Consider the following 62,607-nt stretch of genomic DNA (forward strand, 5'->3'; position numbering starts at 1 on the left):
TGATTATTCTTACGAAAAAAAAAAAACTATTCAGTATTAGAATTATGCTTACCGAAACATACAAGCATTGATTATTGAAATTACAATTATCAATGGCTATGTTTAAGTTAAAAAAAAATTAACTTACACTTCTTTACAGAATGGGAACATCTTGATACTATGCTTTTCTGAATAATTTAATTATATGCTGGTGTCTCTATGGTATTTTAAATAAATAAATTAAAAGGAAAGGACAGTTAAATGGATTACAAAACCTTTTGTATGTATTCTAGAAATTCTGATGATAATTTAAAATTACTTACAGCTTTCCTGAATGGCTCTTCTAAATACGAATATTCCAAAATAGTTGAATTTTATATCCACACCACAACACAAACACAAAAACCACAAAAAACAAAATTTCTGTAAATACTGTAACCTAAAATAGTTGAGTACTTATTCCTTTAGATTACAGACCATAGATGCTATGTTATCGTCATGAACAATATCCCCCAGCGACCGATTTTCTTCAAAGGGTCTTTCATGAAGATGCCATGAGTCACATCCTTAAATTGCAGTATTATTCAAAAGGTAGCATTTCCTCAAGTTTTGATATTTCTCAAATATTTACATATGACTAAGGGATTATAGCATTCACATGATAGCGATGATACATATACTAAAATTATTCATTCTTCATTACTGTCGGAATTTATTGGTGTAGTAAATGAATGCTTACATTTAATTTTTTAAAACCAATATTGACTATTAATTCTACCTGCTATTCCTTGTGCTCTTAACCTATTTCTGTAACTGAAATTTATTTATTTTTTTTCTCTTTAGCATTAGTAAATTTAAGTAACGGATATTTGCGAGAAACAAGGTTTTTGAACTAGCCCTTGCGTTTTCTTTTAGAAATTTCTTTTGCCAGCACAACAAATAAATAGTTATTTCTTGTTATTTCAAATGAATATTAGCTCTGTAATATATACTTTGTTAATTTGTACATTACCTTTTATTTGACTGTAATATTATTAACAAATGGCTCTGTAAAATAGTCCTATTCTTACCGTATTGTAACTTTTCAGGTGAAATCTTCTCCACTAAATTCTGGCTATTAATTTAATACCCTATTATTCCTTTTGCTTCCAAGATTTGACAGTTTCTTGAAATATTTGAGGGCTTGCATGAACAAATAAGACTTTTTATTCAATGAATCAAAAAACATTCTCTGGTTACTTTGTGGCATGAAATTTCACAAGGAAAAAAATGTTATTCTCCTTCTTAAATTTGTATAACCCATCAACAACACCCAATTGTTCATTTCAATTTACACATTCTATTTGAATAAAATATTATTTACAAATTGTATTTACTGAATCTAACAATACAGAAAATAAATAAATTGAAAAATACATCAAAGGTTCTTCCTTGCTTGTGGAATTGCCATTATATGGTTTTTGACAATGTGACTCTCATCTGAAAGTTAAATTTTCATTTGGTGTTCGTTGGGAACTGATTACTGTAGTAAAACTAAGGGTTGTATATTTATTTCTTTGAAACTAATACATATATATCTGATAATAATTAAAAGCACAGAATCTTTGGTTATGTTTCCAAAAGCATTTAAACGTACAAGCAATGTTTTCACGTTTTGGGCATCCAAATTCATTTAAATCAAGAACAGGTCTCCCTATTAACCTCGTTAATGTTTTTGATTTTTCTCTTCCTTTTGCAAGTAATATATGATATTTCCTCTATTCAGTCATCCAATTTCTTAGTTTGTCCAGAGATAGTGAACCAATTTCCCACTTCAGCTGAAGGTTATATTTTATTAATCAAGAATTCTGTTTTTTAATTCTTTCAGGTAAATCTTTTCAACTAAGGTGATTTTGTCAATCCATACCTTACACTTATTCCATCAAAAGTACAAATTCCTTTAGGAAATAAATTTGAACTCTTATTCAAATGAAATTGTACATCAATTATAGCAATAATAACAGAAAATTCATATTTTTCACCCCCTCGATTTTTCATTACTGTTTTCCTTCATGCTTCTTCTTCTTCTTAGATTACTTCATATGGCACCACAAATAAATAGTTATTTATTATTATTATTTCACTGATTATTAGTTCTGATCATATACTTTATGGTAACTTTCGTTTACAAAATGCTAAACAATTAGAACTTTTCACAAAGAAACTTTCAAAAAATTTGTGGCTCACCCATTATTTTTACATTACCAAACACAAAAGAGCAGCTGCAGTGGATGAACGATTACTTTAGTCAAAAGTCACTCGACTCTATGGTATTTTCTTATAGTACTGTTTTCCCTTACTATACCCTAACCTCACCGTTCCTTCAAAAATGAACCTTTTGCAGAGATGACTCAACAACATGTTTTCACATGCTGCTGGTTATATTGTTGAGGTGTTTTTATCTTACTTTGTGTGGAAAAAGGTAAAATTTGTATATGTGTTATCTGGAGAGAACAAACGTTTTTCTATACCAAAGTTTAAGAGTTAGAGTCACATTTTGGGTTAATTAGGTGCTCTCTCTCTCTTTCTCTCTCTCTCTCTCTCTCTGTAAAACAACCAAATTCTAAAAGTTCGGATTTTCGATTATGTGAACGAATTGTTTTCAGATAACTCAAATAATGTCAATAGGTAGCATTAGACAATTTCTAAAATCAAGACATGGATATTAGTTTCAACACTTTTTTTTACTCCCGTCATGGCATTAATTTCAGAGTTGTGATTTTTTATTAAATAATTAAAGAGAACTGCAGTAAGATATAAAGTTGCGAATTTAAGTAACAAGTTCTATTCAGAATAACTGAGTAAAAAATTCACTGTGGAAAAATACAACAATAAAAGCACATATCTTTGTTCATTTAAGTTTACAGATGCATATTTTATTTTGCTGAAATACTGTTTACAAGTATATCCACTGAGAAAATTTTGAAATATGTAATACCTAAAAATATTTCCCAATATTTAGTTTATAGTCTTACCATTTTCCAAAGAGTTCAATGAATAAAAATTTTGTTACTCACTGTTCCTTGGTTACATTACATCAAAATAGCTGGTCATGCAAAGAATTTTTAAATCAGACTCCATGGTAACCAAACTTCCATACATTTGATATTGTTTCAGTCTGCAAATGACACCATGCCTCGCTAAACATTCATGCCACCAGAGTTGTTTTTTATTCATTGAATTAAAAGTCTTATTTGTTCATGCAAGCCCTCAAATATTTCAAGAAACTGTCAAATCTTGGAAGCAAAAGGAATAATCGGGTATTAAATTAATAGCTAGAATTTTAGTGGTGAAGATTCCACCTGAAAAGTTACAATACCGTAAGAATTTGGCTGTTTTGTTTTACAGAGTCATTTGTTAATAATATTACAGTCAAATAAAAGGTAACATAGAAACAAAGTATATATTATGAGCTAATATTCATTTGAAATAATAAGAAATAACTATTTATTTGTTGTGCTGGCAAAAGAAATTTCTAAAATAAAATGCAAGGGCAAGTTCAAAAACCTTGTTTCTCGCAAATATCCGTTACTTAAATATACTAATGCTAAAGAGAAAAAAAAAAAGAAATAAATTTCAGTTACAGAAATAGGTTAAGAGATTAAGGAATAGCAGGTAAAATTAATAGTCAATATTGGTTTTAAAAAATTAAATGTAAGCATTCATTTACTACACGAATAAATTCCGACGGTAATGAAGAATGAATAATTTTAGGATATAGGTCATAGCTATTTTGTGAATGCAATAATTCACATGATAGCATTGTCTTATCTTGATCTTGATCTTGTCAAAAGTGGCTGCCCTACTACTGCCGATCAGTTTGTATTCGAAAGTCCCAGAGAATTTTTGCTGTTCTAATACTCTCTCTATTTTATGCTGCCACCGGTTTTATTATTATTATTGTTATTATTATTATTATCTGAGACCTCCAGGGAGTAAAGGATTCATCGTGGAGGCTATAAATCACCAAAAGCAGCTATCATATCTTCTATTGAATTCATTCACAATATATGGAATCACTAGGCTGAAGGGCAAATATTCCACTCACCCACTGCTCTCTCTGAGAGAGAAACCTAGTTCTTACTTAACCTTACAACAACATCCATGGAGGTTTACAAGCTTAGCTTCCATGGATAACCCAATGTTCTCTCCCCACCTTCCATATAACGAAAAAGTTCATCATTTGAAATGCTATAACACCCATTCAAATGTTTATACACCTCTATCATATCACCCCTCATTCTCCTGTTAACCAGAGTCTACAATCCACATCTCGCAATCTGTCCTCAGAATCTAAATCCCATAATCCAGATATAATCTTTAAAACTCTTCTTTGCATACTTTCCCCAGCTTCTTTATCCACTTGGAACCCGGGAGACGAAATATGCTACAGTAATCCAGGTGTGGTCTCATCAAAGGCTTACAAAGAGGCAAAATTACTTCCTTATGCTTACATGTAAATGTTCGCTTTAGCATCGCAATTATCCTCTGAGTTTTATTTGCAACTATTGCTATATGACCTTAGAACTTTAAATCCATATCCACCAATACGCCAGCATCCTTTGACTCTTCAGTTTCTTGTACCATGACTCCGCCAATATAGTATGCCACTGGATCTCCAACCACTCCAAAGTGCATAACTTTACACTTACTAACATTAAACTGACAGCCATTTTCGTTTGCCCAGATTTCCAGTCTATTCAAATCATTTTGTAACTGCTGATTATCAGTAGCATCTCAGAAGACTGATCTTCGCATTATCGGCAAACATTCGCACATCTGATGATAGACCCTGCTTGATGTCGTTAATGTATATGTTGAACAATATTGGCCTAAGGAAGGCCTGAACCCTGAACTACACCACTGGTTACCTTAAAACTAACAGGTTCATACCCACTGTACACCACTTTTTGACATCTGTCTGTCAACCTGACCAGCCCTGACCCAAGTCAAGAGATTATATTCCAATCCCATATTCTCCAGTTCACACAACAGCTTTTCACTGTGGAACCCTACAAGTGCTTTAAAAATCCACCATTCTCATAGCATATCCATCATAGCTCATTTTAAATTAGAACAAAATTACATAAGCAAAGCGGATATTCGACCGCATTATTTCAAAGCCGAATGTAGAAACTATGAAAGTTTCGTGAGTTGACCAGAGTGCTTGCGGGAATACTTTTCTCGGCATTCACGAGTTGTCTTAGTGTGGACTGCTTAAAAGACTACTTAATAGATACCACCCCAGCGTCTATATATTCGCCTTTTATTAGTCCATTTTGATACGGTTTCACTGGCCTGACAACTGTTTCTCTTCAGACACCAGACAGAAACCGTAAGAGATGAAATACTCTCGTTCACTACTAAGGAACATGAAATATTAGAGAAATGTGTTTTTGGTAAGGGAACTGTCAGAATGTGCCTAAAGTATTTACTAAATAAAGAAAGAAAAGGCTTCATTTTCTCAAGTATCTATGTGTAAGCCTTTTATTAGTTAATTTTGAAATAATGTTGGATCTAATATGTTCTTCAAAATTGCAATTTTTCATCAGAATTAACATTACATCACTCTTTATTTTAGTAATTAATTTTATACACCTTCCAAAAGTTTGCATAAAAAAATACATCTTTGTGACATTTCAAATTCCTTATTGTTGAACGAAAGTTTTTGCTCTCTTCCTAGTCGATCTCTGAATGTTTTTCCGTGGAATATGACCGATTTATTTATTTTTATTTTTATTGCATGGAAAGTATTAAACAAAATTTAAATATTTAGGAAGAAAATATTGGGTGACTATAGATAGAGTACAAAACCCCTTCTCATCCCCCAGAAAATATTCCGAATGGTGTGATGTCATGGTCCAGGCATTTGACAGATATGAGTTGTTGGCTTCTGTTTACACAAATAAAAATTATATCTGCATGATGTTTAGTAAAGTTAGAATAGTTCATATTCCAGGGATATATTCTATTCCATTGTTATTATTATTATTAAGATAGACCTCCAAAGAGTCAGAGACTCATCGAGGGAGGCCACATACTACACGCACAAGATATACTTGTTCTTGAATTCATTCACACTGCTTGCACTCACAACATCCAATGGCAATCTGTTCCATTTCACGCACCTTCCTCTGAGAGAAAATGCTGTGTCTCACCTCACCACCTTCCTAGCGGTGTGAGGTCTATATCTCTTGTCATTTCCCCACCCTTCACAAAATTAAACACTCCCACCAGCTGAAATTCTGTACTACCTTTTCAGATGTTTGTAACATCAATCATATCACCTCCTCTTTTTCCTGTTTGCTACTGTCTGCAGCCTACAAATTCTCAATCTTTCTTCATAATCAGTATTTCACAATCATGATATCATTTAATGTGTAAGTAAGTAGAGATTAGAGGACCACGACTGCTGTATAACTTAAAGGTAATTTGTCTAAGAAAAGTTCTGTCTTATTTGGATTACTGTAACATTGTACTTGCTGAAGATTGATTCCTTAACATTGTTCTCACGACTATGGACACAGAGTGGCACAGTTAAGTATAAATTTTCTTTATATCCTAAAAAGGAATCAATCAGCAGAAACAACTAGGGAATTATCGACCTCGTCAATAACCTCCCCCATTGTTTTAACTCTTGTACAGTATAACCCACATGGAGATTAGGCGTAGACTGTCTCGTAATCAATACTGTATTTAGACGAAAATAGAACACATAACGAAGAAACAGACGTCACAACACGGCGATGTAGTTTCCAGTATTATCCTCCAGCATGGTGACGTCATTTCGTCCACCCTCAGTTCGTTGACGCATACTTTTATGTTCGCAAGGCTTGGAGAAGTTTGTTTCTGCTTACTCATCGTCCTAATCTGGATTAATAACCTCTTTTACGGTTTACATACAATTCAATGGGGATTAAATTATATTTTTACAGCAATGTTTTTACATTTATTTTATTACAACATAAATTCCATTTTATATGTATGGAAACCTATGTAAAAGCGAACTCGGAAAATTTAAATAATTACATTTTTCTTCAGAGATTTTACAGTCTTGTTAGATTCCACCTCACACCAGATGGCTTCAAAGTGACTGCCACATGACACATTGTTAGTAGTATTACAATCATGGTTCTCAACTATAACCAGATTCCAATCAGCTAATATCATTATGAGCACGATCCCCCTCCTCTCCTATCCTGTCTATCCTTCCTAAACATACTGTACCCTCTGCGATCGATACCATTTATTATGTTTGATTCTGATTGCGAACTGTCATTAATGCCTACAATCTGAGGTTCCAACATACTGACCAAGACAAAAGCTTGTGTCCCCTTCTTTCTGATACTCCTAGCATTGTTATATAAACATAATCAGCTACCTGAATCTTTTTTTTTTTGTATACTCTTGTCTCCAGTCTGCCAGACACAGTTGGAAATCTTGCAGATCTCTGTTTTTCTCTAGTTCCTTCTAAATGTAGACATCTTTGCGCATGTTTGATAGGTCCGAAACAGACCAACACATCTATTATCCCCTAGTTCCTTATACATGTAGACATATTTGCACATGTTTAGTGAGTCCAAACACACAGTGGAAATCTTTCTTTTCTCGTAATTCTTTCCATGATAATGCCCATTCCCCTCATTAGCACAATTCTATAACATTATCGGTCTTACACTCATATTCGCACCATTCATCCCTTTATGGTTTATTTTCCTTGACTCTCTGTGTTAAATATCATGCCAGTTACTAGTTTTCAAGACCCCTGATGCCAAACGCATTCAGCTTTAGACGGTTCGTCTTATACAAATTTAATCTTATCTCAAACTCACTCCACACATCCAAAATCTCGCATCAATTCCTTCTACACAGCCCATTCATTGAATTGTTTGCCATCATAGCCCTTTTCATCATTCAGTTTTATCATATCGAGATAATATTCTTATTATTTTCACTTTCTGACTCTTCACTCTCTCGCCTCTTCCAACAACGTTTTCATTGTTTCTGTTTAGTCATCGTTCTGATTTGGATTAATACTCACTTTTTCTCTCTCTCTCATTTTTCGTTCTCTCTCATATGAACCTGTTTGCAAAATCTTTTCATAATTGGAGTCAAAGATCACCACAGCTTTCATTGCCCTTCGTAAATCTGGGTGCAGTGGTTTGATCAGTAACAATTTGGTCATGAAAAGGATAAAAATGTTTGTTTTGATTTTCCAAACAGAAAATAAGATATTTTTCTTTTTTTATTATCATTATTACCAAAATAGCTTATGGAGCGAGAAGACACTACACTACTGGTAAATGACAATATACAGGGTGTTCGGGATAAATTTGACATATTTATAATTAATTATATTTTTCCGTAAGTTACATGTATTAACACACACTTCTCTTCATTTAAAAGTTTGGACCCTTCTTCATTCATATACAAGATGTCAGAAAGGATGGATAGCTGGAACCCACCTGAATCATGGAAGAGAATAACTTGTATCATGATGATTCGTGCCCGCCATCAAAATAAGGATATTACGACTGCTGCCCAATGCTCCCTGAATACAGTAAAAACAATCAGGCATGAACTAGAGACTTGCAATGGTGACTACGAGGATGTAGCAAGAAGAAAGATCCCTAGCAGACGATCTGATTGCGTTCGTACAGCAGAATTCCTCGCAAATCTGCAGGAACAGGTGTTGAAGAACCCTGGCATTGGAATTCGGGCTTTGTTCGTGGAGTTGCTAACTGTGGTCAAGCCCTGGATAACAAGGGTAGCCAATGGTAGGCCGTATGTATGGCAGCAGGATTCGGCCCCTTGCCACACCTCTGGGAAAAGTCAAAAATGGTTGTCTGAAAATTTCTACGACTTCACCAGTCCAAATGTTTGGCCTCCAAACTCCCCAGACCTTAACCCCATGGATTATTTTGTATGGGGCGCAGTTGAAAAAGACACCAATCGCACTTCCAGTAATACAAAAGCCCAGTTAATGGATAAAATTAAAACAGTTTTTGCGGCCCTTCCCAAGGAGACTGTAGCATCAGCTTGTTCGAGGTTCCGAAGCAGAATTGAAGCTGTGATCGATGCTAATGGTGGTTATTTTGAGTAAATCTTGTTGATAGTATTGTAATTAACTCTGCCTGTAATGTCTTTTTGTCAATTCATTAAATTTAATAGATACAAAGAAGATTTTCTTTTTCCTTACGAAACTGTCAAATTTATCCCGAACACCCTGTATTTCATAGATTATGCTACTTCACTTTGGAAGTAAATTCTTGGGTATTATTTACTATAAACCTCTGAAGATAAGTACAATGTTCGAAACTCTGTGAAATCTACCAGTTACTGATAATCAACCATCGACCCATTCATATGGGAATCTCAAAATTTTACTTCTTGACTTTTATTATAGTGACAATCCATCCAGGAAAAGTTTTCAGTTTTAAGCTATGGGTGGGATGAGAATCAGATAGTTCAGAAATCGCAATCTTACGACCCATGTGGTACATTTCCATAATCCATACCTCCAACAAGCAGAATGTTTTATCTCTTATTGTGTGGGGATATAAACACTCACCACTAAAAATGTGGCATTTGTGGTTAGAGATTGGAGAATCTCCTAGAGGACGAGATTTTGAAATTGTTGAGACATATGAATTTCTGACTCAGTCTTGTTCGCCTGGGGTTTGACCCCAGGCCAACAAGACTGAGTCAGAATTTCATAGGTCTCAACTTGAATGATAAAACTACCGACCACCAGAAGCCATAAGTCCATCTACTGTGGAAACTGCTTAAACTCCATGATTATTCATTTATGTCACTCCCATCGATGAAATGTTACAAACATTTAGTAGCGCAGGGGATCTCATGAATTTTTGAAATAATTTTGCATATTTTATTCATTCTTATCTGGTTTGGAAACCATGCTCTAGAGAACAAACATAGAGCTTTTTCATTCGACTTCACGCTTCCCAAAGCGGGTGGTCGTCTAAGACTGAACAAAGAAATTCATTTGCTACCTAAACATGAGTATTACACATTGGCTTGTGTGTATTAACTAAGCTTATCTCCTTCTTATTTATTATAGTTTCTTTGACTTTTTATCTGGTCATTTTTTTAAATTTTTTCTGTACATATGTATACGCAAACACAAAACAAACTCGACATTCTTTAATACTTCCAAATTAAAAATAATAATAATTTTATTTAATAAAACTAAATTTAACTGATCCAAATGAAACATTTTATATTATAAATTAAAATAATTATAAATTAAATAAATCAAAATTATACAATTACATAAAAGCATTGCTTCTATAACCTGTTGATGCGGTCTATCTACACATTCCCAGCTATAATAATAATAATAATAATAATAATAATAATAATAATAATAATAATAATAATGATAAAGGAACGACATAATCCTTGCAAACTAAAAATCTGAGATCCTTATATCACTTATCGATTTTTTTTTTTTAAGTATAAATCTCGTGAAATTGTAGAAAGGTTTCGCTTGACTTCACAGACCCGAACCTATAAAAGTCTTCTAGGGATCCAGTATTATTCTACAAGAAATGTTCTCAGAAAAGCCTACATCTCTCTCTCTCTCTCTCTCTCTCTCTCTCTCTCTCTCTCTCTCTCTCTCTCTCTCTCTCTCTCTCTCTCTCTCTCTCTCGCTTCCCCGCCTTTCCGTTTTCCTGAGGGATTAGACAGAGTTCATTAACCCTAACTATTTTCATAAATCTTTGGGCAGCCATCTTATAATAATCATTGGTCTCTTTCACAGTTTTAGAAAGCATAAGTTCAAACCCTAATGAAGGTTAACGAAATGAAAGTGACATGGCACAGAGAGTAAACAATTCTTGGAAAGCATCTTCATTAGTTACCTAAAATTTCAGTAATTTGTTGATTCCCAGAACATTGTCCTGAACCAGGGACGGCTCGTGCATAGGCACTAAGGAACTGCAGCACCCACAATTTTTCTCGATATATAAATATATTTATTAATTTATTTATATTTGCTTATAATATTTAATTTAATCATCAATAATCCTATACAATTCTCTTATTTTGTATAAAAATAATAAGAATCCATCTTGTAGCACTTAGGAACGCGCTAGCAGCACTGTGTTTACCGCAGTGTCATATTGCTACGCGCGCAAGCAAACTTACGTCATAGTGATATGCGAACTATTAGCGTAATGTGGCACTGTCCGTCGCGCAGTTCCACTGTTGTTTATAGGTAGTTTGCGCGAGTAGTAGAGTGTTCGTAGTGCTTATCGTGTTTATTCCGTCTCTTTAAATATTTGGAGATTACAATTAAAGACATAACATTTGTTATAGTTTTTATTTTGGAAAATTATTGAGGTTGTGATAATGGCCTTTATTTATAAGTAATTTTGAATTAAACTAAACAGTATAATTTTATCGATAATAAACAATATTTTTTCATGTTCAACTTTTTTTAAATTTTTACCATAATTTTAATATTTTATCCAAAAACGTGTACACTATACTTATAGTGTGTATGTATATTTCGAAAGTTGCAGCATCCCTACAATTTCAAGCCACGAGCCGCCACTGTTATGAACACTCCCCTAATAACATTCACAATTTAGAAAAAACGTAAACATTTTCGCTAAATTTTGAATCAAAATGTTCCTTCTAACATGTCTTCTGTTTAATTTGTTTTAATGTAGTCTCGTTTCAGTAATTTGTTTCTTTGATTTTACTCTGCATATTTAATACTAATGCATTTACTTCCTTGATTATTTGTTTTCTAGGTGTACGGAGAATTTACCATAATCCATGAAACTGAATACTGCTTCATTCTATGCAAACATGAAAAGAAAAACGTTGCTTATATATGGAAATTGCCCTTCTGTTCAAATTAAGATTTCTACACTCCTTGCCTTTTGAAAATCCTGAGTGAAAATGTATAAGATAACAACGTGGAACTTACATCAGTAATAATAATAATAATTTGTGAGTTCATCAAATTTCATCATCGACCTGTAGAGTAAGATTGGCTGAGATTCAGCAGATAGTAGGAGAGGGAAAAAGATAGAGTGCATAGTGGTAGAGTAGGTGAAAGAGGCCTCAGTTGACCTGTTTTAGCTGTTTGCACTCCAGGGGCGATTCTAAAACGGTCGTTGATTTTTCACTTTAAAAAAGGAAAAATCCTGAAAAGGAAACATGTAACATGAAGTAAAGAGAAAAATAAAAACCAAACCTGGAGAGAGAAAAGAAGGTAAACTTAGAGGTGGCGGAAGGATCTGGCCCGATTGATACAGCTCACAAGGAACTGCACCGCCTCGATGTATGCTTTCGCTGCTCGGGTTCTCAGGTCCTCCTCCACCTGTGTGAGCTAAGAACTAGTGCAACTGTGTAGAGAAACCCATAAGATGGTTACTGGGTCTTTCCTTTGTTGTGGGCTGTGAGGATTCTTTTGGCCACCTCACTTCCCTTGGCCAGGTCTAGCTTACAGAGCGCTACGTAGAACGCCGAGGCCACCACGTCATCAACGTCCACAGCTCCATGTACCTGCTCAGGGCATGATTTCACTGTGTCCTATTCATTGAAGACATCACCCCCACTTGGCACTGACGATGTTAGAACCATATTTCTCTGTAAAGAGGAGGAGTTCAGGTTCTCCTAATTTCTCCATTGCTTCTTGAAACTTTTCCGCCACGTCAGTGGTACTTCTAATAAGATGCTTTAGAGTCTCCCCTGCTTTTGCGTGAGGAGTGGTCTCTGATTCTTCTGTTGTAGGCTTGGATTTTTTTGTATCCATTTCCTCAGGACTAATCGGTCTCTTGGAAGGAGTGTGGTTTGTCTCCATACTTGTTTTGTTTTCTAGCTCATTGTCTTCTGCAGTGGTTTTATCGACATGTTTTTTGGTTGTTTTATCTTTCCTGCTTATTTCTGCAGTCTTGATAATGATGACATTTTTTTTTGTGGCTTTCCTTAGTTGTTGTGGTGGTATGGCTTTCTGCTGCGACCATCAAGTTTGGAGAATCTTCCTTTTCTACATTTTTAGTATTATCTGGCGGTGTTACTGTGATAGCACCCCCATCCTTTCTGCAAGTGTTCTTGTTGGGCAGGTGTCCACCTTGTGGTCTGTGGCACCACATTTCAGGAAGGCTGCCTCACACTTATCCTGGTTGTGGCCTGCTTTGAGGCAGTTCTTACACTTCACTCGAGGGCAGTCCGCCCCAAGGTAAGTGAAGGCACCACATCTAAACCATTGTTTTTTTGCTCCAGGGTAATTTATCATTATTCTGGCAGATCCAATGAAAATAAAGTTGGGAACTGGCGTTTTCATCTCGAGGGAGATGGCGACTTCGCCTGACTTCCATTTGGGGTTGTCTGCATCATTTAGGACTTCCACGTTGCGAATGCCTGGTGCAATCCGTATTCGATATTAACTTTGCAGCACAGATACTACATTTTGCTCTTAGACTGTTAAGCTTGTAAACACAGATATTACACTTTGATCTTAGCAAAAGACCAGTTCAGGACTAGTACCGATCACTTTGGTGAAAGTATTTACCCAGTCATCATTTCTGTTCAAGAGCTAAAAAGCTCTTCGTGGAATGTGGGTAAACTCTTGAGAATTCTAAAATCCTCTGACCTAACTTTTTTAGCCTGTATCTGCATTACGTGAAGTGGCGAGGAAAGCCACATCCACGAGGTTGCAGTAAAACCTTTAGATAAAAAATTACCTAAAAACTTTAAAAAGAACCATAAAAACTTTAGCAACTAACAGTCTCTGTATACTACTTTATTGACTGTCCCTGCTATTAGCCAATAAAAGAAAAGGAATTGACCTTATTGTCTGGAGGAGCATGCGTTGCTGCCCCTTAAGAAAACAGGGACATGGAAAATTAAAATTAAATTTAGCAAGGCAGTTTAAATTAACTTTAAAAAGTTATTAGTTTTACAATTTAGAAAGAAAGAAGACTTTAAAATGAGAAATTACTTTAAGAAACAGTTATTATTGTGTTTTCTTTTTATATTTTTTCTTAACTTGATCAGAACTTTTAGAAACGTCAGTGTCTCCACTGGTTGATCTAGGTGTTTTAGGACCCACTTTTTCTGAGTTTTGAATAGCCATGTCATCAACAATGACTGACCACTGTTTCATTAACTTTAGATTATTGTTACTATTTTTTTATTACTTTCTTGAACTGTGGGGTTGTTACAAATCTGACTTTAGTAATTCGTCGAGCATCTCATACTGTCGATTAAGAATTTCAATATCGCCATCTGGACTAGGATTATTGAACATTTCTTCTAACATTGAAACATACTCTTCCCTAATAGGGTCTGGATCTGAAACCTTGATAGTCTTTTGATGAAGTATTTTTTGGAGCTTCTATAACCATTGGAGTAAAAGAAAGAATTCCTTCTTCCTCTATAGTTGACAAAGTTGTTCCTTCTTCCTCTACCTTAGAAAACTTCTTATCTGATGTAGAACATTTTGGTTTAGACTTAGAAGGGATATCTTCTATTGTAGGAGTTAGAGGAGGGAATTCCTCTAAAGACACTATAAATTTATTGTTAATTTTTGGCCATTGGAATTTACTGTGGGAAGAATCACCGCATTGTCTACATGGATCTTTACAAGTAACTTGGGAGTGGCCAATTTTGGTACCATTACCACATTTATTTAAAAAGCAGTCTGGTGGAATGGCCTTCTTGTTTGCATCTGCTGCACAATCTGGTCATTCCCTGATAGTTAACCATCACTGTGTAGTTACTGATATTTACAAAATTTGGAATTGCTTTGTTCATTTTCATCTTTAGGTATATTTTGTCACCTTGTTCAATCTGCGGGTATTTCTGTAAATTGGGACGGATCACAGATAATACCGGTCCAAACTCTTCGAAAACTTTTTTAAGTGGCCTCGTTAATTTCCGCAGGTAAATTAATTTAACGCCGCTGCCACCAACAGTAGTGGGAAAAAACCTTTCACCTTCAAGGATAATTCTTTCTTCCATGAGTTTTTCCTTAATGTTGTAAGGTTTGGAAGTAACTTCATATAAGCCTTTCTGAAAATCCCAACAGTTAATGTTCTTAAGGTTTTTTAGATTGTCATTTCCAATAACATTCACTATAGCATCAGCAATTGAATCTGGCTGGAATGCCTTTTTGAAAGAGAATCTGATGGTTAACTCTGTTTAGTTTGCTGTTTGACATGACTTTTTGTATAAAAGATAGTAAGATGAGAACAGATACTACATAAGCAATTAGTCTTGCTTTATAACCTTGAGCAATTATAGAAAGAACAGATACTAGCTAAGTGTTGGGCAGTTGTTCTTTATACATATATATAATATAATATAATAAGGTAGTAGAACTATAATTGTAATTGTTACGGTGGGGAGTGATGAATTCCCACTTGGTCTACACTTGCAAATCTCTATCTCTAACTGTATATATAGAACATACCGCCACAACTGGTCATCATTGCGGGTAGAGACTGCCGGCTATATATATCCTCTTACACAAGTTGTGCAGATGGGGTAAAGATTGCAATTGGGAAGGCCAGTGCAATGTGAGCAATTCAGTCACCTCTGGAAAAAACACTAGTGTTTATCTTTGCCCCAGTCCGGGGTTTTGGTCTTAAAAGACCTTTGTAGAACTGTCTATTAACAGATACTACGTTTTGCTATTAACTTTCCAGCTTGAAATATCTATCTATATCTAGATTCCCTATAACGGACCCATTCAGATATCTAATCTAAGCTGAAAAGAGCAACTTTAAATTCACAGATACTACGCTTTGCTGTTAGCCAAAAGGCCGAGAAGCCATAAAACAAAGACGAACCATGACCAGTCAATAGTAATGATGAATTAGAAACCAACAATTAAGCGATATTACTATTTAAGGTATATAAAAAAAGTTTTGGAAATCTACTACTCGAGTACAGTTTTTCAACAGATTATAGCAGTGTATGCCTTAACATTATTTTATTAAAATTGTAGGTAAAATTTTCACAATAATTATATATAAATTTTGGTTACTTTTGAATGCTTTAATAATAAATTAAGTGGATAACTTATTAAAAAGCGATTAAGGTTGATTTCTTGCAGTGATATGTCTAAAACTGTAATTGTATTCAAGTTGGCAGTTTGCGCTGCCATCTACCGTCGAAAATTAAAACTTATTTCAAATAAACAAATACAAGAGTTCTTAGTATATGAGTTATTATGGTATGTGTATTTTAGTTTTTATAACTTTTGATGGATAATATCTACAGTTAGAAAAGACCTTGCAGATCTTTTCTAACTGCAGATATTATCCACATATTTTCCATGTGCACATTTAATGGATTCATTCATTGCGTGTTTAGTTTTGCCGAGACATCACTCTATGTTTTTTAAATTCTCCACTTGTACGTTCGGAGCATGCTGACCCATAATGACCTTTACATCGACTTTGTCAGTGGGATGTATGTATTATATGTTTGTGCATTTGTGTCATAATGCGGTGAATGATATACATTGCTTGGGAATTCAACAGACACCATAATGTGAGTAACAAACAGCCATGGCGACAACATTAACAACATGATGGAACTAATTTCGCTGCGATGACTGCAGCAGTCTTACGGGGAATACTTTCCACAAGCGTACGATAGCCATCAATGGGACTCTTGGACCATTCTTCCTGTAGGCAAGAAATGAGTTCCTCCACACTTGTGGGGGAGACGTCCCTTGATCACACCCGACGCTCGAATTCATCACACAGATGTTCAGTAGGGTTGACATCTGAGCTCTGTGAAAGCAGTCAAGTCTAATATGTCCACACCCCGCACAGTTACAGCAGCAGCAGCCTTATGATACGATGCATTATCTTGCTAAAAGAGAAAATGGTCATTTCCTTAGCAACCCCACAAAGCAAGAAGCATCACATAGTCCAAAATGTTCAGTTTCCTCTCGAAGTTCAATGTCCGTGTCATCACAAGCAAAGGTCCAAGGACAAACCAGGAAATACATGATCATATATCACACAGCCAACTCCGAATTTCATAGGTAGTAAGAGACGTTCACCGGGCATTCGCCACACCCATGTACGTCCATCTGCTTGTAGATGGTATACAGGGATTCGTTGCTCCATAACCCAGCTTTCCAAAACGCTCTTTGCACCACTGAAGACGACGCTGCATGATGGTTTGAGTAACGTGAGGCTTGTCTATTGTGGTCTCACCATGGAACCGCAAGTTGTGAGCCGCGGTTCTGAATGCTTTCTGCAGATTCGTTCCAGTCGATAACTGTAACTCCACATTCAACATGTCGGCTTACGAGTGGGTTTTTTTTTCTTTTCATGTGATCATTCTTAACAGCCTTCGATAACGTTCGTTGAGTCTGGTGGGTCGTCCGCTGTAGGTTGTACTTCCAGTTGACACCCTGCGCTTCTATCTCATTATGATATCACTGATTATTGACCTGGAATGGTCCAATTTGCAAACAGTTTGCTGAACAAAAGGCCTGCATCATGGCTTCCTATTACAACGCTTCTTTCAAACTCGTCAGTTTCCTTCTCATTATCAGTGAAACATTATGAATAATGTTCCAATGATTATTATTTAGTTTTTATATTATATTTAAAAATATATAATTAACTATTGTAATGTTGAATATTATATTTATAATTTATTTTGTGAAATGTAATTACAATGTTATTATAATTTGTTCATACACCCTTTAGAATTTTGAATGTATGTATGTATTAAATGATTTTTTTTAAAAGTAGTTGAATTCCTCAGACTAGGAAAGCTCCTTAGTGATATGAGTGATATAATTGGCTGGAAAAGTGAAATTGTATGACACGTTCCCCCCCACCCCCCACCCCGGAATGTGTCTCAGACGTTGTCGCTGAAGATAATTTAGAATCCGTGCACTCTACCCCTTCAGACTTTGTAGAAGTGTGGCCACGCAAAAAGTGAAGCACAACAGATGAACCGCACAATGACAATACTGAAATGGAACAGGGCTGGGACGCCGCTATTTCTCCCAAAGAAAAGGTGCCTCCCATCATCCTTAGAGAAAAGCAGAAGTGGGCAGCTTTAAGATCCACAATGTCTAATCTGCATATTGGCTTCATTAAGGCCAAAAACATAGATGAAGGCATAAAGATCCAGCCAGCAACAGTGACAGACTATAGAAGGTTCACCAAAGAACTGGACTACAGAGGCATCCAGTATCATACCTTTGCCTACAGCTCCGAAAAAAACTTAAAAGTGGTCCTTCGTGGTATCTGTGAAGACATTGACACAGCAGAAATCGCTGCTGACCTAAATTCACAGGATCTGCCTCCAGTCAAAGTCATCAGAATGTACAAATCAGACAAGACTCCCATGCCATTAGTCCTTGTTGAGATTCACAAAATATACAAGGATATCTACAACTTAAAAACAGTCTTTGGTCTCATCGTCACACCAGAACCACTCGGGAAAAGATCATCTTCTGGGCAGTGCCAGAAGTTTGGCCATGCCCAGAATCTATGCAGAGCGGAATATAGATGTTTAAAATGTGGAGACAGCCACCCAACAAATACCTGCACAAAGCCGAGGACCAACTCGGCCAAATGTGCCAACCGCAGTGGCCCTCATCCTGACGGATGGAGGCAATCAATCAGCCCTCCTCCTATAGTACAAGAACACCAGAGCCCCAGGCATCAAAACTGGAGACTCAGCGGCCACAGTCGGAGACCTCCAATAATAGAGACACCCAAAATCAAACAAGAAGCTATGCCGATGTGACCCGTACAATTAGACCAATTCCAGAACAAAATCAACCAACAGCACCTATAAACCTAACAGCTGTTATTACGGCCTCACTAGCAAACAAGCCACAAAATTTCAGCCTATCAAACCCTACTGAAACCTCCACTAAAAGATTTCATGGTGAAACTCAGGTCATCCTCACAGCTCTCATAAATGAACAGTAACAAACTCACTCCAGCATCTCTTCAGACAGTTTCTTGGAACGTAAATGGCCTAAAACAAAATCTGGAACTCCGAGATTTCACATATAGATATCAACCAGATGTCATATTAATCAGTGAAACTCATTCAAGACCCGCAGACAAACCCACAATCAGGGGCAATCACCTATACAGAAATGACAGACTACTCTACAGAGGCGGCGGCACTGCCATCTTCATTAAAAACTACATTAAGCACCACTCTGTGAACAACCCTTCAACCGCTAATCTTGAGATCACTGGCGTGGAAGTAGTCATCAGCTCCACTGGCAAACTGAAAATCTACTCAGCTAACAACCCTCCCTAACAATCTCTACTACACTCTGACCTAAATGCCATCTTATACGTCAGAGAGCCTACCATTATAGCCGGGAATCTGAACTCCAAGCACCCTGCATGGATATGCTCAACCACCAATAAGAATGGTTGCATCCTTTCCAATTACTTAGGATCAAGCAACGCTGTTGTGGCAGGCCACACCGATCCAACTCATCTCAGTACGTTCGGCACAACTGACATCCTGGATATAGCTATCCTGGAGGATATCAAACTTCAGTACAGCAATATATCCATGGATGGACTATCATCCGATCAAAACCCAATTCTAATACAGCTGGGATAACAAGAATACCTGTCTACTCCTTCTTACTCCTACATAGCATTGGAAAGCTGTCAACAGCACTCAAGGATTATAATGGACCTGTTCCTCACATACGCACAAAAGAAGAAGTAGAAACTCCAGTTAAAAATCTCACACAACAAATTAATTCTGCTATGAAGGTTGCTTCCTCCTACAAATCTGCCCGCAAGCCAGATCGTTTGCCTGAAGACATCATGAACTTGATCAGAGACAAAAACAGAGCTAGGAAAAGATTTCGTAAACCGTGTGCACCACAAGATAAAACAAATCTAAACAGATTAAATGGGGCATTAAGAGATGCACTCGAAGCTCATGGAGACCAAGTATGGGATCAAAAGTTATTCTCCATTGTCCTACTGATCACTCCATCTGGGGACTACTGAAAAATATCAAAAACAAAGACAGATCCCTTCCCCCAATATTCTCTGACCAGGGCCTTGCTCACACATATGTAGACAAAGCAGAAATCATAACATACAATTTAGAGGAGCAATGCAAACCTTCGTTTGGAAACCTTGACCTTGACCACATATATAAGATTCACAACAAGGTCAGACACTCACTCAAACTTCCTATCACAAGCACTGACCATATTGCTCCAACATCACCTGCTGAGATATATGATATTATTAAAAAATTAAAGAACAAAAAAGCTCCTGGGCCAGACGGCATTACTAATCGGGTGATCAAACTTCTGCCCCGAAAAGCAGTTGTGCACCTGACCAGTATGATAAACGCAATTTTAAGATTTCACTATTTTCCTTGTAACCTGGAAACTGGCTGACGAAACTCCTATACATAAGCCAGGCAAATACCCACAACTACTGTAAAATTATCGTCCAATCAGTCTGATCTCCAATCTGGGTAAGGTTGCAGAGAAGGTCATCTTCTCACAACTTCAAACCTCAGTAAATGACCTAAACATCCTCCCAAAAGAACAGTTTGGTTTTAGGCAACACCATAGTACTACCCAGCAAATCCACAGAATCGTCGAATACATCACCACCAGCTACAACTGGCGCCAGTGCACAGGAGCTGTTTTCGTAGAACTATCCAAAGCATTTGACAAAATCTGGCATTTTGGACTCCTGAACAAACTTATCTCAGCAGGTACCTCACTAAAAACGGTTCATTTAATCCATTCCATTCATATCTTCAGAATAGTTCAATGCAAGTAAAAATCAACGGTTCTACATCCCCCCAGAGCCACATCTTGGCTCGAGTGCCTCAAGGATCCCTACTGGCTCCATTGCTCTTCTCTATATACATGTCAGACATCCCGCACAATCCGATGACTTTCATTATGGCTCTCTATGCAGACGATACAGCAATACTAACCAGATCTCTCAGACCCCATTTAATTACCAGAAAGCTTCAAGAAAACATTCTAAATCTATAGGATTGGTTCTCTAAGTGCAGATTGGAAGTCAACCCCTTGAAAAGCTCAACCGTTATTTTCTCAAAAAGGCCAATGTCTCCTGTAGGAGATGTGTTACTATTCAATACTAAAATTCCCTGGCAGTCAGAAACAAATTACCTTGGTGTAATTCTCGACAAAAAGCTATCTTTCAATCAGCACACAAAGTCTGCGTGCACAAAGGCATCTAAAGCCATAGCTCAGATCTACCCGCTAATTAATAAAAATAGCAAGCTCAGCAACAGAATCAAATTGCAACTATACCAGGTGATGATTCGTCCTATAATCACCTACACCTCTCCGGCCTGGAGCCACACCTCTAATGCTAACATTATCAAAATACAGCGAGTGCAGAACAAGTGCTTGAGAATGATACTGAACGCCCCGTGGTATGTTAGAAACAATCAACTCCACAGAGACACAAATATTCCCTATATTTTCTCTTTTTTACAATACTTAGCATCCAAGTTTTTGCTAAAGACGTCCACACACGACACCAAGTGTGTGGACGTCCACACAGAAAAGTTGCACCTGATGCAGAAATTTTCCAAATTTTTCTGTCAACACACTTTGAAAAATTTCTGCAACTGATGCTTCTTTTTTCACTGCCATTCTCTTGCATTCACTGCAACAGAATGGCAGTGAAATGAAACAACATTTCACTGCCATTAAAACTGTTATTAAAACATTTAATATTCACTGTTATTAAAACGATCCATTCTGCTCATACTCATAGTATCGCATTACATTCAACAAAACGCAAGTTTGTATGTATTAATCTCGCTTTTGCGTTGTACGCAAATTTGAACATTACAATTTGACTTCAGGATTAGGTTTAATGAAACCACTAAAAGGAAAGCCGATCACGTATTAATGAGGTTCGACAATGACATGTGAATCTTCATTATTACATAAAGGAATGAGAAATTAACTCATTAATCGCCAATTTCTTTTTTCTTTTAATGGCCTAAATTGGTTTCTACATGTGGCATATCAAAAATTATAAATATAAAAATAGACAAAATTAGAAAAACTCTTTTTCTACTTAGGATTATAAGAAACTCTTTTTCTACTTCTTTGGGTTATAAAAAACTTGGCTCGGTTGGAACAATATAATTAAAAAAAAATGAAAAAACTAATTGAGGTGAATAGTAAAAAAACATTTAATGTCTTTAAATATTTTTATTAATCCACACTCCTGGATTAATCCATCAATATGAAGTATAAAAATACTCACAGTTTACTTTTCTCTTTCTAAAACCCACTGGCCCACCCCAAAGGAAATAGACTGTATTTCCTTTCACTACTTTGAATTGAATTCTTGCAGAAATACAGAACCCAGAAACTGAGGAGCGTCCACTGCCGCACCCTACCTCCGAACAAACAGCTGGTGTTCGACTCTTTGCCTCGGTAATTAATGTTAAATACAATTAGTTTTACGGGATTACGAGATTACCATCCTGCATCAAAGCGTTCGTCTCGTTTGAAACAGACTGGAAGAAGACCACGTTAAACTTAAAACGGGCTTGATATGGGTAGAAATAAATTGATGTTTTAAAAAGAAAGCAAGTCAGAAACCTACTTCAGTTCCTGCAAAACTGTATGAGAGTCCCTCATAATTAGTCATCTGCAAGGCAGTGTCAGAAACACCACCGAATTTAGTGACGTACTAATACGGATTACATAATAATGATGGATTAACTGGTGAAGGAATTTTAACATTCGAGTCGCACTGCAATCTTCATCGAATGTACCAATGACGACACATTATTTCATCAATTTACAAAAGAGTAAAGTTAGGCAGACACTCATCCAGGAGGGGGTCCATTCCCATTCGGTGGGTTCCGAGAATAATACAAAAATGGATGTTCGACAATGCTTTAGAATTTCGCTCGTCGAACGACGGTTTCGCAGAATTCGAGCCCCACGTCTCCCTGATATTTCGTAACATTGGAGACCATCAGTACTTTAACTATACACTTGTAAACACTTTGTGCTTTCCCCATCGAAATCGAATTTAAATATATAAAAATAAAATGAATACTTGTACAATAATTCAAAAGCCAAATTTTGTTGTAAAACACTAAAATAGAATTATAACAAGCAAAAACGCTATTTTACCGACGACATAAGTTAAATTTAAGGGAAATGGTAAATCCCGTATTATTCTACAGCCGGGTACGAAACTCGGATCGAAATCCATCGAAATCCTAGACTTTCATGCTGAAAAAACTATCGGCGAGCCCAAGTGTAAGTAATCCCTTGGGTAGAACAACACCAGGGCAACTGGGAGCAAAGGTGACGCAAGCTTTCGATCCGAGTTTCGTACCCGGCTGTAGAATAATACGGGATTTACCATCTCCCTTAAAGTTAACTAGAATAGAATTGTTCTTAAAATAAAATTTTAAAACTGGGATTGCAAAATTAGCATTTTAAGACATTTTTAATTTCCATTTCTTATTTTGCTTTTACTGATTTATTAACTGCAATCATTTCACAGTTGTGATTTTTTTTTAAATAATTAAACAGAATTGCTTTAAAATTACTTTTAAAAAATTACTTTATTAATAATTACTTTAAAATAATTAATAATTACTTTAAAAAAATAAAAAAACGCGTTTATTTTTATTTTCTAAAATGTTTTCATAAAAAATTGTTTTTTTATCGCGTTTTTTATTTTTTTCCTCCAAAGTTATCAGTATCAGTTGGAGGTGACATCACTAAAAGATATCCACAAAAGATGAGCTCGCTCATCTCCACTAGGCTGAGCAGACATCTTCTGGAGGAGAGGGCAGAGACAAGGGGGTGATGGGCTTAGGTTGGGGAGCATTGCAGGGAAGACATCTCTCATCCTCTTGACGACCTTTTCACTTCCACCACCTGATGCTATTTTTTTTCCCATCCCAACAATTTCGGACATATGAGTGAGAGAAAAAGTCACATGGTCTAACATCAAAAACACTTTTTGAGGATAAAATACTTAACATAATAAGGACAAATGATATAGAATACCCTTTGACCCACAGATATAAGATTTGCCCTCTGATGCCTCTAAGTAAAATAATCTCACATCAACATCATATCCAACAACATGTAGAAGTGAATCATCTGTGCAAAAGTTTTATTTTGGAAGGAAGGGTCTGGGTTAAGGGTCAGGTAACAATACTATAAGGAAAAATAAACGAGTCAAGTGTCTTTGCAGTTACGACAATTCGTTCATCCTGTGAAGCTAACCTATTGTGTTATGGTGATTGGTATCCAGGAAAGTAAAGTAAAATAATTGGTGAGTGACAAAAGTCATTCAAATTTTCTTTCTTCAGGAAAACAGCACGAGGCAAAACTTTTCACTTAGCTCTAAAAGGATGGAAACCGATTATTATTTTAGAAGACATGTTCATTGTGATGTATTTATCCAGGACCACTTGGGAAAAATTACGCAGGAAGTGGTCTGATATCTTCAGCTACTTGCAAAGAAGAATTGATTACGAAATGGATCTTGGTGAGTGTTATATTCTGAAATGCCAAGATGGGGAACTAATACTCGATGATACAGGAGCTGATGGAAGTAAAGTTTTTTCTATTAGTTGTGAAGAAGCTGAGAGATTTTCACCAAAAATGTACGACATTAATAATCATTTACTATTTTTGGAAACTGAATTACCACAAATTTGTATCATGGGGAAAATTACCGCTAATCATCTAAATTCATCAATGGTAAAATTAGACTTTCAAGATTTTATCCAATTCGATAAAGATTCTTTGTTTTGGGACATTTACAAACATTTTAGAAAAACTGTTTGTGTATATTTGCTGACAAAAGAATACACAGAATGTTTAGCGAGGCATGGTGTCATTTCCAGACTGACACAATATCAAATGTATGGAAGTGTGGTTACCATGGTATCTGATTTAAAAATTCTTTTGTGTGACCAGCTATTTTGATGTAATGTAACCAAGAAACGTGAGTAACAAAAATTTTATTCATTGAACTGTTTGGAAAATGGTAATTATGTAAACTAAATATTGTGAAATATTTTAGGTAATTACATGTTTCGATTTTTTCTCAGTGAATATACTTGTAAACAGTATTTCAGCAAAATAAATTATGCATTTGTAAACTTAAATGAACAAAGATGTGTGCTTTTGTTGTTGTGTTTTTCCACAGTGAATTTTTACTCAGTTATTCTGATTAGAACTTGATATTTAAATCCACAACTTTATATCTTAATGCAATTCTGTTTAATTATTTTAAAAAAATCACAACTGTGAAATTAATGCAAGGATGGGGAAAAAGTGTTGAAAGCTAATATCCATGTCTTGATTATTTTAGAAATTTTCTAATGCTACCTATTGACATTATTTGAGTTATCTGAAAACAATTCGTTCACATAATCGAAAATCCGAACTGTGAGAATTTGGTTGTTTTACAGAGAGAGAGAGAGAGCACCTAATTAACCCAAAATGTGACTTTAACTCTTAAGGTTTTGTATAGAAAAATATTTGTACTCTCCAGATAACACATATACAAATTTTACCTTCCCCACACAAAGTAAGATAAATACACACCAACAGTATATCCAACAGCATGCAAAAACATGTCGTTGAGTGATCTGCACTAAAGGTTCATTTCTGAAGGAACGGTCAGGGTAGGGCATGGAAAGTGTAAACAGTACTATAAGAAAATACCATAGAGTTGAGTGACTTTGGACTTAAGGTAATCGTTCATCCACTGAAGCTGCTGTTTTGTGTTTGGTAATGTAAAAATAATGGGTGAGCCACAAATTCTTTGAAAGTTTCTTTGTGAAAAGTTCTAATTCTTTAGAATTTTTTAAACGAAAGTTACCATAAAGTATATGATCAGAGCTAATAATCAGTGAAATAATAATAATAAATAACTATTTATTTGTGGTGCCATATGAAGTAATCTAAGAAGAAGAAGAATGAAGGAAAACAATAATGAAAAATCGAGTTGGTGAAAAATACAAATTTTTAGTTATCATTGCTGAAATTGATGTACAATTTCTTTTGAGAAAGAGTTCAAATTTATTTCCTAAAGAAATTTGTATTTCTGATGGAATTAGTGTAAGATATGCATTGACAAAATCACCTTGTAGTTGGAAAGAATTACCTGAAAGTCTTAGAAAACAGAATTTTTGGGTAATGAAATATAAACATCAGCTTAAGTGGGAAATTGGTTCACTATCTTTGGACAAACTAAGAAATTGGATGATAGAATCAACATGGAAATATCATATATTACTTGCAAAAGGAAGAGAAAAATCAAAAACATTAACGATGTTAATAGGGAGGCCTGTTCTTGATTTAAATGAAATTGGATGCCCAAAACGAGAAAACATAACGTGTATTTTTAAATGCTTTTGGAAACATAACAAAAGATTCTGTGCTTTTAATTATTCTGAGAAGTATATGTATTGGTTTCAAAGAAATAAATATACAACCCTTAATTTTACTACAGTAATAAATTCCCAACGAACACCAAATGAAAAATTACATTTCAGATGAGAGTCACATTGTCAAAACCATACGATGGCAATTCCACAAGCATGGAAGAACCTTTGATGTATTTTTCAATTTATTTATTTTCTGTATTGTTAGATTCAGTAAATACAATTTGTAAATAATATTTTATTCAAATAAAATGTGTAAATTTAAATGAACAATTGGGTGTCGTTGATGCGTTATACAAACTTAAGAAGGAGAATGAGATTTTTTTTCCTTGTCATGCAAAATAACCAGAGAATTTTTTTGATTCATTGAATTAAAAGTCTTATTTGTTCATGCAAGCCCTCAAATATTTCAATAAACTGTCAAATCCTGGAAGCAAAAGGAATAATAGGGTATTAAATTAATAGCCAGAATTTTAGTGGAGAAGATTTCACCTGAAAAGTTACAATACTGTAAGAATTTGGCTATTTTGTTTTACAGAGCCATTTGTTAATAATAACAATATTACAGTTAAATAAAGGGTAACATAGAAATTAACAAAGCATATATTACAGAGCTAATATTCATTTGAAATATTCAACTCTTGGAAACAAAAGGAATAATCGGGTATTAAATTAATAGACAGAATTTAGTGGAGAAGATTTCAGCTGAAAAGTTACAATACCGTAAGAATAGGACTATTTTACAGACCCATTTGTTAATAATATTACAGTCAAATAAAAGGTAACATAGAAATTAACAAAGCATATATTACAGAGCTAATATTCATTTGAAATAACAAGAAATAACTATTTATTTGTTGTGCTGGCAAAAGAAATTTCTAAAAGAAAATGCAAGGGCTAGATCAAAAACCTTGTTTCTCGCAAATATCCATTACTTGAATTTGCTAATGCTAAAGAGAAAAAATAATAATATATTTCAGTTACTGAAATAGGTTAAGAGCACAAGAAATAGCAGATAAAATTAATAGTCAATATTGGTTTTAAAAAATTAAATGTAAGCATTCATTTACTACACGAATAAATTCAGACGGTAATGAAGAATGAATAATTTTAGGATATGTATCATCGCGATCATGTGAATGCCATAATTAACATGATAGCGATGTCTTATCTTGATCTTGATCTTGTCAGAAGTGGCTGCCCTACTACTGCCGATCGGTTTGTATTCGAAAGTCCCAGAGAATTTTTGCTGCTACGTTTTCCAATACTGTATCTGTTTTATGCTTTCATATTATTATTATTATTATCTGAGACCTCCAGGAAGTCAAGGACTCATCGAGGGAGGCTATAAATCACCCAAAGCAGCTATCATATCTTCATTTGAATTCATTCACACTAGATGCACTCACTACCCTGAAGGGAAAATGATTCCACTCACCCACTGCTCTCTGAGAGAAAAACCTAGCTCTTATTTAACCTTACAACAGCATCCATGGAAGTTAACAACCTTAGCTTCAATGGATGGCCCAGTCTTCTCTCCCGCCTTCCATATAACAAAACATTTCATCATTTGAAATGCTATAACCCAATCAAACGTTTATAGACCTCTATCATATCACAATTCTTTCTCCTGTTAACCAGAGTCTACAATCCACATCTCGCAATCTGTCCTCAGAATCTAAATCCCATAATCCATATATAATCTTTATAACTCTTCTTTGCATACTTTTCCCAGCTTCTTTATCCACTTGGAACCCGGGAGACGAAATATGCCACAGTAATCCAGGTGTGGTCTTATCAATGTCTTATAAAGAGGCAAAATTACTTCCTTATCCTTACATGTCAGGGTTCGCTTCAGCATCGCAATTATCCTCTGAGTTGTATTTGCAACTATTGCTATATGACCTTTGAACTTTAAATTCATATCCACCAATACGCTAGCATCCTTTGACTCTTTAGTTTCTTGTAGCATGATCCCACCATTATAATATGCCACTGGATCTCCAACCATGCCAAAGTGCATAACTTTACACTTACTAACATTAAACTGAGAACCATTTTCGTTTACCCAGATTTCCAGTCTATTCAAATCATTTTGTAATTGCTGATTATCAGTAGCATCCCCGAAGATTATTCTTCGCATTATCGGCAAACATTCGCACATCTGATGATAGACCCTGCTTGATGTCGTTAATGTATATGTTGAACAATATTGGCCTACTGAAGGAATGAACCCTAAGCTACACCGCTAGTTACCTTAAATCTGGCAGATTCATACCCACCGTATACCACTTTTTGATATCTGTCTGTCAACCTGACCAACCGTGACCCAATTCAAGAGATTATATTCCAATCCCAAATTCTCCAGTCTATTTACACAACAGCTTTTCACTGTGGAACCCTACAAGTGCTTTAAAAATTCTCATAGCATTTCCATTATAGCTCATTTTAAATTAGAACAAAGTTACATAAGCAAAGCGGATATTAGACCGCATTATTTCAAAGCCGATTGTATAAACTATGAAAGTTTCGTGAGTTCACCAGAGTGCTTGCGGGAATATTTTCTTGGCATTCACGAGTTGTCTTAGTGTGGACTACGTAAAAGACTACTTAATAGACGCCGCCCCAGCGTCTATATATTCGCCTTTTATTAGTCCATTTTGATAAGGTTTCACTGGCCTGACAGCTGTTTCTCTTCAGACACCAGACAGAAACCGTACGAGAACAAATACTCTCGTTCTAAGGAACATGAAATATCAGAGAAATGTATTTTTAGCAAGGGAACTCTCGGCATGTGCTTAAAAGTATTTACTAAAATTAACAGCGAAAATGCTTCTGATTTTCAAGCATCTATATATAAGCTTTTTATTAGTTTCTTCTGAAATAATATTGCATCAAATATGCTCTTTGATTGTGTAATTTTATATGACTATTAAAATAAATTAACTCTTTAATTTAGTAATTAGTTTTATACACCTATCACAAGTTTGTATATAAAAAATAGATCTATATGACATTTCAAGTTCCTTAGTATTGAAGTATTAGAGGTGTGGCTCGAGGCTGTTGAATCAAGCTGCAATGCAAAATTTGATTCTGTTGCTGAGTTTGCTATTTCAATTAATTAGCCGGTAGATCTGAGCTATGGCTTTAGATGCTTTTGCACATGCAGACTTGATATGTTGGATGAAAGATAGCTTTTTGTCGAGAATCACACCCAGGTAATTTGTTTCTTTCTGCCAGGGAATTTTAGTATTGAATAGTAACACATCTCCTGCAGGAGACATTGGCCATTTTGAGAAGAGAACCGCTGAGCTTTTCAGGGGGTTGACTTCCAATCTCCACTTGGAGAACCAACCCTCCAGCTTTAGAAGATTTTCTTGAAGCTTTCTGGTAACGACAGCGAGTGCAGAACAAGTGCTTGAGAATGATTTTGAACGCCCCGTGGTATGTTATAAATAGCCAACTCCACAGAGACACAAATATTCCCTATATTCTCTCTTATCTACAATCCTTAGTTTCCAAATTTTTTCTAAAGACGTCCACACATCCCAACGATTTGGTTCAACAAGCTGCAGCATACGAGCCAACGGACATATTTAAATATAGAAGACCAAAAACTATATTAGCCTCCTATAGCGATACATAATCTCCATGCCCATTCAGGGCGAGCAAACTGCTCGTAAATTTTACCCTCACTGTAACCACGACAGATAGCGGGGAATATGAAAAGCATTTTGCTTCACCCTTAAAGAATAATTGTCAATTGTCCTTAGTACTGAACGAAAGATTTCGTTCTTTTCAGCCCTTTTTGGTTTATTGATTAGTTCATTCTGAAATAATGTTGCATCTAATATGCTCTTTGATCTTTGATTATATAATTTTACATCAGAATTAAAAACAATTGACTCTTTATTTTAGTAATTATTTTTATACACCTGCCACAAGTTTGCATATAAAATATACATGTTTCTGTCATTTCAAATTCCTCAGTACTGAACGAAAGATTTTGCTCTTTTCAGCTTTTTCTGTGTTATTTATTTATAATTTGGTCTAGCTGAAATCGGTGGTGGCTATTCGAGTTCCGCTCTCTTTTTGTTAGTTTTTTGCCTTAAGGGAGCAATTTGAGTTTCCGAGGAAAGTGCTTTCAGGCGAGGCCCGGTGAGGGGCTTTGTCGGAGAATGTTTTATTTCGGAATAAATAAAAATAAATAAATATGAGCGGTTCTGCTCGGTGGTGGGTGGAAGGCCATCGCTGAGATGGACGATCTTTCGCCCGCTATTGAGTGGTCTAGGGATCGTCCAAATTTTTAGAGCCGGCTTTACTTACAAATAAGGCTGTTTTTGTTCTCTTCCTGTTTTCTGGGGTGATTTCTATCGATGAATGGTTTTCTGTGGCATATGAGCGATTTATTTTTATGCATGGAAAATATTAAAGTTTGACTGCATGGAAAATATTCAGGAAGAAAATATTACACAAAAGTTAAATATGTAGGTAGAAAATATTGAACAAAAGTCAAATTTGTAATGTTTTAATGGATATGTCTATTTTCTAGACAAAGGCTTATGTTAACCTGCATCATCAGCTAGCATTAGAGCTCACATGTTATCTACGAATTTTGTATGACGTCATATAATAAATTGCTGGCAAATAAGAGAACGATAAAAATTATCAGCTGGAAGCAGATAACATACAGGGAGGAAGAGGAGAAATTAGAGGAATTTTGAATTTAAAGAATAACATAAATCTATATTTTTCATAAAATTAATTAAGAAATAAAATGGAAGTTTTATTAAGAAAGTTATAAAGATGTAAAATCTTAAAGAAAAGAGATATACTCTGCAATTAATATAAAGTACTTCTTACATGATTTTTTTATTTTAATATGATAAAAATAAAAGCTTGTAATTCTCCGTCGCTTAGTGATGGAAGATGGAAGATATTGCGCTTCTGTTCAAAGCATGTTGTTGTCTAATGTCTAATTTGTATTGCTAAAGAAGTAGAGTTTCCGTAGATGAATATTCTCTCTACTAATGGCAGGTAGTACTATTTTATTTCTTCTGTTAAATTGAAAAGGTAAAGAGATCTGAGAAACACTGATATTGCAGTGAGTGAATTGGTATAGTTTACCTGATCTGCGTAGTATACTTGAAGAAAATTTAGTGTTGAAACTTTTATTGCAATTTTTTCTTGGAATGCAGTTTGTGATTATCTCATTTCTAATTTGTTAAATTTAGTTGTGCTCAATGCATGCACAGTCATTTTCCTTTGTTTGTTGTGTAGTTTAATTTGAAAAGAAGTGTATCACAGTCATTTAATTGTTACTAATTTACACTTTAATGACTTGGTCATGAATATTTCCTAAATGTACTTGTATATACTTGCAAATCATAGCTGCCATTATTGCCGTTGTTGCTGCTGTCAATTATCATTTATTATTCTTCTATTAATATGAACTTATTATTATTTTAACAAGCATTATTTTTTTTATTTGTCAACTATGTTACATTGACTTGCTGTCAATTTAGTCTCCAACTACATTTTTGAATAGAACGTCGTAAAAAAAAAATAAAGAAAACTAAATAAGTAAAAAAGAAATAATTTAATAAATAAAATAAATGAGTAAATATAATTGATGAACTGTTTTAATTGCATTAGTATATCATTACAGAAAAGACATTAAATGTAATTAATAATGAGAAAGGAAATACTAATTCTAAAAATGTGTCTGCATCGTTTTTTTTTTTTTTTTTAAATAGTGTCACTATTAATAATGTCATTTGTATTCTTTGACTACGGAATCATATGAAGGCGGAGGAGTCTCCTGTTGATATCCATGCGTAGTTTCTGAATACTGAAAGTTGAAAGAATTCGTTGAAAGCTGCAGTGGAGCAGGTGGTGAAATTTGAATGCGGCTTGATGTTTGCGTAGGTGGCCTGGTTGTAATACGAAGTGAACTTCTACTGATGACAGGCATAGTTGCCTCTGGGAATCGACGTCTGCTAGTAAGCGGACTGCTACTATCTGTCAGTAAATGAACCCTGTATTTACAGCAATAATAACATATTACCACTACAATACCAACAGCAATTAAAATCCCGAAGGCAGCTCCTGTAGTAGTTGTTTGTTTGTCTTCAGCTGATTAAAAAAGCAAATAAATAAATAAATATTAGCGTACATTTATAAGGAATATTTAACTTGATGAACTGAAATGTAAGGCACCATAATTAGTTAACCATAATACGGATTTAAGTCATGCAAATATTTTATTGGCATAAGAAAATATTTGATTGAGTGTAATCTAGGGGTGCACCCTGGATAACGCTAATTGAGCTAGAGCGATTTGGCAGCCAGTCTAACACTTAGTACTCCTGGCTAAAGCATGCAGTCAAACAATGCTGATTTTTCTAATTTTATTGATGATGCTAACAAAAAATTGAGATTTAGCCTTAAGATGTGTCAATTGAATATCGAGGGAATTAACAGAGCAAAATGTGACTATCTCTGCAAAATAATACAAGAAAATAACATTGAGGTTGTGCTTCTTCAAGAAACGTATGCTGAAATCGAAGACGACCTTAATGGAAGAGGAAAATTAACTGGTTACACTCTGATTGGTGTTACATACCACCGGAATTATGGCATTGTAACGTATATTAAGGATGATATAGAAAATGCTTCTGTCACGACAACGAGATGTGATAATGATACCCATCTTGTGAGTGTGAAAATTCACAACATAACAAAAGTCAATGCCTATAAACCTCCTTTAACATCATTGTCTATAGATGTGATACCTACTTATCAACATCCAACAGTATGGATTGATGATTTTAATAGCCATCATGAAGAATGGAAGTACCGTGATAACAATGACTACGGTATTGCCCTCGTTCAATGGGCAGAAATAAATAATATACACCTTGTATTTGATGCCAAGGATAGAGATACCCTTAGATCAGCAGCATTGGAAACAGAGTCTAATCCGAACTTATGTTTTGTTTCATTAAACACAGATGGGCAACCATTACCAGCAAGACGATCTGTACTTTCTAACTTCCCGCACGGTCAACATCGACCGGTGTTACTAGTAATTGATATGACACTACCTATAGCAAGATCATTTCCACGACCGCGTTGGAATTTTAAAAAGGCCAATTGGAGAAATTTTGCAAATGAATTGGATAAATGTGTTCGTTGGATAGAATTGCAGAGTACAAGAGATTTGTAGGAGCGATCACATTAGCCTGCAAAAAAAATATCCCTAGAGATTACAAGAAAGATTATGTCCCCGGATGGAATGAAGAGACTGAAAATCTCTATAGACAGTTCCTTAAAAGTGAAGATCCTGAAATAGCAGATTAATTACTACATAGCCTGAACTCATCTCGAAAAACAAAATGGATTGATACGGTTGAAAACCTTGACTTCAAGCGATCAAGTAGAAAAGCTTGGAATCTTCTCCAACAACTATCCACAACTAATCTACCTAAAAGAAAAGGCATAACTATCTCCCCTGAGAAAATAGCTGATCAAATTGTTAATATGTCAAGGGCATCTAGGGACCGTGAACGTATTAAGAAAGAACTTAGAGCTTTAAAAACAAATGCCCCTGCTTTCTGACAATATGCCTTAATCTTCACTATAGGTGAAGTAAAAGCCTTCTTAAAGGATATCAAAACGAGCAAGGCCCCAGGCTTCGACGGTGTCCATCCTGAATATTTGATTAATAGAGGACCAAATACTATAAAATGGCTCTCCGAATTCTTTTCTAATATATTATTGACTGGCCGACTACCTAGTCAGTTTAAGAAATCAAAAATAGTTGCTATTCTTAAACCTGGAAAACCGCCCAAGGAGGCGAAAATTTAAAGACCTATTGCTTTATTGAGTTGCACCTATAAAATCTTAGAATGACTTCTGTACAACAGATTGTTCATACCAATTATGCAACATGTCCCGATTGAGCAAGCTGGTTTTAGAGAAAAACGTGGTTGCTGTGATCAAGTGCTCACTTTAACATCATACATAGAAGATGGATTTCAGAAGCAAGAAAAAACATCAGCTGTCTTCTTGGACCTAACAGCAGCCTATGATGCAGTATGGCATGAAGGTCTTATATGCAAATTTCTTAGCACTGTTCCATGTAAATGGACGCGCACTTAATCTCCTCCATGCTCATAGAACGTTTCTTTCAAGTTCTGTTAGGAAATAAAATGTCCCGACAACGAAAACTTAATAATGGTCTTCCACAAGGGTCAGTATTGGCGCCCTCACTTTAAAACCTATACATATGACATGCCCGATACCATCTCACGCATGTTCTGTTATGTTGATTACACTGTAATTGCCATTTGACACAAAAACATTAGTCCGGCTGAAGAGGTATTTACAAAAGATCTGAAAACAATAGGTGAATATTACAAAAAATGAAGGCTACAACTCAATTCATACAAAATCGAAGTATCAAGCTTTCACCTTAATAATCACATGGCAGATGTCACTTTGCCTATCTACTTTGAAGGATGTTTACTACGACACAATAAGTTTCCAAAGTATTTTGGCGTGACCCTGGACCTCACAATCTCTTACAAGCAACACCTAACAAACTTTTCCGATTAGTTAAGAACCCGTAACAACATAATACAAAAACTAATAAGCACAACATGGTGGAGCAACAGTCGATAATCTACGGATTACAGCTCTTGGTCTTGTTTTCTCTGTTGTCGAATATTGCTCACCAGTGTGATTAAATAGCACACACGTTAAACTTGTTGATAACTAATTAAACAATAGAATGAGACTGATTTCTGGCACAATTAAATCAACGCCCACACACCGGGTTCCATATCTTTCTAACATTGTTCCACCAAGTCTGCGCAGGACTAAAGCTCTCTTACAGGAGTATAAGAAAATCTTGGAGAACACAGCCTTCCAAATACACTTAGATCTCCCAGACTTAAGTGTACAATACAACGATTGAGATCAAGACATCTACCACTACAATTGGCCCAACTACTATTACAATCTAACTTCGATCTGAAGCAAAAATGGCTAGAACAGTGGGAGAGGCAGACAGATGCTATCACAAAATTTTCTCTGAACAAATTACAAGAAAGTTTTGATGCTTGCTCACACCTCCCACGAAACTCCTGGACTCAGTTTAACAGAATACAAACTGGTCATGGTGTATGTGCGGACATGCTTTATAAATGGGGTAAACAACCATCCACACATTGCGATTGTGGAGCGCAAAACAAACTGTGGACCATATTGTGACCCAGCGTTATCTTAGAGCATTCGGGAGACAAATTGGCCTTTTTAAGTGTTACACCCGAAGCTATGAACTATTTGACCAATATTGATGTAACCTTTTAATTTTATTGGTTTTTAAAATGACAGTGTATTGTACTACATGTTTTGTTATTCATGCAATAATAATAAATAAATAAATAAATAAACAACCGAAGAAACAGGTAGATTCGACAATGAAACGCGCGGTATTCACGTACATGATGTAAAGTGTTGGATCTAATTATATTAATGATATAGTAAAAATAACTTTATAAAGACGTTTTAAAAAAATAAAATGAAATAAATATAAAAATAATTCTCGAAATTATGAAGAACTATTTACCATAAGAGTGATAATTGAAGCCCATTGTTTCTATTTAGATTCGTTCGATGCACCAAGGTTTCACAACTTTCTTTGAATTTCAAAATAAGCTCCACAATTAATTTAATATTAATTTATTTTTTCATTTATTATTTATTTATTTTATTTTATTTTTTAAATCACCTATCCAAGTTACTTTTACTGGAATCTTAATGTATTTAGATCATGATACCCTGCATCATCTATATCTAGCGTTTCATTGTTGTTTAATTTGAAAGTCATACCGGAAGATGGTCTTGCTACTATGTCGAAACTTTATACTAATAAAAATATATACGTAAGTTAAGCGTTTTGTGTTGAAAAATATATTTCAAAGTAGTAAACAATACCTACAGAAATGATACTGACAAAATTTGCCGTAAAATTTGTCTCGACATAAGCATACACCAACAGCACATCTCCCACCGTTCTGACAAGATGGAGTACATTCACCTGTATCAAAAGACAAAATAATAAAAATAAGGAACATAAAAAAAATAATAATTAAGCAGAACGATTCCTAGGACAAAAAGGTGAGAGCAGACTCATAAACTCTCGCGCTTTTTTTTAGAAATAATAATTTCTCAACGAATGTGCTAGAATTGCTGCATTAGGATGATTAGTTATAACTCTTTGTTTTCACATTATACTGCTCTGGTTAGTGTTAGTGCTGCAGTTAAAATGATATTCAAATTCTGGTTGATCTGACATGTCTCTAACTTGTTATTTGACAACGTGAATAAGATCACCTTATCTCATTGCTTCTGCTGCAAATGTACGATGCTGATAGAGGATAGCAGTGTATGGAAGATGTAATACGATTGCATACGGTAATATGCCAAACGGAATATTTTCCACAACTACATCAGTTCTACATTATTACTTGTAATAATGTACATGAAAATAAATTCTCCCCAAATAGTATGCAAATAAATACTAACTTTCGAGCGAAATTCTTATCACACATTCTTCACTTTTTGTCCACGGAGTCCATAAATTTCTTACATTAAAATAATTGATCACAAATAATGAAATTTTCACTTACCAAGAACTACAGCGACTAAGTAAAGGAAAGAAAGAAGAAATCCAAAGAAAATTTGCTTATATATGTGACTGACCATTTTCGTTTAAAATGATGAGAGAAAGAGAAGCACTGAAAGTAGAAAAAAAGAGAAAAAAAATTACTTTTAAAGCTTGTTTTGTGATATCAAGACACAAGACAATGGAATGTCATCTAGTTTTAATTAATAGATTCTTTTCACGTACAAACCTGATTATTATCTAACCTTCCTAAATATAACTTAAAGTAATCTCTCTCTCTCTCTCTCTCTCTCTCTCTCTCTCTCTGAGTCATTATTCATTCTTTCTTCTAAAGAGTTATGAGCTTTTTAACTATAAGTTTGTTATCTAGTCTCACAAACTTTACCCGAAAAATCGGCCTTAGAACACACTCAATTAAAGGTTGTTGTTGTTGTTGTTGTGATATTGGAAGTATAGTTCTTCTAATATAATATTGGATGATTTAGTTTGAGAATAGTTTTATCAGTAGATCTGCTAGATAAGATTATGGAGTTGTCAGCGTTCCTGTTGCATTCCTGTTGAGTGTTGTCATTTGCTGGACCTCCTTAATATTTGAGAACAAAAAAACAACAGTTTATTTTTGTAACTTAATAATGGTTGGTCTTCTGTAGCCTATTTATTCTCTTATTGATCACATAATGAGAGCAGATAATCAGTTTTGTTGAGGCTAAATATGTCATGTGTCTTTTTAAACCAGGAGAATTTTATTGTATTTCTAGAAGTCATGTAGCTACACATAAAATGGTTTTCTTTATACAGAACAAGCTGCAAAATTAGTTGCTCATGTTTGTTTCTTTGTTAATCTTTTTTTTTAATTTTTCAGCCCAGTTGTCGTTTTGTAATTGCATGACTAAAAGAAAAAATCAAAATTAGTACTACACTGAATATATTCGAAATTAGAACACATCATAGAGTATTTTACAGTCCACAAATATCTGGCTATTTTTATTTTTAATATCTATAATGAATTTGTCGTGTTTGTGACTACCAGAGTAGTTAAAGTCAGTTTGTGACAGCGTAGCAGTTTACAGATGAGTTCGGAGTTCTGCACAAATATAAAACCCATCGTAGTCTTATATTTTCGAAGAGTTCTTCTAAGTTTCTTCTAAGAGTTCTAGAATGTTCAGATGTGTAATTTATGCCAGACTGGTGTTTACACTTGAGAAGTTGCGTGTGATGCAGAATGCCACGAATGGCTATGCACGGGATATGTGAAAGTGTGCGAATGCTTCAAGCAGGAGTACAACCAAGATAAACATAAACAATTATGTAAGTCGTAAAAAAGCATATGACAATTTCTTAATAGAAAATAAAAGCTGTTCAGAACGATAAATATGGACTATACTGGAGTGCAAACCTGCATTTAGAAAGAAGGAAATAGAGGAAGTTGGATTGATGCAAAAATCGGGTGTAAGAAGAGAGTACACGCCATTGTCACTGCTATTCATCATATGTGTATATGGATCCCCATCATGAAGAAAGTAGCATTGAGCCTGATATCCAAATTGGAGATATTAACCGTACATCGTTACTTTATGCAGCAATGTTCTTCTTCAATCTTTTGGTTCTGTCCATTGGACGAAGGTCTCTCCCATAATTTTCCAGACCACTCGGTTTTCTGCCTCTCCCATCCATCTCACTCCTGCGGTTTGTTCCGGTCCATCACTGGTCTCCACTCTGTTGTTTTTCTAGTCCATCTCCCGTCACTGCATCCAGCAATATGGCCAGCCCATCTCCACTTAGCCTGTTTAATGTATTTTACAATATCCATGACACCTGTGTGAGATCTTATCCAGGTATTTGTCTTCCTATCTCTTAATGTTACTTTTAGCATACTTCTCTCCATACGATGTTGTGTTGTTCTCAACCTTTTGCTTAGGGCTTCTGTTAAAGTCCATGTTTCTCCTCCGTATGTTAGGACAGGAAGTATGCAGTCGAAAGCTTTCCTTTTTTAGACTCATAGTGATGTCACGCAGCAATCTTATATACTTGTATATACTTAAATTACAGTATATACTTCAATTTAGTCAGCGAAACCTGAAGATTCGCTGACTAAATTGAATGACCGTTGTAATAAATAAATTTTGTATTAAAACAAGTATTATGCTATCCACCCAATAGTTTGTCGATATATATATATGTGTGTGTGTGTGTGTGTGTGTGTGTGTAGAAAGTTTTTTACCTGAGAGTTTTATTTAATAAGGTCAAAGCACCTTTTGGTAACTTGTTTTGGTAAAATACTTATAAGCTCTGTATTACTTTACCTTGGTATTTCTAAGCCTGGCTCCCACTGATGAGACCACAATAAAGGTTGAAACCGGTCTGGGTAGTAACCCCTTGCCTTTAATGCATAGCAATACCAAGGTTAAGTAATACAGAGCTTATTACACCTTTACCACGAGTTGCCTAGACTTGCATTACCTTGTGAGTCAGTTAGACTCACACTACGTGTAGGAGCAAACTTGACTTATTTTTCTGTTTGCTTACTTGGGAAATGGAGTACAACCAGGTTTAAAATAGCTTGGTATCTTTATCATATATATATATATATATATATATATATATACACAAAAGTGTCTTAGAAGACCAAGGCGTAGATTTGACGTTACTGAAGACCTGAGAGATAATTCACTGATTTGGAGGAAACTATTCGATACAGTCCGTAATATTGTACACTCTTTATGCGGAACTCTCATAGCTTTCTCTGAGAGTACTCTCATAGCTTTCTCTGAGAGTACTCTCATAGCTTTCTCTGAGAGTACTCTCATAGCTTTCTCTGAGAGTACGTACTACGTAAGCTATGATCTCATGACCGTACATATCAGGAATTTGGTACGATTGCATTTTTGTATACGGTACTATTTTGTCTAGAATAAATGCGCCAAATAATGTAATCTAGAACAGTATTTGGCGCATCTACTGATCTACTATATTCCTAATATGAATATAAATCCGCTTATCAATTTGAAAGTCAACAGGTTCGCATTCTATCAGCTTTATATTTTAAGGCATTTCAAGTCACGTAAGCGAAGGTTTTTTCACTTACCTAAAGGAGATCAAAATTTACAAAATTGAATCCAGTTAAGGAAAAGGTAAACACTAAAAACCGAATTACAGTTTTAAATCAGTAAAACCGAATAACTGTTTAATACTACTGTAGTATCTAACACTCGGTAAATAATAAAGATGCATTTTCAGTACTACATAAAACGAATTCGGACAATGGTTGGTAATAATCAGATCGATAAGATATAAAACAAAACAGATGATAATGACTTACAGGCTTACACACATACACAATGGCATTTCTGTGTCCTCCGATTATGACTTATTTCTCGACCTTTGGCCTAACAGTTTCAAAATAATTGGTAAATTTATAAACAACCAAGCGAATGAAGATATTAGATCAACTAATGCATTCACTGATGGCTGTTTTTCCTACAAAGTTCTTCATGTGTTGTTATTAATAATATTCGTATTTAAAAATAAGTAATAACTTCTAGAACATTCTCTATTAAAAGAATCCTTGTGTTGAAAACGGGAATTGAACCCATTTCTTTCTATCCGATCGGAAACTTTTATGTCATCCTATAGAACTGTGAATTTAGAAGGTTAAGAACATTTTTAAGAAATAGGAACGAAAATTAAAGAACCAAAACTTGGTAAATTGCTAAAACAACCTGCTAAGATTTATAAGGTCTTCTTTTGTTTTGCTGTTGTTGTTTTTTTGTTTTTGTGATTTTGGCATTTGGTTCGAGCTAAGAAATTAATCAGAAGTTATGACTTCGTTGCTGGGGATCGGTGTAGGCTACTATCATTCCCGAGAGTGTTCTATGTCTGTAGATGTGTGTAGTCTCCTCCTACGTATGAGACTAACTCGCTAAAAGACCTAATAAAGGTTCCTTGCCTCATAGGCAGGAATAGCACCCATGTGTTTCCGACCAAAGGACTTCGTCTATACCGACTGAACTCCGAAGTGCTGCTCACCTAAGTTGGATTAATTAAAGAGACAGCTCCATTACAATAAAAGCTATGGATTTTTTAAATCCTAAGGATGAATCGTATGGCTTTTGATGTGCTTATTTGCAGTCTTAAGTATATGATATACTTCTATTGGTAGTGTAACTGGGTAGCAACAGTTCTGGCTATTGTTTTTGTTTATAGACGACGTACGTCTTTTCCTAATTACAGTATAATTATTTATATTTTAAACCAAAGGAAGAAGATAGGATACTGTTGTTCACAGACCACGAAATAAATGCTTCCGATATTAGCTTATTTGAATGCTTTACGTCTATATACGGCAAAAGAATTGTCAGTGCCCTTGACCATTTTGTTTAATTTGAGTCTCGGGTCGGGGTTAGTCCCGAGGGGGTGGAAAGAGGGGAAAATAGTTCCACTGCATAAAGGAGGTTCCAAGACTGCTGTTTTAAATTACCGACCGATCAGCATATCAGGAATCGTTGTCAAGGTCTTGGAGAAATTAGTCAAGGGAAAAATACAGGATTGGATAGATGAAAATGGGATACTATATGGGGAACAACATGGTTTTGTAAAGGGTAGATCATGCCTCAGTAAATTGCTCACGTTTTATAACACATAACAGTGATGGGTTTACGGTGATTCTACGACCTTGCTAAGGCCTTTGACAGGATAGATACCACATGGAATTCTAATTAGTAAACCGCAGCATATGGGGATAAATATAGGGTTAGTGAGTTGGATAGGAGGGTGGTTGATGGAGAGATATCAGAGGGTGGTTTATTCAGGAGTAGATTCCAAAAGACTTCCTGTGACTGGTGGTGTGTCTCAGGGGTCTGTTCTTGGACCACTACTGTTCAATTTGTTCATTAACGATATAGGAAAGGATCTGAGAGGAAGTGACCACATGTTTGCTGATGATGCAAAGTTGGGTAGGGCAAGAGTAAGTGCACAGGATGTCAAATTTTTGCAAGATGATTCGGATAGTTGGAGGACTGGGCTAAGGAAAATGGATGTCAATTTAATGTGGCAAAGTGTTAGGTTACGCATTTTGGGGTGAAAAGATTAGCAGCAGTATATCACATTGGTGGAACCGTACTCTAGGAGATCGATGAGGCCGGGAATTTGGGAGTGTTGGTGGATAGGGAGTTGAAGTTTAGGGGGCACATTGCAAAAGTGGCTAAATCAGCTCATCAAATCACTTGGTTGCTGAAAAATACTTTAACAAGCAAAGACAAACAAGTTGTTGTTCCTCTGTATCGAGCCTTGGTAAGAACTCATCTAGACTACCGTGCCCAGATATGGGTGCCAAGGTTTCTTCTTGATGGGGAGGAGGTGGAGAGGATCCAGAGACGAGTGACCAAGATGATTGTAGGTCTATGAAATGAACCTTACGAGAACAGGTTGAAGATTTGTGGGTTGCAGAAATTGGTTGATAGGCGGAAAAGGGGTGATATGATTGAGACACTGAAATTCCTGAAGGGTTTCTATAAGATTAATTCAGAAGATATTTTTGAGAATAGGACTGGTGGTGGAAGGACTAGGGGCCATACATGGAAACCGGGCAAGAATGTGATTAGCAAGGGTGTTAGAGCTAGATTTTTTACTTGGAGAGTGGTGAATGAGTGGAATAAGCTGCCAGAGTCTGTTGTGGGTGCCATGACTGTGAATGAGTTCAAGGCGAGGTATGATAGATACTGTGTGAATGGCGAATAGTCGTTCTTGACATGCTGTTAGGGCTTGCCTCGATGAGTTTGGACTCCCTGGAGTTGTCCGTGATAATAATAATAATAATAACATATATATCTATCGACTCCACACACACACACACACACACACACACAGGATAGGTTGTAAAAATTACAATACTTTCTTGACATTTGTAGGTAAATTATAAAGTGATTATTAGCATTTATATATCGTATTATATCAAACTTATCATTCATCACATATTTATTATAACTAATTGTATAATTTGATGTGTGCGCTTTTATTCGATATTAATTTTATTTTGTTTAATTTTATTGGTTAATTTTATTCGATTTGAATTATAAGTTTCTTGCATCTATTTCGGGCTTCAGTATAAGCATTGAAGGTGGATGGAGTTCTTGATTTGAGCCTGTTGTAGTATGCTTAATTTTTCATTTGTACAGCCTTGGCACATCTTTTGGAGAACCTGGGTTTAGTTAGTGGACAGCAGTTCTGAGTAGTGTGGGGAATATGTTTTCATGCCATTGCGGATTACTTTGGTGATACGTTCGGTGCATATGTTTGGATTGGAAGACCGGAAACAATAGTCCAACAAACGGAATTAAGCATTGCAGAGATTGCTATGCTCCATGTCCATGGTCGCCAAGTGTAAGCGTTGTTGCATGGGAAGGAGATGAGCACTAGATTGTGGTCACTAGATTGTAAGACTTCTGAATGAGGAAAATGCAAGGACTCACAGAGGAGATGGGCAGCCTTCTGAGGGGATGGTGCAGAACATCAGTAGAATGGAAGTGACGGAGGCCATGAAGAGGATGAGGAATGGAAAAGCGGTGGGCCCCGACAGAATTCCAGTGGAGGCATGGAAGGCACTGGGGGAAGAGGGAATTGACCTGCTGTGGGACCTGTTCATGAAAGTTTGCCAACAGGAAAATATACCCGAGGAATGGAGGGAGAGTACTCTTGTTCCCATCTACAAGGGTAAAGGGGATGCACAAGACTGTAAAAATTACAGAGGAATAAAGTTGATGTCCCACACAATGAAGATCCTAGAAAGGGTTCTTGATGGTAGATTGAGGGAGGAGGTGGAGATTGCAAAGGAACAATTTGGCTTCATGCCTGGTAGATCAACAACAGATGCTATCTTTGGGTTACGACAGATGATGGAAAAATATCGAGAGAAACAAAGGGAGCTACATTATCTATCTGGAGAAAGCATACGATAGAGTGCCAAGGCAAGAAGTCTGGAGGTGTCTGAGGGAGAAGAAGGTGCCGGAGAAATATGTCAGGTTGTTGCAGGAAATGTACAGAAATGTGAAGACAAGTGTTCGGACCTGTTTGGGACAGACAGAAAGTTTTCAAGTAACAGTTGGCTTGCATCAAGGGTCAGCATTAAGTCCGTTTCTGTTTAATATTGTGATGGAGGGTAACAGAGGAGGTGAGAGAAGATGCACCTTGGACAATGCTGTATGCAGATGACATCTTGCTGTGTGTAGATTCAAGAGAAGAAGCGGAAACTAAACTGGAAAGATGGAGAAAAGTACTGGAAGAGAGAGGTATGAGACTGAGCAGAAGTAAGACAGAGTATATGTGTTGCACAGTGGGCGGTGGCCAGGAGACAGACCTGGAACTGGAAGGAAATGTCATCAGGAAGGTGAGAGACTTTAGATACTTAGGTTCGACAGTGGAAGAAGATGGAGGAGGTGAGAAGGAAGTGGGATGCAGGATACAAGCAGGTTGGAGGAACTGGAGGGAGATGGCTGGAGTGTTATGTGATAAGAGGGTGCCGATCAATCTGAAAGGCAAAATTTATAGGACAGTAGTGAGGCCAGCTATGACATATGCTATAGAAACTGTGGCCCTGAGGAAAAATAACATTAGCAGGATGGAAGTAGCAGAGATGAGAATGCTTAGGTGGATGTGCGGTGTGACCAGAAAGGATCATCTGAGAAATGACTATGTCAGGGGAACAGTGAAAGTTACGAACTTAGGAGCGAAAATACAGGAGGCAAGGTTGAGATGGTTTGGTCATGTGATGAGGAGAGAGGACGAATATGTGGGAAGAAGGGTCATGCAGATGGATGTGCAAGGAAGGCGGAAGCGTGGGCGGCCAAAGAAGAGATGGAGGGAGCTGGTAGAAGAGGACTTGAAGATGAAGAACTTGGATGTGGTGACAGCCCAAGACAGGAAGGTATGGAGGAGACTCATAATAAACAGTGACCCCACTTAAGTGGGAGAAGCTGCAGAAGAAGAAGAAGATTGGTATGGACGAGATCTAGAGTATTTGGAGAGTGTTACGGGTTATCTTCTATTCTGGTTACCGTATTTCATTTGCAGCAAACATTTGTGTGTTTTAATGAGTACATTTTTACTCTACTATATCTTATATTGAGAATGAATGATATTTAACAAGCGATGCAATATAGTATAAGTTTACTTGATCTACATTGCGCCACTAATGCTCAAACTGAAACTCGAATTTCCTTCAACTACATTGCAGTTAAAGTAGAAGACAGAAAACTTAGCGATTGTCTTGGATAATCTATGTATTTATTTAAACAGCTAATATTCTGAATAATAATAAAAAAACAGAACTGAGTGATAAATTGCTTAGGACTATATGGAGATGATTCCCAACCATATTAAAGATCTCCTCTCTTCATGCGACACACTTTAAGGGAAGAAGCGATGTCTTGCATCAAGGGGCCGTTCACTGTTGGAAGATTGGCGTTATGATACAAGGGATGTCATTTGAAACATTACAAAATCTGTTCGAAATATTTTATTTATATGTGTACAGTCATATGATCTGAAAGAAAACAAATGTGTCGAAAGATGTTACAGATGTGATCAGAAACATGAGTGCCCGCTAATCTTTTATTCAACAAATATTTGACATTAATTCAACTAGAGTCACTTCCACACAATATTCATAATGTGTACGAAATGAACTTCCTTTATGAAATTTTGACAACACACGTTGACTATTAATACTTTTGATTAGAGGATCCAATTACAACCTCATACGATGGCGGTGGACTGTCCGGTTGGTATTCTTGTGCACTTTTCGAAAGGTCAGAAGTGAATGAATTTGTTACAGGTAAGATTGCAGCTGAAGATGGAAGTATGGATGGAGGGGAATTTCGACGGGTAATGGGAACGAAGTGCACTTGCTGAGGTGGCAAGCTTGTAGTTGTGACATCCCTGTTACTTGTTATCAAATCTTAGGTCGGAAAACAAACGTTGAGTATACGATTGAATGCATCTGCTGGCCAGTTGACAGCCTTTGATATTCAAGTTGGGTTTTGATATTTTCGATTCATTTTTATATGGTTAGGAAGCCCTGCTCTAGTGAGCACATATGGAACTTTTCAACACCTCATGGATGGATGTTTAACATTTTCAAGTCAAACATCCATCCATGTCCACAACGAGATTCGAACCCGCAATCTGTTGGTCCAAGAGCGGGTAAGCTAACCACTCAGCCAGCAATGCCGGCGAATTATCCTCACCTATACGTCGTTGATAAATAAGCAATTCCCGTAGGGCAAAAAAGACTTCATGGATGGAATGCATTGACTTCGCCAAAGAATTTTCTTTCACTTTACACACTCTAAGAAACGAAATACATTTTTTTCCAGCATAAAGGGAAGGATTCGTTTGAAAATTATTTTGTAACTATGGGATGAGTGCTTCTACAACAATTTTGTCCAAGAAGTACAATTTGTCTATCAAAATAGATCACATCGTAAAGAGAAATTGCTTACTTACCAAGAGCTGTGGCAGCGAAGAAAAGAAGATAAGGAATTGATCTTAAGGTAATCTGTAGATATGCGTTCGTATTCATCTTTCGCTAAATGATTCTAAAACAGAAGCACTGAAAGTAGAAGAAAAAAAAATTAATAACACAGAGTGTCATCGTGTTTTATCTGTGAAGTATTCGATACGTTACAGGTGCCTTTTTCTCGTTCTCTCTCTCTCTCTCTCTTTTGCTGTCTTGTCTTTCTCTCTGAGTAACGCAGAATCCCCAATTTCTTGGTTTTGATTTTAATTTTACTGTTCAAGTGCATACTTAATTAATCGTTTTTTCCGTTTATCCATTTTGGAATCCTGTACGAAAGTTGTAAATTTCAACTGCCACTGATTTAAACTATGAAGACAATCGTCTTCATAGTTTAAATCAGTGGCGCACCCAGATTGATGCCAAGGGGCCCTGGCACCCCTCCCCCCAAAAGAAAAAGGGGGAAAAAAAACACCAAATATTTTCCAAAAATCTTTTCCTAAATTTAAAATTCATTTTTTAAATTTATGCTGCGTCGTGTCTTCTATTTCTATACCACTTATGAAGCTATAGGGTCACATATCCTATAACTCTCGGGAATCACGACCGCTGTGAACACAAGGCGAACGAAGTAGTGCTCAGGCGGACCGAGCTTCGTTAGCCCGAGCTGGGTCCGAAGAGTTCACGGGTTTCATGGATTGGCGATCACTGCAGATACTCATTAGTCATAGGTCGTATGCGATGCGTAGTGTGTATTCGCAAATCGTCTGCTTAACTCTCCCCCCCCCCCCAAGATTAAATCCTGAGTGCGCTACTGGCTTAAATAATACTTCTGATACTATCTTGTTCTTCGGTGTCATCAGTATTATTTCAAATATATTAGAATAACAATTTTGCACACATTTTTCTCAAATTGATCGAGACAGAAAAGAATAGTTGATATATTCAAGAGATCGGTATATTTTTGCACAGTGCAGTCGTTTAATTTTTTTTTTTTTTTGATGGCAACGAGGTCACCATCAAAATAATGTTTAAAATAAAATTTTTTAAAAATATAAAAAAAAGCAATTTAAAACGTTAAGCGTATCATTTATTAATAAAACATTTGAAATTTATTTAGAAATTTTTAACATAGAATATGAAAATTAGAAAATAAAAAATTGTAAAAAATTTAAACAAACTCGGAGATAACAGAAAAACAAATAGACAAAGTACGTCAGCAAAGCATTTACAGCGATTAGCAAGCTAAGTTAACAAAGGAAAGAAAATATTGAACATTTTAGACGAATGATTTCAGGCACGTGATGTAAGATTCGTATGTCAAATTTAAAAATGTTTTGCTCATTTTTTGAATCTGTTTGAATCGGTATCGCTTACAATTTTCTTTGATTTCAATGAAGTTGCCATAAAACAATATTTAAAATAAAATAAAATAAAGAAAAAAATAAGATAAGTCGGCCAATCTGGCCAGCCGTCCTCGTTAGCGTATGCAATTTCCAGCCAAAAGGGACTGTGGGTTCTAATCCCACCATAGGCATCGATGTTTGTGATCGGCCTATTAATGCACCATGTGGAAAGGGCATCTGCGACCCAATCACTTCTTCTGGAACGAAGCTTCACTCCCAAAACCTGGTGAAGTAAGGGTGTCACTATACGGCGTCTACGGACTTCAAATGTGTATTCTTTTTATAATCTGTATCTGTATCACCAAATACTTTACAATAGAGCAAATAGACCATATTGAAATAAGTATTCCAACAGCACTAAAATTTAGAAAAAAGTTAGCATGTGATCCATATTTTGTCCATGATCTTCTAGGCGTTACATTCCACTAGAGAGTGATAATATTAATCAGGAATTTAGACTTTTAATAGCATCATTACTACTACTACTACAGATACCTTTATTAAATGCACAGATCTAGTTTGTCTAGTTAACTACTTACTTCCCAGTCTTTATTTTTCAACCTCATTTATAGGTACTCGTGATTGCATTGCTCTTGAATATTTTTTACCACTGTTCTGTTACCGCGTATCATTCAGCAATCTTTCAGAGTAATTACTCCAGACATCTAAACATATGAATGAGCTCGGTTAGCCTAGTGGCTATGAGCTTCGCAACCATATGCCTGGGGAAGAAGTGTCCTGAGTTCTATTCCCTTCACCGACTTGAGGAGCTGAAGGATCTTAATCAGCCATAGCCAAATTAACCGGTTTTGGGCATGGACAGCAGTGTTTTCTCGCCAGTTTATCTGGGGTTTTTCCTCCCTCAAGCAGGCAAACCGACACCGTGAACACACGTAGCTACAGCCATAGAATATACCCGGAGGTATAAGGCTAGTCATCTTATCCTCGGGACGGTTTAAGGTGCCTGGTCCTACAAGGGCTTAATATAGCTCTGTAACAGGCCAGTAGACCTAATACGTAGAAGGAAGAAGATACTAGTGTTGTGTCCCAATTTACGATTTCTACTCTAATCTTACAAATTCCTTTTATACTGTATATATTCTTCTAACTTCTATGCACAAGATTTTACCAAAACTTATACCAGTATCTAAGTTATTGCTCCCCGTAGTACCCCTAATATTTGTATTTGTACTGCGCCTTTTGGGATATTTAGTTTAGGATTTACATACATAAACAAGGAGAAAGAACTCAAATATATCTGAAAGTGTAACTATTGCAGTCGTGACACTTAACTCGATTCTCAACTTAAATTTTTCGCGTGACTAAGTACAATATTTTCAAGTGGTTATCAATTGCACCATTTATGTTGGCATAAATAGGGAGAAAGTCAATCTCGAATATCTCTTAGTATTTTTAAATTTCCCGCGTGATTAGGTACGATGATTTTAAGCGGTGCATTGGATTAGCAACATCAAACAACTCTTTTATCATTGAACAAAAGGTTTATTAAGTTTCTAAACATGGTACAATTCAAATACTAAACTAATATACTTATAGACTAACATTAAATTATTACAAGCAATATGGCTATTTGTGATTATGCCGCCATACACATTAACACATAAATTCACCTGACGGGAACAAATTAGATCGATTCACACTATCTGATTATTCATACTGAAGTAGATTAACAAATCATTCAGTGCTCCAATACATACTTATGACAATTCAACTTTCCTACACATATAACAGACATTCAAATTTTTCAGGATACGTGAGTACTCAATTCACACTATTCCGTTATACCGTTATTTGCACTAACACACAATTATGTCATTTTAAATATCTTGTGCAATATAACAGACATGCAAAATTACCTTAGGACACTTAATCATTCACAAATCTTTAACACCAGTCAATCTACTCATAACATATTCTATTATAAACTAAAGTCCTAGTATAACTTCAGCAGTTCCGTATTGGAATTACGATACTTTTCACAGACAAATTTCTAGCTAACATAGGTTATGATTTACAGTACCTTTCTTGAGCTCTTCGTATGGGCCTCTATCCTTTTCTGAACGAACCTCTGGTATAACTTCTCGTAACTCTAACACACATATATTTGATCTACTATTAGCAACGAGGACATCGATCTCTTTACAGCTTTCTGCTTTGCGTCGAAACGAAGAAGATTCCTCCATTTCTAGGACTCTATGGCAATTTTTCTTTGCTTCCTACTCGGGAAAACGGGAATCGAAGTCCCGCTCACTTTCGTTTCCTTATTTTGTGGCGAGAAGGCATAACCTCTATCTCACCCCTCAGGAAATCCCCCGTGAACTCCGCCGAAACCAAACTCAAACCAAAAGCGACTGTAAAAAAGTGTGTGTGAAGTCCCGTGTGTGTGTGTGTGGGGGGGGGAGGTTACCAACCCTTTTATAGCTGAATTCCTAACGGCACCTTTTCTTACTTCCTTTCTCCTCCTTCTACTTGTTTTTCAATCATCGACCAATTAGGTTGGCGTTTTCCCGCCAAACGTCATTTGATTGGCAAGCCCGTAACGATGTTTCAATTCGGGGATCGGCCCTAAGCGATAGCTTTGCTCTTCTTGTGCTAGCCTGACTTAATCCCCTTTCAAACGTTTTCTATGAATTCTACTGAATAACTTAATCTCTCACATAACGTATTTTATGACTCACCCCTTTCTACTTATTTACTTAACTCTCTCATTTTTAATCGTATTACAATATTAATCTATACTTTCCTTTGTTAGCTACTTAATTAGTTAGAATTCCTTATTTTAAGTCATATTACAATATTAATACATTCCTTCCTTTATCAGCTACTTTAACAACAACCCTTATTTTATACATTTTACTAGATGCAAGAAATTTTCCATTAAATAATTCATTTTTTTATGCAGGGGTTTTACTTTATGATATTTATTCTTCATGTTACACCATGATAGCTGAGAATACTATATTCCTAAGATATCAGGTGTAACACTAGACACATATAGCACACGTCTAGTGTCTATATAAATCTGCCTATATATATGTATATATATAATGATACGGTTTAAATAAATAAGAAGACTAAATTGATAAATAAAAATGATATTGCCGTTGAAGTACCTACAAGTTAAGAGAGGTTTTTTTTTAACAATAGCATTTCCTTGTGCAATGAATATTATTCCAAATATTGCTATCAGTATTTTGGCTTGTATGAAGCGAATTACGAAATCTAGTGATAATCATGTTTGTGTTACGTATAAATAGGAAACTGAGTCATCCCATAGGTCATGTCTCCTTTCCATACAAACTAAAATATTGTTCTACAATGTCGACGTTACACACACACACACACGCACACAGCAACAGGAATACATATTTTACTTCAAACAACTGAAGTAGAAAATGCTCTCCTATTCAAAACCTGAAATATGATAAAGCAGCTGAAATAGATGATATTTCACAAGAAATGCTGAAATATGGAGATATAAACGTTTTTCATGATTCACAAGGCCTGTACAGAGGTTCGAATTCTGGATGATTGGAGTAGAGCTCTCATAGTACCCATCTATAAAAAAAGGAAATTAGGCTGTTGAAAGTTTTACACTTGGTTAGATTATAAATTAAAGATACCAAGAAATTATATACTTGGTTTAATCCTTTATCCAAGTGTAGGCAAACAAAGTTTGCCTCTGATGTATCACTCAAGACTGGGCAACTCGTGGCTAAGGTGGTATAACTTCTCATCACTTGCCTTAGCATCCTATAATACAAAGCACATCTCCTTGCAGACATGTATAATGCTATGCATTAAGGGATGGGTCACTACCAAGTTGGTTTCTACCTTTATTGAGGTCTAATCAGTGGGAGGCAGACCCAGAGGTGGTGATACTAAGGTGGAAGTAACAGAGAAATCATATTTCCATATACCAATTGCCAAACGGTGTCACACTATCTATCTATCTAACTAACTCTAATCCAGAGTTGTTTTAATAATAAGGTGTGACACCTTTTGGAAACTGGTATATGGAAATATGACTTCTCCATTACTTCCACTTGAGTATCACCACCTCTGGGTCTGGCTCCCACTGATGAGACCTCAATAAAGGTCGAAATCGGTCTGGATAGTGTCCCCTTCCCATAATGTATAGCATTATACATGTCCGCAAGGAGATATGCTTTGTATTATGGGATACTAGGATACTAAGGCAAGTGATGAGAACTTATACCACCTTTGTCACGATTTGCTCCAGTCCTGAAAGATACTTCAGGTACAAATTTGTTTGCTTACACTGGGATAATGGATTAAACCAAGTATATAATTTCTTGGTATCTTTAATTTAAGAAATAAGGCTGTTATAATTACAGAGGAATTTCTCTACTGAGTATTCCTGGTAAGATATATGCAACTATACTCTTTAGAAACGGTTAAGCAAAAATTTTGGAATTGAAGCTTGGAGAATAAGTTGGATTCAGTCCAAATTGAGGTTGTCGAGATTATATTTTCAATTTAAAGCAAATACTTGAGAAATCTTGGGAATATAACAAGCATATGTACTTAATTATATAAGTAAAGTGGATATTAGATCCAGCATTATTTCAAAGCCGAATATAGAAACTATGAAAGTTTCGTAAAAATAAGTTGACCAGCGAGCTTACGGGAATACACTCCCCGATATTCACGAGTTATCTTAGTGCGGATTAATTAGAAGACATGGGCGCCATCCAAGCGTCTATATATTTGCCTTTTAGTAGTCCATTTTTATAAGGCTTTACTCGGCTGAAAACTGTTTCGAACTGGTTGGTTCTCCTCAGAAATCAGGTAGAAATCTTAAAAGAGCAAATAACTCTCGTTTATTACTAAGAAAATTGAAATGTCAGAGAAATGTATCTTTCGTAAGCGAACTGTCGGTCGGTGCTAAAAGAAATTACTAAAATTAAGAATTCAAATGACTTTAAAAGGCATTTCAAGTTCTTTAGTACTGAACTATCCTGTATCCCAGCCAAAGAACCAGTGATAGAAATCCCGTAAAACAAATTCATTCACTTATTCAATAGTAGCATGCATGTTTTATTATAAGGATGATAATAAATCATCCTTATAATTTTTTGTGATATCTGTATACCTATACAGATATCACTAAAAATTTCAATTGTAATTGTTGCTCTAATGCTAGTTAACTAATATCAATTGCAATAATCATCTGACCTTTACAATTACAACTGAGTAATATGATTAAGGCTTCAAAACGTAATTTTATCAAATCTACGGATAAGATAACACAACTCAATGTCAAATGTGAGGCATTTGAACGATATTTGTAAAATGTCAGTTGTATTTATTTGAAGCCAACGTATCTGTGAAACTGTATTATTTGAAGTCACCTCCGTTAATTAGCTTAAAATAGAGTTCATTTGTTGTAGAAGTATCAAATGTTTACCATTTCCCAATGATTTATACGTGGCGTTGATATTTGAAATATATTTCAATCCCTCTATTTTTATTAGTCTTAAATTGGTCGATAGAAGTAATTTGCATGTACGCTGCGAAAGTGATGTTTACGTATATCTACATAAAGGTTTCTAATTCTATTGTGTAAGATGCGTAACTGTAGTCCTAAAACAGTCTATCAGGAACGAAATTGCCGTCATCTGGGAGGCTTTTACGGACACACAGAACTTCCTTTGTGCAGCAATTGACCGAAATATTTGATGAAGTCTTCTAATATCTCAAAGACATCATCTACATGATTTCACGCGAGGAAGAATTATTGTAAAACTTCAAGAAGGCCGCAGAATGACTGATTTTGACAGAGATTTGGAATGTCAGGTAGCATTGTATCCAAGCGCTCGGCAGCGTTTCAAGCGAATGGAATGTGTTCCATATGTTTGCTTAGAGATCATCCTCGCCCTACCACGCAGCACGGAGACAGATGTTTGGTTATAACAGCAAAACATAATCGACGCACTACGGCAGGTCAGCTTGAAAGTCGGCTCTTCAAGCATAAGTACGCAGATATTTCGACAAATTGTGACAAGACGTCTGCAACAATAGGCTATCCACCCAAAGGCCTTTAGTCTGCATTCCTTTATCCACAGCTCATCGTACAGCACGTTTTCAGTGAGCTGTAAAGCGTACGCTAATGTACTCTTTACAGATGAGTCGGTTTAGTCTTTCCTCCGATTCTACACAATACTTGATCTGGCGTGAAACTGGTACTGCTTACTTTCAGGACAATGTTCTCGAAAGAGAGAGATACGGCGGTGCTGAGGTACAAGTGCTGAAAACAGGGACTGACCGGTGAACGATACTGCAACGAAGTTCATCAACGTCATATTCGATTGTTCAATGCTGCCGTAGGAGAAGAATTCATTTTTATGGATGACAATGCCACACCACATCGTGCACGAGTAGTGCATATACTTCTGGAGATCGAACATATTAATCGAATCAAGTGCAGCAAGCTTCTTAGATCTGAACCCCATTAAGCACATTTTGGGGTGCAACAGGGAGACGCATTGCTGCTCGAAGAAGGAGTGGACCAGTTTGCATCAAGAATTCCTGAATCAATTGATACTAAGCAAGGTACGACATTGTGGGAGCTGCACCAGAGTTCGGGTGGACATATTCCATACTGAATTGTCTCTTCCCATAGTTTTCTGTAAGCACTGTACATTAATTTCTTAACTACGTCCTTAAGAAATTTGTAAATTTTGCCAAAAACGTATTCCAATTGAATTTGTACGAAATTTATGACACATTTTTATGTGTGAAATATAATTTATCAGCATGTTTTGGCAATGGATTTGTTTCTAAAATTTGGCTTGAAAATTGTTTTCCATGCACAAGTAAGAATTTAATTAGTCCGTAGCTTTTGGACACTAGTGTATTTTCATGCATTGGACATTAGTGTGTGTGTGTGTGTGTGTGTGTGTGTGTGTGTGTGTGTGTGTGTGTGTGTGTGTGTGTGTGTGTGTGTGTGCTCGAGCCTTCTTTTCTTGTTTTTTTTTTTCAGTATTTGATTTAAAACAACAGTGGCACACTCTTATAAGCATGTCGTACTATGAAGCGTAAAGCAAAGTTACTGATAAACAAATGTCATTCTCTCGTCGTCGTGGTAGAGTCTACTGTAAACAGCGATTTCTCCTGATTCGATGCATTCCTGTCAACGAATACTTGACCGAAAAAGAATTCGATACGCAGCAATGAAAACATTTTCAATCAAAACATTGAATCTTTACAAGCAGTGTTATACGATCAGCACATAAAGATCAAGTAATTACAAAACTAAAATGTCTAAGTTACTTCAGGGAATATCTCACTTACCTAATAACTAACTTTTGTTTTCGGATTAAATTCAACAACCCAAAATATTAAACGAAATAAAAGCACAATTAAATGCTTCCTCTACCCCTTAACATTCAAATAATAATAGCTAGTCCGAAGGCGTACATTACCTCACTGCAATGTTTGAAACAATCTATTGATAAGAGAGATAAATGCAACATATTATCACCACACACACAAGCGCGCTCGCACAAGCGTTAAGACTTATCTAGGATTATGTTTTCCCATTTTCTAACTTGGATATCCTTCTGTAAGATTGGGTTTCTAAATAATCGTCACGATACCACTCCATCTCAAAGATCTAAAAAAATTGTTTCCAAACTTCATTAGTGATTGTCTTATTATCATGATTGATTTTGTAAAACCAGGGGCGAATTCTCCATGCTTGCTATGCTTGCTGAGCAAGCTCATTAATTGAGAAAGAAGTAATATTTATTTGTTAATAAATGCATGCATTTATAAGCATTCCATTTAGGCTTTTATTTTTGTAGACAGAAGACGTCTTAAGCTTGCGTGGCAATAATTGAGCTTCGCGTTGTGTATCGAAGGCCGATGCTTGCTCGTCTAGTGAAAGCTTCCTTGGCTTGCTTGGTTGTAGAAGCTTCCAGGTCCTAGCTGCAGCACTGTGATTTCATGCGCGCGCATAGCCATTTCCGCTCCCTTCACGTCGTCTTAAACACAGGCCATACGCAGTCAAAGTAGCTCTAGCCAGTGAGCTTCAACCAGCCTTTACAAGTGTGCGTGTTGCTTGGGAAAATTAAGTTACAACCAACTTTTTATGACGATATTATTGACCAGTTCATAAAGAAGAACCGTAGGGTGGAATTTGTATTCAAGTAGCTAAATTGAAAAATATAGAATATCATTTGTAAAATAAATGTTGTATTTGTATGATTAAATGTACATAAATTTCTAAATATATAGTTTTAAATGGTCAGTAATTCATTATTCCACTAATCAGACTTCGATCAAACCTCTCACTCCCTGAATGATAACAAGAGCAAGAGTTAATTTCAAGACCAGCATTCGCCCCTGCTCAAACCGTTTTGGTTTAATGTTTTTGTGAATGAGTTTAAGAAGACGCATGATAGGTATAGTGTGAATAATGGTTAATAAAGGTCCCACACACTAAGCCTTTGGAACAACACGGAGACACCCAGTTAATACTCATAATATTTTTAATTTGTTTAATTGTTGATTTATTTTAAAGATTAATATCTTTAATTTTTTGAATTCATTACAGTGTTTATGCATTTCGGTGGAAATAGTGTCTGCATCCATAGTGCTAGGCTTTCTGAAGTAAAGATCATAGGTTCGTTTCTAGTCGCCTACTGGAGGAAATTTTATGCCTTCCTTCGGCCACATGATGAAGCAGCTGTCTGCTCTCTCTCTCTCTCTCTCTCTCCTAAAAGCTTAAAAAGTTCAGTTTAGTTCCTCTGGAAAAAATGATTTTACAGGATTTATTTATTTATTTTAAGAGTTTTATTATGTTTCAAATAACAAATAACCCATACACTGCAAAATTTTGACATTAGTACTACTCGAGTCATTTAGATACATGTTGTTCAGCAGAGATTATAACTGAGATATTTATAATTGACAATTTCAATACAATTGAGAATTACACTAATTAAAACATTATTATTACGCTGTTACATTTCACAGTTACGGTTTTCGTTAATCAACTGAGAGAAGTTGTAGTAGTAGTAGTAGTGATCAAAACTGATTTTGTTTAGGGATAATTCATAATTATCCCTAAACAAATTCCAAAGGTCACAGTTATAGTAATTGTCATGTGCTAAATAGAGTAAAGTGCCTAATAGCATATTAAATTTGACGTAATAATTATATATTCATATTCACTTTTTTGGATTGAAATAAAATAGACAACAAGCACGATGTGCATAAACATACCAAAAACGAGTACATAAACTGATTTTAAATTTTAAATTCAATCTATTTAAATATTTAATAAGTGTATTCGTGATTCAGCTTTCTGAAAGAAATCCTTCTTGAAAAATAAAAAATTTCAAAGTACGATAAATTAAATAATAAATTATATTGCTTTTATAATTATATTTACAAACTTTTCTGCAGAATCTGTTTTTATAGTAACGTACTATAAAAACTTCTATTTCTCTTTAATAAAAGAGAAATAGAATAGGTAACATTATGTTACTCTTCAAATAGAGTCCCTAAAATATACGACGCTTTTTTTCATGAGCTTTTTTGAAAACATTTTTGAAAGTTTTCAAAACTATGTTAGAAAATAAATTTAATTTTATATTTTTATTATTTTAATATTGTTAAGAACAAATTTATTGTAGCTTCAACAAAAATTAATCATTTTGAAAGTTACACCTAAATAGAAAATGTATGTACTGATAGTGGTGGCAGGTATAAGAATAGCTCCACTGTTGTGGTTGCCGGGATAAGAATAGCACCAATGTAGCTAATGCATGTTGTACGACGCAACTAAAATTGGTACCCAAGGAGGGTAATGGATGGCAATGTTGTAGCCAATGAAGTTCTAACTGAGGCTAAGCTATTGCTGTTACCCTCCTGCCATGATCAGAGCTTTAATAGCTGAATAACACCTTATCCCTACACTCTCCTCTACAGATAACGGGGAAGATAAAAAGCATTCTTGCTTCGCCAGTTCTTATAAGGACTAAGCTCCATTGCAGCCTATGCATGTCGTACGAGGCGACTAAAATGGGTACCCAGGGAGGTAAATGGATGGCAATTGCTGTAGCCAATGAAGTTCTAACCGAGGATCGGCTATTGCTGTTACCCTCCTGTCATGATCAGAGCTCATAGCTCAATTACACCTATTCTTACATTGTCCTCTACAGATAATGGGGAATATGAAAAGTTCTTGCTTCGCCCATCTAGACAAAAAAAATGTCACACATTTGAGTGAATGAATTGTGAAAGAGATAAACGAAAAAGACGATTGAGAGTACGAATAAAAAGATACACTTTTTATTTTCTGCGGTGTTTAGTGATTCTCACATTGCACTCGCTCCGACCCAACTCGAAACCTACTTTCTCCTCCTCTGCACGAAAGGTGCATGAGGACAAACGGCTGTGTAGGCCCCCATTCACTAAGAATACCAGTAGTGGATAGTTGGTTTCATAAGGAGGTAGGAAATTAGAGTGGAGGCCAAGTGGGAACACGGCACTCCCACCCCACTACTACGCGTTTTCTGATCTATGAAATTTTGATAGTAGACTTTCGTGTCTACAGGATGTTTGCTGGTAGGTCTTCTGATCTACGGAATTTGCTAGTATGCTTTCGTGTGTACAGGATTATCTCAGGAGAAACTCACTAGTATTTCAAATACTGGAAATAACTCCAAACAGCAGGCACTGGACGATTCGGTATGGAGAGCATAAATGATATTTTATAGAAACTGAATAGAGATCAAGGGCTTGACCTGTTCAAGAAGCTGTTGAAGAGGTTCGAGTCCGAGTGACCGGGCTTTCTAAATTTGTATGCAGAGACAAATGATCCCGAAGGTGAAGATGAAGACCCTGAAAGTGAAATCACAACTTTTCCACTACCTAAGAATCCCCGAAAGACTGGCTCCCAGCGGAAACACACAGATAAAAGATGTAGGGCCGTAGATGGTCACATGGAGCAGGACTCATCAATGCAAGATGTCCCGGGCAGTAAGTAAAGCACCCCCCCCCCCAGTTATTCTACGGAACACGGAAAAGTGGACCTCAATCTCACAGATCCTCAGAGAACAAAATATCTCCTATGTCTGGGCCAAAAACACAGATGAGGGGAAATAAATCCAACCTACCACTGTTCCGACTATAGACATATGACCAAAATGAGGGACAACTCTATGTTGCCTTATCATACCTTCGCTTTAACTAGTGAAAGAAATCTAAATGTGGTGCTCCGAGGGGTTGCTGAGGGCATCACAACTGATGAGATCACTACAGACCTCATCAATCAGGGCCTGACCCCGATCAAAGTAAGCAGAATGCTGACAACCGATAAAAGACCAATGCCACTGGTGCTAGTCGAAATTAGCAACATCCAGAAACGGGGTTTCTGGATATTGCTAATTTCGACATCAGCAGGGCTGTGTCCATATATGCCAGAGGTTTGGCATTCCCAAAAATTATGCAACGCAGAATACAGGTGTCTGAATTGCAACAAAAGCCATCAAACCAGTACCTGCACCAAGCCAAGATCCACGTCCGCCAGATGCGCCAACTGCGAAAGACTTCATCCTCCAATTATAAAGGGCGCATTCTCTGCCCAAAAACCGTGGGGAAGTAAGTATTACCCAGCCACTCCCTCAATGTCACTCGAAGCAACCAGGGTGATCATCCTCTAACTCAAATAAACTCAATTCTAATAACTCAGGAAAGAAAGCAACTGCGAACCACAATCAAAACCTACCGGAGGCAGTACGCTCAAAAAATACAGCATCTCATGATCAAACAAGCCCCAACCTAACAGCATATTAACTGCCTCACTAGCCACCATACTTCATGAATTCAGTAAACCCAGCCCATCAGCAATCTCTACAAAGAGATTCCTGCAAGGTACCCACTGAATTCTGACAGCCCTCAGTTATGAATAAAAACAAATTCCAACCGAACAACCTCCTGATCACTGCCTGGAATGCCAATGGTCTGACCAAAAATATTCTGGAACTACAAGGATTTACACACAGGCACAATCCTGACATAATATTAATCAACTAAACGCATCTCAGACCAGCTAATAATCCAAAACGTAGAAGTTATTCCATGTATAGAACAGACAGATTCGGCGTCAGAGGAGAAAGCATCGCCAGCTATATCAAAAACTATCTAAGCCATAATATCATAGCCAACCCACAAACCATCCACCTGGAGGTAACCGGCATAGAAGTGCACACAACAATGCTGGCAGATTCAAAATTTATGCAGCCTGCAATTCACCAAGCAATCCCCTAATGATGACAGATTTGGACTCCATCCTCAGCTCCACAGATTCAATTATCATAGCAGGAGACTTAAACGCCAAGCATACAGCTTAGTTTAGTACCATACTCATTAAAAATGGATGCACGTTACTCAATTATAAAATACTCAACTCAGCTGTAGTAGTAGGACCCACCGAATCCATCCATCACATCCCTCTAGGCAGTTCAGATGTACTAGACATTGTATCAAATAGAGACGATCAACGAGTTATCGTCAGATCATAACCCTCATCCTGCTCAAACTACCCAAGCAAGATCAATTCTCTCCCCTCCCTGAGCTTCTTAATAGCATGGGACATGCTATCCAAAATTCTCCCGGAGCACATCAGCCCAGCACCCATCATCCACAAAAAAGGAGATAGATGAATCAGTGAATAACCTAGCAAACTAAATCAACAAAGCACTAGCATCAGTCACCAAAAACATAGTCATCCACTCGACTAGCCGGATCCCAGAGGATATCATGGACCTAATCATAACTAAAAACAAAGCCAGGAAGAGACATCACAAGACAAGAGCCTTACAAGACAAAAATATTCTAAATAACTTGAACAGTCAAGTCAGAGAAGCACTTCAAAAACACAGAAATCAGGAATGGAAAAACAAACTAACAGCACTCAATCCAGAGCATCATACAATCTGGAAATTCCTGAGACTCCTTCATAACAAACGTCAGCCCCTACCCCCACGCAGGCTAAGCACGGAACTGCCCACACTTATAAGGAAAATGTCGACGTTCTAGTGGACAACCTGGAAAAACAATGCAGCCCATCGTACTAAAAACCTAAATATTAACTTCATTTACAAAGTTCATCAACAAGTTAAGCGCACCTTAAGACAAATAAAGAACAACTCAGAACGCATCACCCCACTACTCCAGCAGAAATAGTCAACATCATAAAGCATCTAAATAACAAAAAAACTCCAGGTCCAGATGGTATCACCAACAAAATTATAAAACTGCTCTCACGAAAGGCCATAGTGCATCTAATTATTATAACTAACGCAATAATAAGAATTCAGAATTTTCCCATAACATGGAAAACTTCTGATATCATACCAATGAAAATCCAGGAAATAATCCCCCAACCCCGCAAAGTTACAGACCCATCAGTCTGCTATCAAACATAGGAAAAATCACAGAAAACGTCATCCTCTCAGGACTACAAGAAACCAGAAAAACTAGGAATCATTCCAAATGAACAATTCAGCTTCCAACGAGAACACAGCACAGTTCAACAAATCCACGGACTAGCAGATCACATCACAAATGGAACTAACACAACGCCGCCGTATTTCTAGACGTCGCTAAGGCCTTCAATAAGGTCTAGCATCAAGACCTTCTCTACAAACTCATAAAAAGCAAACAGTAATAAATGTAATAAGGTCAATGAAAGCATGCCTCAGTGAAAGAACCATGCAGGTAAAAGTCAACGGAATAGTCTCATCCAGGCGAAAAATCCTAGCAGGAGTTCCACAGGGCTCTTTCTGGTCCCCGACTATTCCCAGTCTACGTAGCAGACATCCCACAAAACCCGAGGACAACCATCACAACTCTATATGCAGATCACACGGCAATACTAGCAAGATCTCTCCACCCCCATCTGGCAATCCGACTACTCCAGGAGAGTATCATTACACTGGAAAAATGGTTCTCAGACTGGAGGATCCAAGTAAACTCCCACAAAAGCTCAGCTATATACTATTCTTCAGAAAAAAAAGCTCCCATCAAATACAACATTCAGCTCTTTGGAGAAAAGATGCCATGGCTTACAGAAACCAAATATCTCGGAGTACAACTCGACAAAAAAAAAAAACCTCCGATTTAGCAGCCGTATCAAACTCATAGGTTCTAAGATATTCAAAGCTATAATTCAACTCTACCCCATGATCAACCGCAGCAGCAAACTAGACATACAAAACAAGTTGCTAATATACCTGATGGTGATACTCCATGTAATTAATTACGCCTCCCCAGCATGGAGCCATAACTCAAACTCAAGCATTCTAAAACTACAGTGAATTCAAAATAGGTGCCAGGGGATGATTCTGGACTCCCCATGGTTTATTAGAAACTCCGAGATTCACCGGGAGAACCATATATCTTTCCGCTCCTTCATGACCTAGCTGAAAAATTCTTCTCAAAGGCAAGCATGCAACAAACCCACTAAT

General features: G+C 36.2%; 1 protein-coding gene across 1 annotated transcript; it reads right to left on the reverse strand.

Moving 5' to 3' along the window:
• Nucleotides 1–32,195: 32,195 nt before the first annotated feature.
• On the reverse strand, nt 32,196–55,483 carry LOC150103561 (uncharacterized). The gene is made up of 5 exons (XM_090398528.1): nt 55,421–55,483; nt 46,667–46,772; nt 37,173–37,280; nt 36,482–36,580; nt 32,196–32,610 (listed from the first exon to the last, which is right to left on the reverse strand). The coding sequence occupies exons 3-5, from the start codon at nt 37,246–37,248 to the stop codon at nt 32,249–32,251; spliced, it is 537 nt and encodes a 178-aa protein (XP_090254654.1). The 5' UTR covers nt 37,249–37,280; nt 46,667–46,772; nt 55,421–55,483; the 3' UTR covers nt 32,196–32,248.
• Nucleotides 55,484–62,607: the final 7,124 nt, after the last annotated feature.

This window comes from Typopeltis vanoorti, chromosome 9 (genome assembly GCF_054136105.1).
Source record: "Typopeltis vanoorti isolate ZY-2024b chromosome 9, IOZ_Tvanoo_1.0, whole genome shotgun sequence".
Taxonomy (NCBI): domain Eukaryota; kingdom Metazoa; phylum Arthropoda; class Arachnida; order Uropygi; family Thelyphonidae; genus Typopeltis; species Typopeltis vanoorti.

What these genes read in the sequence shown, in the direction of transcription:
- LOC150103561 (XM_090398528.1), bottom strand. Translation starts at nt 37,248, where the DNA reads ATGGTCAGTCACATATATAAGCAAATTTTCTTTGGATTTCTTCTTTCT. An exon ending in CTTAGTCGCTGTAGTTCTTG is followed by an intron (nt 36,581 to 37,172) that starts GTAAGTGAAAAT and finishes CTTTTGATACAG; the next exon opens with GTGAATGTACTCCATCTTGT. An exon ending in ATTTTGTCAGTATCATTTCT is followed by an intron (nt 32,611 to 36,481) that starts GTAGGTATTGTT and finishes TTTTTTAATCAG; the next exon opens with CTGAAGACAAACAAACAACT.